This window comes from Cajanus cajan, chromosome 2, assembly GCF_000230855.2.
Source record: "Cajanus cajan strain Asha chromosome 2, NIPB_CcT2T_4, whole genome shotgun sequence".
NCBI lineage: Eukaryota > Viridiplantae > Streptophyta > Magnoliopsida > Fabales > Fabaceae > Cajanus > Cajanus cajan.
The window spans coordinates 59,137,881-59,190,240 of NC_138518.1; the positions used below are offsets into that span (position 1 = coordinate 59,137,881).

The 52,360-nt window shown below is 32.9% G+C and overlaps 2 long non-coding RNA genes across 2 annotated transcripts; both read right to left on the minus strand.

Annotated features, from left to right (window-relative positions):
- Positions 1-13,294: 13,294 nt before the first annotated feature.
- LOC145954414 (uncharacterized) lies at positions 13,295-14,872 on the minus strand. Its single transcript, XR_014431624.1, has 2 exons — positions 14,492-14,872; positions 13,295-13,429 (listed from the first exon to the last, which is right to left on the minus strand). It is a non-coding gene; the product is annotated as an uncharacterized LOC145954414 (long non-coding RNA).
- A 25,830-nt stretch (positions 14,873-40,702) lies between these two features.
- LOC145954415 (uncharacterized) lies at positions 40,703-42,208 on the minus strand. Its single transcript, XR_014431625.1, has 2 exons — positions 41,790-42,208; positions 40,703-40,953 (listed from the first exon to the last, which is right to left on the minus strand). It is a non-coding gene; the product is annotated as an uncharacterized LOC145954415 (long non-coding RNA).
- Between the last annotated feature and the right edge of the window lie 10,152 nt (positions 42,209-52,360).

Below are 52,360 nucleotides of genomic sequence, written 5' to 3' on the forward strand. Positions count from 1 at the left end.
GAATAATTAGGGGTTTTACTATCTGTATTAAATTGATTATTCCATTGACTATTATATTAATTTAAGATTGTTATTGCTATTGTTAAGAATGGATGATCTTGATGTGAACTGCTTGAGTGATGTGTAAACCTTATTTTGTTAGATTATCTGGGTGTATTTGAGGTGGAATTGTGTATATGATGTGAACTTGAATTATGAGATGAGATGTTATATGGATGTGATTATGATTGTGGTTATGATGCCTCATATCAGTGACTAGGGATGGCACGGCCCCTGGGAAAGTGGTGCTACAGGGAAGGCGTGATCCTAGCCTGGTGTGGGATGAATAAGACAGTTAACACCACCACTTATGTCGCTTATGGCAGCCCTGGCATGGGGTTAATTGCAAGAGATTGTATTGATTGTAATGTGATTGTGATTCCTCACACCTAATGACTAGGGACGGCACGGCCCCTGGGTAAGTGATGCTACAGGGAGGGCGTGACCCTGGTCTGGTGTGGGTTGAGTGAGGCAATTAACCCGTATCACTTGTGTCAGATGTGGCGAGGTCTTGGCATAGTGTTAATTGTGAATGATGGACATGGAAATGATATTATTAATGGTGAGATCGGCATGAGTTATGGTTATGGATGTGGAAATAATTATATGATTGGTATGAAATATTGATGTGATATTATGAGATTGACATATATATGTGAAATGAGAACTGAAATGTGAAAATGATGAATGATTGATAAATTATATATACATCTATATATTGCAAATATTTTAAATAATGAGTTATGATGAAGTTATATATGTTGTGTTTGGATGTACTTTGCATATAGATATTTTTCTTTTCTCACCGTATAAACTGTGGATATTTTAGGTGAAGAAGATCCAGCTACGAGTGGCATCTAGGATGCCAACAGTTAAAATTCTGGGAATGCTCTGATAGTGTGACATCGGGGCAGAGGATTTCTAGGATGAAAAATTTATGTGTATTTGATACTATTTTGAAAACAATTTGTAAAACTCTTGTGTTTTATGTTTTATATCTCTATTAATGTGATTGTTGAATTTTTATGTGAACCCTTTTACTAACTTAGAAAATTTAAACCTTCTGAAAATTATTATAATTTTCTAATTTTTAAAAAATTTCGTCCTCGAAATTACCTGAAGTAAATAAAAATGGAAATGACGCTCTCATCTTCTCCTCCAGTTCCCAAATAGCACTTTCAGGTATAGCTCCTCCCCAAATAACTTTTACCAAAGGAATTTCTTTACCCCTAAGTTGCTTTACCATTCGATCCTCGACTCTCACCGGGGTAGCTTCCACCGTCAAGTCCTCATTAACCTCAATATGATCCGACTCAATCACATGCGAAGGGTCATGAATGTATTTCCGAAGTTGAGAAATGTGAAAAACATCATGAAGATTTGACAAATTAGGAGGCAAAGCAATTTGGTAGGCAACATTGCCGACTCTTTTAAGAATTTGAAAGGGACCAATAAATCGAGGAGTAAGTTTTCTGGATTTTAATGCCCTACCAACCCCAGTCCATGGAGTGACTTTCAAGAATACATGGTCACCTTCTTGAAATTTCAAATCCTTTCTTCTCCTGTCAGCATAACTTTTCTGTCTACTCTGAGCTGTCCTCATCCTTTCTTGTATCAATTTAACTTTTTCAGTGGTTTGTTGTACAATCTCAGGTCCTAAGATGACATTGTCCCCAGGCTCACTCCAACACAAAGGAGTCCTACACCTCCTACCATACAAAGCTTCATAGGGTGCCATACCTATGCTAGAGTGGTAACTATTATTATAGGTAAACTCTATCAAAGGCAAAAGACTATCCCAACTTCCTCCTTGGTCCAAAACACAGGCTCTAAGCAAATCCTCCAAGGACTGAATAGTTCTCTCAGTCTGACCATCAGTTTGAGGGTGGTACGCTGAACTAAGTCTCAGTTGGGTTCCCAAAGCTTGTTGTAGGCTTTCCCAAAATCTAGAGGTGAATCTCGGGTCTCTGTCTGAGATTATGCTAGATGGTATCCCATGTAATCTCACAATTTCATCAATATACAGTCTAGCCAATCTCTCTAAAGAAAACCTAATGTTAATGGGTAGGAAATGTGCACTCTTGGTTAACCTATCAACTATAACCCAAATGGAATCATGCCCTTTCTTAGTCCTAGGCAAAGCAACTATGAAGTCCATAGAGATGCTATCCCACTTCCACTCGGGTATACTCAAAGGCTGAAGTAGTCCTGAAGGTTTTTGATGTTCTATCTTAGCCTTCTGACATACTAAACAGGCACTCACAAATTCAGCTATATCTTTCTTCATCTTAGGCCACCAGAATATCTTCCTTAGGTCTTGATACATCTTCGTTGCTCCTGGATGAAAACTAAGCTTGCTTTCCTCTAGTATCAATCGTTTAAGTGTAGGGTCATTAGGCACACATACTTGATCTTTAAATCTTACCACTCCATCTACACCTAAGGTAAATTCTCCTCCAATTCCTTGTCCTATAGCATTACGTCTAGCCTCTAAAAATGGGTCTACTAACTGTGCTCCTCTAATTTCCCTCAACAACTCACTAGTCACCCGAGTCATGCCCAGTCTCACACTACTATGGGTCACCTCACAAATCAGACTTAAGTCTCTAAATTGTGTCAAAAGATCCATCTCCCTAATCATAAGAGAAGACAAATGCAAATATTTTCTACTCAAGGCATCAGCTACCACATTTGCTTTTCCCGGATGATAACTAAGATCAAAATCATAGTCTTTAAGGAACTCCAACCATTTCCTTTGCCTCATATTTAATTCTTTTTGATTAAATAAATACCTAAGACTCTTATGATCACTAAACACCTCAAATTTTGAACCATACAAATAATGTCTCCAAATCTTAAGTGTAAATACCACAGCTGCCAATTCAAGATCATGGGTGGGGTAATTCCTCTCATGTACCTTCAATTGTCTGGATGCATAAGATACAACCCTTCCCTCTTGCATTAACACTCCACCCAAACCCTTCTTAGAAGCGTCACAATAAACCACAAAAGTCTTACTAAGGTCAGGCAATACTAAAACAGGTGCACTAGTCAATTTTTCCTTAAGGGTTCGAAAACTATCTTCACATTTACTATCCCAAACAAACACAACTCCTTTCCTAGTCAAATTTGTCAAAGGTAATGCTAGCTTAGAGAATCCCTCTATGAACCTTCTATAATATCCAGCCAATCCAAGAAAAATCCTAATCTCACCAACTGACTTAGGTGTCTCCCAATTCAGCACAGCCTCAACCTTAGATGGATCCACTTCTATACCCCTACTCGAAATTATATGTCCTAAGAAACTCACCTCCTCTAGCCAAAAGTCACATTTGGACAACTTAGCATAAAGTTGTTTCTCCCTGAGAGTTTGTAGTACTACCCTTAAGTGTTCCTCATGCTCCTCTTTAGTCTTGGAATAAACTAGTATGTCATCTATGAAGACAACTACAAATTTATCCAAATACGGATGAAGAATTCAGTTCATGTAGTCCATAAAAATTGCAGGAGCATTTGTCACACCAAAAGGCATTACTAAATACTCATAGTGTCCATAGCGAGTCCTAAATGCTGTCTTAGGTACATCCTCTTTCTTAACTCTAATTTGGTGGTACCCTGATCTAAGATCAATCTTACTAAACACACAAGCATCTACCAACTGATCCATAAGATCGTCTATCCTAGGCAATGGATATTTGTTCTTAATGGTCACCTTGTTCAACTGGCGATAATCCACACACAATCTCATGCTACCATCCTTCTTTTTGACTAAGAGTACGGGTGCTCCCCAAGGTGATACACTAGGTCTCACAAACCCTTTCTTCAACAAGTCTTCTATTTGCTTTTTCAACTCCACTAACTCTATGGGTGACATTCTATAAGGTGCAATAGAAATAGGTCCTGCTCCTGGAACTAAATCTATGGAAAATTCTACTTCTCTTCTAGGTGGTAGGCTAGACACCTCAGAAAAGACATCCGAAAAGTCACACACAACAGGCAGTTCATCTACCAGAACATTTTTCTCAGAATTTAAAGAAGCTAACAACATGTACACTTGGGCATCCTCTTGCATAGATACCTTAACTTGGTTGGCAGTCAAATAATCTTTACTCACTTTTTCAACAGGTTCACCAAAAACAATAGATTTACAGGCACAGTTCAAAAGGACATGGTTGGAAGATAACCAGTCCATACCCAGAATAACATCTAGTTGACTTAGAGGTAGACAAATTAAGTCAACCATGAAATCTCTACCTTCAATAGTTAGAGGACACTTTGGACAGACATCAGAAGTAATTACAGAGCCATTAGCGGGTGTTTCGACAATTAACTCAAAAGACAAAGAAGAGACAGGTAATTTTAGCTTAGAGACACATGCATGTGATATGAAAGAGTGAGTCGCACCAGAATCATATAAAACGGTTAAAGGAGTTCCATTAATGAAACACATACCCTGAATTAAGTCTTTGGATTGAGTAGCTTCAGCACCACTCAAGGCAAATACTCTTCCTGTGGTTCGAGGTTTGTTAGTATTTCCTCCAACCTCTGTTGTTTCTTTCCTATTCTGAGGACATTCACTGGCTTTGTGTCCCTCTGCTTTACATTTGAAGCATGTCATTCTCCTTTGTATTCGACAATCAACTGCTCTATGACCTGGCTTTCCACATTTAAAACAATTGTTGTGTGGGACAAAACTCATACTTCCCCCTCTAGAAGTTTGGCTAACCATTGAAATTTGGTTTTGTTGCATAGAACTTTGATTATTCACCTTAGAACTTGAGTCTCCTGTAGTCTTGGTATAAGGTTTATTCTTACTAGTTGAACCAAACTTATTATTTCTCACCGGTCCTCCACTCTTATAATGAGTTACCCTGGCTCGATTGTCCTCATCATATACTCTGCACTTGTTTACTAATTCATGGTAGTGCGTGATCCCTTGATAATTAAACACTTGTTTGATTTCAGGGCGCAGACCGCTCACAAACTTCACACATTTGTTCTCCTCATTGCCCACACCGTCAAACATAGGACAGAATCTAACCAAGTCTTCAAACTTAGTCACGTACTCAGCCACTGAATCTTCTCCTTGTTTCAGTTCAAGAAATTGTACCTGTTTCTTATGTCTTATATCTTGGGGAAAGTATTTCTCCAAGAATAATTTCTTGAAATTATCCCAGCTTACTTGGGTTCCTGTAGCTATTATTCTTTGCCACGCACTTTGCCACCAGATGCCAGCTTCACCAGAGAGCATGAAGGTAGCCAAAGTCACCTTCTGTATCAAAGGACATCCCATAGCTTGGAATATCTTTTCAATTTCAAAAATCCAGTCAGTTGCTCCATCAGGATTATAGCCCCCACGAAAGCTTGGTGGGTTATTTCGTTGGAATCTCTCTAGCCAATCTATCTCTGGTCGTTGGTTCATATTACTAAGAGTCTGAGCCATTGCTTGTAGAGCGTCAGCGATTGCACGATCATTTCTACCTCCTGCCATTGTTTTTCTGTCCTCCCAGAAAAATTTATGCTTTAAAACAACAATTTTAATCAATTGTCATTTTAACATATCTATATGTTCAACAATCAATTTACTAGATCATTCATCTATCATAGTAGACTCATAACTCACGGCCGATTGAATCGACCTGCTCTGATACCACTAAATGTGACACCCTTATTACCCCGACACATATATCAGAAAATTATAATAATTTTCAGAAGGTTTAAATTTTCTAAGTTAGTAAAAGGGTTCACATAAAAATTCAACAATCACATTAATAGAGATATAAAACATAAAACACAAGAGTTTTACAAATTGTTTTCAAAATAGTATCAAATACACATAAATTTTTCATCCTAGAAATCCTCTGCCCCGATGTCACACTATCAGAGCATTCCCAGAATTTTAACTGTTGGCATCCTAGATGCCACTCGTAGCTGGATCTTCTTCACCTAAAATATCCACAGTTTATACGGTGAGAAAAGAAAAATATCTATATGCAAAGTACATCCAAACACAACATATATAACTTCATCATAACTCATTATTTAAAATATTTGCAATATATAGATGTATATATAATTTATCAATCATTCATCATTTTCACATTTCAGTTCTCATTTCACATATATATGTCAATCTCATAATATCACATCAATATTTCATACCAATCATATAATTATTTCCACATCCATAACCATAACTCATGCCGATCTCACCATTAATAATATCATTTCCATGATGTAAAGCCCGATTCTAACGCCCAATTTATATAATAATAATTATATATTTTCTTATATAATATTTTCACAATTATATCGTTAACAATACTTTTTTTTTTTTTAATAAAGATAAAGATAAAGAACAATCATATTTTGTGAATTTAATACATGATATATCGTTCTAAAATAATGTATTATTTTACACAATATATTTTTCTTTCACTTTTATTACAATATTTACATTGATAGTGAAAATAAATTTACAAAAATTGTAATAGATTCATCAAATAGCCTCCACATTCCAATTCCTTCCAAGGAATACCACAGCTATATCAACTGCAAATTGATCTGGAATCCAAAGTAGATCCATCTATTTTGTAATATATTTAATTTATAAAAACAAAGAAAAGAAAGGAGTAAGAACAATATCCAATAAATATAATAACTCAAAAGAATATACAGAATTATTTATAATCAATATTAAACACACATATATATATATATATAAATATATATACAGATCATATATTAAATTTTCATGATACAATAAAATTTGAATTATACTTGTAGTGACTAGTCAGGATAAATGAGCATCATCATAACATCAACCAATAAAAGGATATTTCACCTTAATCAACAATAGGATATTTCACCTTCATTTCTTACTCATTTAAATCCCCAAGGTCAAACCTCCAGCTACAAATAATTCAAACTTTATCTTCTATGGCCATAGAACAATATTTATCTTCATAAATACGTGAAGAAATAACAACAAAACGAGTCCAAGATATCACAACTAATATATTAAGAATACCAATTATATAAATAAAAATGACCATCATTATAAAATAATGAAACAATATAAAATATGAACACCTTAATAATTATTATAGACAAAAATAATCAAAAGTTAAGCAAATAAATGAGGTTAGGGACACCCCACTAAATAAATATACATAAAAAAATAACATAAATAAATAAAAATAGGAGTAGATAAAATTTTAAAGAGATAAGGTTCTCCTCCCCTTTACCTGGATAAGTAGGAGCTAAAACTTGAGCAGAACCTCCCCCCTCTGGATTCCCTCTTTCTTTCCCTCCCTCTCTCTCTCTCTCTCTCTCTCTCTCTCTCTAAATTTCCACTTCTGGCTGTATGATTTTTTTCACAGCCCCCTGCCTCCTATTTATAGGCAATCTGACGCACCCGGAACGGCCCGTACTGATTTCGGAACGGCCCGTTCCGGAACGTTCAAATATGCGTAAAATTCTCAACTGGAACGGCCCGTTCTAATATCGGAACGGCCCGTTTTCAAAAAGCAGAACGGCCCGTTCTGAAACCAGAACGGCCCGTTCTCAATCTCAGCAGAACGGCCCGTTCTCCCTCCGGAACGGCCCGTTCTCCTTGTTGGAACGGCCCGTTCTGGGCCCGTTCTCAACTTGAAATTTCAGTATATTTTTATTGCTTGGAACGGCCCGTTCCAATTTTGGAACAGCCCGTTCCAAGTTACCCTTTTACCCCTCAAACTTTAATAAAATTGCAAAAATGCCTTTAATAATAAAATTACAAAAATACCCTTATTCCTTTATTAAAATTACAAAATGCCATTAATTACAAAAGTACCTTTTTAAAAAAATTGGGGTGTTACAATTCTCCCCTCCTTTTAGAAATTTCGTCCCCGAAATTTACCTGAAAATAGAAATGGATAAGCTTCTCGCATCTTGCTTTCTAATTCCCATGTAGCACTTTTTACCTTATTGATGCACAAATCTATCAATCTCTCTTTCTAATGTTCATAAGTACAAGATGCGCAAACTCGGTAAGTCTATCCATAAGATCAAATTTCTTAAGAATATCATACATAACTACAACTAAGTCCATGGATACAGAATCTTATTTCCAAATTAGGACGTCTAAAGACTGTAAAAATATTAAAGACTCTAGTGTTTCACCTCAAACTTTTGGCATATTATATACTAGTATCCAAATTCCTCTACTTCTCTTTTCTCCTTAGGCCATGCTTCCGCTGCACAACTCTGATACATTTTAATATCTCCTAAATGAATACTAAAAGTACTTTTATGTCCTTCTTCTAAGATCATCTTCCTTAATTCAAGATTACTAAGCACATAGATTCTATCTTTGAATCATCAACTTTCAAGCGTAAAGGGCTATTTATACCTCTACCAATCTTTTCCACTTAGCCCACTAAAAAAGGATTTAACTCCTGAGTCCTCTAATCACATCTATTAATCTATTAATCCTTTCAACATACTCAATTCAATGTTCCTAAGGGTGAGCTTACACATCACGCTTAAGTTTCTAAATTCTTCAATCAAATCCAATCCTTAAATAATCAAAAATACTATATCAGTGATCATCATAATCAAGACATCTGTCACAATATTGGTTTAACTTTTGTGAGTCTTTCCACAACCTTTCCAAAGATCAAACACTTAAGCATAAGTTCACTAGGTACACATATCAGATCTCTAATTTCACCATTCCATCTACACCCAAGTCAAACTTAAATTTCTAATGTGAGCAAATATACATCCCTTTAACCATAAGAGGAGATATATACAGAGCTTTCGTACTCAAAGTATCGATTACCACATTGACTTTTTCCAAATAACAACTAAAATTAAAATCTTAATCATTAACAGTTTTCAACTATCTCTTTGTCTCATATTCAACTCCTTTGGATCAAACAGATGTGTAAGATTCTTATGATCACTAAATATCTCAAACTTAGAATCATACCAGTAATGTTTCCAAAATCTTAAGTGTAAATATTACAATCTCTAATTCAAGGTTATGGGTAAGGTAATTTTTTTTCATGAATTTTTTCTTCATACCTAGATACCTAGAAATATAAGCTACTACCTTTCCTTCTTACATCAACGATCCACTCAAACCCGTTTTCGAAGCATCAGTATATAACACATAACACTTACTAAAATCCGATAATCTTAACACTAAGCAATATTTCCTTAAGAGTTTGAAAACTACCTTCACTTACTATTCCATAAAGGCAACTCTCTCTTTTAGGAGAATCCAAACAAAAGTAATGATATCTTAGAAATTTCCTCAATAAATCTCCTATATTAATAAGTTAATGCAAGAAAGCTCTTAACCTCACTAATTGACTTAGGTATCTCCCACTTAAATACAATTTCTAGATAGATCTATATCATATCTCCACTAGAAATTACAAGACCTAGAAAATTCACTTTATATAATAAAAATTCATACTTAGATAACTTAGCGTAATGTTGTCTTGGATATATCTTCACCCTTAACTCTAATATGATGATATCACATCCTAAGGTCAATCTCACTAAACACACAAATATTCATTACTTGATCCCTAAAGTTATCTATCCATATATCAACATACATGCATATCAAATCATATCAAAATACTTACTTTAATCCTTCATATATACCATCCTTAAGCATGTATGAATCAATTACCGTTTACTACGTATGACCTGTACATGAACAACCTTTTTCCCCATCAAGAAACTTTTGATCCACAATACAACACCTCAGAATATCATAATAAAATTGATTTCCTAATAACTCACAAACATCATATGATAACATATATATCCCTTTAACAACTATCAACGAAAATGACATAGAAAATTATAATCATCCAAATGATCTCAAACCTATCACCAAAAGAAAGCTAACAGGATAAGCTATCACTCTTATGAAGACTTGAAATTCTAAAATGATCATATACTTAGCTAAAATTTTCAAAAATTGTAATAGATATAAACAGCGCTAACAGCTAGACCTTTGTTTACTAAATTAGTCATAACGAAAGTTCTAATCTCCATTGTACCTGATTTTGGTACCCTTTACAAGTTAACATCCAAGACTACAACTTTATGAAGATCATAAAATCCAACTCTATCAATATAATACTTGTACTGGCACAACAAAACTGCAGTTAAGACATTCCCTGTATTGATCAGCCAAAAGAGCGCACCAAAGTCTAAAGCCACAAAAATACCTTAAAACACTTTCAAACCATTATTTAAGCTTCTTCCTACAAGGTATCGGTAGTTGATAAATTCATTCAGAAGAAAAAGAGGTTGATAGGTCAAAAGGATGGTGAAAAGTTCGATTTAGATCAAAGAGGAGTTTTGAGATTTAATAATAGGATATGTGTACCAAATGATTCAGAAATTAAGAAAATAATTTTAGGTGAGGCACATAAGAGCAAGTTGAGCATACACCCTGGGGCAACAAAGATGTATCAAGATCTCAAAAGAATGTTTTGGTGGCCCAAAATGAAAAAGGAAATAGCACAATATGTGGCTACATGTTTGATTTGTCAAAAAGCTAAAATAGAACACCAAAAGCCAGCAGGAATGTTACAACCCTTAGATATACCTGAATGGAAATGGGACAGTATAGCAATGGATTTTGTAGTTGGTTTACCACGAACAATTCATAAGTTTGATTCCATATGGGTTATTGTGGATAGACTAACAAAATCTGCTCATTTCTTACCCATCAACATTAGGTATTCTCTAGAAAAATTGACTGAACTGTATATAAGAGAGATTGTAAGGTTGCATGGGGTACCATCTAGCATAATATCTGATAGGGATCCTAGATTCACTTCTAGATTTTGGGGAAGTTTACATCAAGCATTAGGAACTAAGCTTCGTCTTAGCTCTGCATATCATCCTCAAACAGATGGACAATCAGAAAGAACCATACAATCCCTAGAAGATTTATTGAGAGCTTGTGTGCTAGAGAATTCTGGTAGTTGGGACAAATACTTGCCTCTGATTGAATTCACTTATAACAACAGTTTCCATTCTAGCATAGGTATGGCACCCTATGAAGCTTTATATGGAAGAAGGTGTAGAACTCCTTTGTGCTGGTTTGAAACAGGAGAGAATTTAATCTTGGGTCCTGAATTGGTGCAACAAACCACGGAAAAGATCAAAATGATTCAAGAAAAATTGAGAATGACTCAAAGCAGACAAAAAAGTTATGCTGATAAAAGAAGACGACCTCTTGAATTCCAGGAAGGTGATCATGTATTTTTGAAAGTTACACCAACAGCTGGTATTGGTAGGGTAATGAAATCAAAGAAACTCACTCCTCGATTTATTGGTCCTTATCAAATCCTTAGAAAAATAGGTCCTGTTGCTTACCAAATTTCTCTACCACCTTTTCTTTCTAATCTCCATAATGTCTTCCATGTGTCTCAGTTAAGAAAATATATTTCTGACCCTTCTCATATAATAATGCCTGATACAGTACAATTAAAGGATAACCTTACATTTGAAACAATGCCTGCACAGATCGCAGACAGGAGGATCAAGCAGTTGAGAGGCAAACAGATTGCACTGGTAAAGGTAATCTGGAATGATGTTACTGGAGATGCTACTTGGGAACTCGAAGAAGAAGTTAAGAAAAATTATCCTTACTTATTTTAAGCAATAAAAATTTCGAGGACGAAATTTCTGTAAGTAGGGAAGAATTGTAATATCCCAAATTTTATTAAATAAAACAAGTTATTTTGATTTTAAATATTTATTGAGATTATTAGAAGGTTTATCATATTTTTATTTACGTATTTTACTATTTACATATACGTATTTTACTATTCACATATACGTATTTATGTATTTATGAATAGTAAATATATTATTATTTTAATGAATAGTAAATATAATAATATTTTAATAAAAATTATATATGATTAGAATGCCAATCATTCGAAGGAAATACGTAAGCCCTTACGTAAGTTTTCAAATAATTATATTAATATTAAATTATATTATATAATATTATGAATAGTAACTTAAGAATTGTTATAAATAAGAGACGGAGGTTTTGAAAAATGATACAATCGAAGTGGAAATTTAGAGAGAAAGATAGAGGGAGAGAGAGAGAATCCAAAAGAGGAGGTTCTGCTCAAGTTGTAACTCTTGTTTATCTAGGTAAGGGGGAGGAGAACCTTATCTTTTTAAAATTTTATATACTATTATGTGTAATTATTTATGCATTTATTTGATTATATTTATTTAGTGGGGTGCCCCTAACCTCACTATATTTATATATTTATTCAGTGAGGTGTTTCTAACTTCACTATATTTATATATTTATTCAGTGAGGTGTTCCTAACTTCATTATATTTATATATTTATTCAGTAAGGTGTTTCTAACTTCACTATATTTATATATTTATTCAGTGAGGTGTTCCTAACTTCACTATATTTATATATTTATTTAGTAAGGTGTTTCTAACTGCACTATATTTATATATTTATTCAGTGAGGTGTTCTTAACCTCATTTAACTACTTAACTTTTAATTACAATGTTTATTTATGTTATTATTATATTTATTCAGTGAGGTGTTCCTAACCTCATCTAACTACTTAACTTTTAATTACTATGTTATTGTTATATTTATTCAGTGAGGTGTTCCTAACCTCATCTAACTATTTAACTTTTAATTATTATGTTTATTTATTTACGTTATTATTTAGTGGGGTGTTTCTAACCTCATATATTTGTTTAACCTTTAATTACTATTACTTATTCTATGATTATTCTTAAATCTATTTTGAGTAATTTTTTTATGATTAATATAATTTGTTAAAATGTCTTTTACTCATTTTAAAGATAATTAATACTCTATGGCCATAGACGATAAAGTTTGAATTATTTGTAGCTGGAGGTTTAACCTTGGGGATTTAAATGAGTAAGAAATGTCTATATGCAAAGTACATCCAAGCACAATATCTATAATTTATTCTAATTTGGGTATTAGAATTAGGCGTTACATTAAATTTATAAAATTATAAAATTTTATAATATTTTCGCAATTATATCATTAACAATATCTATATATTTATTTAATAAAAATAAAAGTAAAGAAAAGAATATCTTGTGAATTTAATACATAACATATCGTTCTAAAATATTTAGAATAACGTATTATTTTACACATTATTCCTTTTCCTTACTCTTTTAATACAATATATATATTCATAACGGAAAGAAAATTACAATTAAAATAATATGATTGACAAGTAAAGTTATAACAGATCCATCAAATAGCCTCCGTATTCCAATTTCCTTCCATGTAGGACAGCAGTAACAATAACAGCAAAATGATCTGGAATCTCAAGTTGATCCATCTATTTATAATATATTTAATTAAAAAAAAACAAAGAAAAGAAAGGAGTAAGAACAATATCCAATAAATACAATAATTCGAACGAATAAACATAATTATTTATAAATAAAATTTTAACATATATATATATATATAAATATATATTTATACAGATTAAATATTAGATTTTCTTGATACAATAAAATTTGAATTATACTTGTAGTGACTAGTCAGGATAAATGAGCATCATTATAACACCAACCAAAAGATATTCCACCTCCATTTCTTACTCATTTAAATCCCCAAGGTTAAACCTCCAGCTACAAATAATTCAAACTTTATCATCTATGGCCATAGAGTATTAATTATCTTTAAAATGAGTAAAAGACATTTTAACAAATTATATTAATCATAAAAAAATTACTCAAAATAGATTTAAGAATTTATCATTATTTAAGCTTTAATTAAATAACACAAATTTAAATAAAATATATTAAGAGCACTAATTAATTAAATGACAATGACAATTATTATAAAATAATTAAACAATATAAAATGTGAATATATTAATAATTATTATAGATAAGAATAATCATAGAATAAGTAATAGTAATTAAAGGTTAAACAAATATATGAGGTTAGAAACACCCCACTAAATAATAACGTAAATAAATAAACATAATAATTAAAAGTTAAGTAGTTAAATGAGGTTAGGAACACCTCACTGAATAAATATAACAATAACATAGTAATTAAAAGTTAAGTAGTTAGATGAGGTTAGGAACACCTCACTGAATAAATATATAAATATAGTGAAGTTAGAAACACCTCACTGAATAAATATATAAATATAGTGAAGTTAGAAACACCTCACTGAATAAATATATAAATATAGTGAAGTTAGAAACACCTCACTGAATAAATATATAAATATAGTGAAGTTAGAAACACCTCACTGAATAAATATATAAATATAGTGAGGTTAGGGGCACCCCACTAAATAAATATAATCAAATAAATGCATAAATAATTACACATAATAGTATATAAAATTTTAAAAAGATAAGGTTCTCCTCCCCCTTACCTAGATAAGTAGGAGTTGAAACTAGTGCAATATCTCTCTAAAAACTTGGGCAGAATCTCTTCCTCTTTCTCCTTAAACAAGGCACTAGAGCAGAACCTCCTTCTCTCTCTCTTACTTTCTCTCTCTATTTCTCCAGAATTTCCTTCTCTCTAGAATTCTGAATTTTCAAAACCTTAGGCCCCTATTTATAGAAATTTTGAAGTTACTATGCACTATGCACTATTCATTAAAATAATATTATAAGTTACTATGCACTATTCATTAAAATATTCAAATTAATTATAAAATTGAACCTTGCTTCCCTCGTGCCACCCTTAGCAGCCATTTACTATTCACGTATACGTATACGTGAATAGTAAAATACGTATATGTGAATAGTAAAAATACGTATACATGAATAGTAAAAAATATGTATATGTGAATAGTAAAAATACGTATAAAAATATGATAAACTTTCTAATAATCTCAATAAATATTTAAAATCAAAATAACCTGTTTTATTTAATAAAATTTGGAATATTACAATTCTCCCCTACTTACAGAAATTTCGTTCTCGAAATTTTTATTGCTTAAAATAAGTAAGGATAATTTTTCTTAACTTCTTCTTCGAGTTCCCAAGTAGCATCTCCAGTAACATCATTCCAGATTACCTTTACCAGTGTAATCAGTTTGCCTCTCAACTGCTTGATCCTCCTGTCTGCGATCTGTACAGGCATTGTTTCAAATGTAAGGTTATCCTTTAATTGTACTGTATCAGGCATTATTATATGAGAAGGGTCAGAAATATATTTTCTTAACTGAGACACATGGAAGACATTATGGAGATTAGAAAGAAAAGGTGGTAGAGAAATTTGGTAAGCAACAGGACCTATTTTTCTAAGGATTTGATAAGGACCAATAAATCGAGGAGTGAGTTTCTTTGATTTCATTACCCTACCAATACCAGCTGTTGGTGTAACTTTCAAAAATACATGATCACCTTCCTGGAATTCAAGAGGTCATCTTCTTTTATCAGCATAACTTTTTTGTCTGCTTTGAGTCATTCTCAATTTTTCTTGAATCATTTTGATCTTTTCCGTGGTTGGTTGCACCAATTCAGGACCCAAGATTAAATTCTCTCCTGTCTCAAACCAGCACAAAGGAGTTCTACACCTTCTTCCATATAAAGCTTCATAGGGTGCCATACCTATGCTAGAATGGAAACTGTTGTTATAAGTGAATTCAATCAGAGGCAAGTATTTGTCCCAACTACCAGAATTCTCTAGCACACAAGCTCTCAATAAATCTTCTAGGGATTGTATGGTTCTTTCTGATTGTCCATCTGTTTGAGGATGATATGCAGAGCTAAGACGAAGCTTAGTTCCTAATGCTTGATGTAAACTTCCCCAAAATCTAGAAGTGAATCTAGGATCCCTATCACATATTATGCTAGATGGTACCCCATGCAACCTTACAATCTCTCTTATATACAGTTCAGTCAATTTTTCTAGAGAATACCTAATGTTGATGGGTAAGAAATGAGCAGATTTTGTTAGTCTATCCACAATAACCCATATGGAATCAAACTTATGAATTGTTCGTGGTAAACCAACTACAAAATCCATTGCTATACTGTCCCATTTCCATTCAGGTATATCTAAGGGTTGTAACATTCCTGCTGGCTTTTGGTGTTCTATCTTAGCTTTTTGACAAATCAAACATGTAGCCACATATTGTGCTATTTCCTTTTTCATTTTGGGCCACCAAAATATTCTTTTGAGATCTTGATACATCTTTGTTGCCCCAGGGTGTATGCTCAACTTGCTCTTATGTGCCTCACCTAAAATTATTTTCTTAATTTCTGAATCATTTGGTACACATATCCTATTATTAAATCTCAAAACTCCTCTTTGATCTAAATCGAACTTTTCACCATCCTTTTGACCTATCAATAAAAAGAAGTGGAAATTTAGAGAGAGAGAGAGAGAGAGAGAGAGAGAGAGAGGGAGGGAAAGAAAGAGGGAATCCAGAGGGGGGAGGTTCTGCTCAAGTTTTAGCTCCTACTTATCTAGGTAAGGGGGAGGAGAACCTTATCTCTTTAAAATTTTATCTACTCCTATTTTTATTTATTTATGTTATTTTTTTTATGTATATTTATTTAGTGGGGTGTCCCTAACCTCATTTATTTGCTTAACTTTTGATTATTTTTGTCTATAATAATTATTAAGGTGTTCATATTTTATATTGTTTCATTATTTTATAATGATGGTCATTTTTATTTATATAATTGGTATTCTTAATATATTAGTTGTGATATCTTGGACTCGTTTTGTTGTTATTTCTTCACGTATTTATGAAGATAAATATTGTTCTATGGCCATAGAAGATAAAGTTTGAATTATTTGTAGCTGGAGGTTTGACCTTGGGGATTTAAATGAGTAAGAAATGAAGGTGAAATATCCTATTGTTGATTAAGGTGAAATATCCTTTTATTGGTTGATGTTATGATGATGCTCATTTATCCTGACTAGTCACTACAAGTATAATTCAAATTTTATTGTATCATGAAAATTTAATATATGATCTGTATATATATTTATATATATATATATATATGTGTTTAATATTGATTATAAATAATTCTGTATATTCTTTTGAGTTATTATATTTATTGGATATTGTTCTTACTCCTTTCTTTTCTTTGTTTTTATAAATTAAATATATTACAAAATAGATGGATCTACTTTGGATTCCAGATCAATTTGCAGTTGATATAGCTGTGGTATTCCTTGGAAGGAATTGGAATGTGGAGGCTATTTGATGAATCTATTACAATTTTTGTAAATTTATTTTCACTATCAATGTAAATATTGTAATAAAAGTGAAAGAAAAATATATTGTGTAAAATAATACATTATTTTAGAACGATATATCATGTATTAAATTCACAAAATATGATTGTTCTTTATCTTTATCTTTATTAAAAAAAAAAAGTATAATGTAACGCCTAATTCTAATACCCAAATTATACAATATAAAATTATAAAATTTTATAATATTTTCGCAATTATATCATTAACAATATCTATATATTTATTTAATAAAAATAAAAGTAAAGAAAAGAATATCTTGTGAATTTAATACATAACATATCGTTCTAAAATATTTAGAATAACGTATTATTTTACACATTATTCCTTTTCCTTACTCTTTTAATACAATATATATATATATTCATAACAAAAAGAAAATTACAATTGAAATAATATGATTGACAAGTAAAGTTATAACAGATCCATCAAATAGCCTCCATATTCCAATTTCCTTCCATGTAGGACAGCAGTAACAATAACAGCAAAATGATCTGGAATCTCAAGTTGATCCATCTATTTATAATATATTTAATTTTAAAAAAAAACAAAGAAAAGAAAGGAGTAAGAACAATATCCAATAAATACAATAATTCGAACAAAAAAAACATAATTATTTATAAATAAAATTTTAACATATATATATATATATATATGTAAATATATATATATACAGATTAAATATTAGATTTTCTTGATACAATAAAATTTGAATTATACTTGTAGTGACTAGTCAGGATAAATGAGCATCATTATAATACCAACCAAAAGATATTCCACCTCCATTATAAATACGTATATGTGAATAGTAAAATACGTATATGTAAATAGTAAAATACGTAAATAAAAATATGATAAACCTTCTAATAATCTCAATAAATATTTAAAATCAAAATAACTTGTTTTATTTAATAAAATTTGGGATATTACAATTCTTCCCTACTTACAGAAATTTCGTCCTCGAAATTTTTATTGCTTAAAATAAGTAAGGATAATTTTTCTTAACTTCTTCTTCGAGTTCCCAAGTAGCATCTCCAGTAACATCATTCCAGATTACCTTTACCAGTGCAATCTGTTTGCCTCTCAACTGCTTGATCCTCCTGTCTGCGATCTGTGCAGGCATTGTTTCAAACGTAAGGTTATCCTTTAATTGTACTGTATCAGGCATTATTATATGAGAAGGGTCAGAAATATATTTTCTTAACTGAGACACATGGAAGACATTATGGAGATTAGAAAGAAAAGGTGGTAGAGAAATTTGGTAAGCAACAGGACCTATTTTTCTAAGGATTTGATAAGGACCAATAAATCGAGGAGTGAGTTTCTTTGATTTCATTACCCTACCAATACCAGCTGTTGGTGTAACTTTCAAAAATACATGATCACCTTCCTGGAATTCAAGAGGTCGTCTTCTTTTATCAGCATAACTTTTTTGTCTGCTTTGAGTCATTCTCAATTTTTCTTGAATCATTTTGATCTTTTCCGTGGTTTGTTGCACCAATTCAGGACCCAAGATTAAATTCTCTCCTGTTTCAAACCAGCACAAAGGAGTTCTACACCTTCTTCCATATAAAGCTTCATAGGGTGCCATACCTATGCTAGAATGGAAACTGTTGTTATAAGTGAATTCAATCAGAGGCAAGTATTTGTCCCAACTACCAGAATTCTCTAGCACACAAGCTCTCAATAAATCTTCTAGGGATTGTATGGTTCTTTCTGATTGTCCATCTGTTTGAGGATGATATGCAGAGCTAAGACGAAGCTTAGTTCCTAATGCTTGATGTAAACTTCCCCAAAATCTAGAAGTGAATCTAGGATCCCTATCAGATATTATGCTAGATGGTACCCCATGCAACCTTACAATCTCTCTTATATACAGTTCAGTCAATTTTTCTAGAGAATACCTAATGTTGATGGGTAAGAAATGAGCAGATTTTGTTAGTCTATCCACAATAACCCATATGGAATCAAACTTATGAATTGTTCGTGGTAAACCAACTACAAAATCCATTGCTATACTGTCCCATTTCCATTCAGGTATATCTAAGGGTTGTAACATTCCTGCTGGGTTTTGGTGTTCTATTTTAGCTTTTTGACAAATCAAACATGTAGCCACATATTGTGCTATTTCCTTTTTCATTTTGGGGCACCAAAACATTCTTTTGAGATCTTGATACATCTTTGTTGCCCCAGGGTGTATGCTCAACTTGCTCTTATATGCCTCACCTAAAATTATTTTCTTAATTTCTGAATCATTTGGTACACATATCCTATTATTAAATCTCAAAACTCCTCTTTGATCTAAATCGAACTTTTCACCATCCTTTTGACCTATCAACCTCTTTTTCTTCTGAATGAATTTATCAACTACCTGAGCCTCACCAATTTGTTCATGTAAGTCACTAGTAATTTGAACCGCATGCAATTGTATTTTATCTTGACTTACCGTAGTTGATAAACTCATGTGTCTAAATTTTTCTATCAAATTCATCTCTTGAATCATTAACGAGGAGACATGTAAGGATTTTCTACTCAGTGCATCAGCCACAACATTGGCTTTCCCTGGATGGTAATGTAATTCAAAATCATAATCTTTCAAAAATTCCATCCACCTTCTTTGTCTCATATTCAGTTCCTTTTGATCAAACAAATATTTCAAACTCTTATGATCACTAAAAACATCAAACTTACCACCATACACATAATGTCTCCATATTTTGAGTGCAAAAGCAATGGCAGCTAGTTCTAGATCATGGGTTGGGTAATTCCTTTCATGAGCTCTCAATTGTCTAGAAGCATATGCTACTACCCTTCTATCTTGCATAAGAACACACCCTAATCCCATTTTTGAGGCATCACAAAATATGACAAATTGTCCATTAGGATTGGGTAAGGCTAAGACTGGTGCAGTAGTTAATCTTTTCTTAAGCTCCTGAAAACTATTCTCACATTTTTCGGTCCACTCAAAGGGTTGTCCTTTCTTGGTGAGTTGAGTTAAAGGCATAACTATTTTAGAAAATCCCTCAATGAATCTCCTGTAATATCCTGCCAAACCCAAAAAACTACGGATTTCTGTTACCGTCTTTGGAGGTTCCCATAGTAGAACTGCTTCTACCTTAGATGGATCCACAGACACTCCATCTTTGGAAATCACATGTCCTAAAAACTTAACCTCCTCTAACCAAAATTCACACTTAGAAAGTTTGGCATACAGTTGTTTGTCTTTCAGGATTTGGAGAACAGTTTGAAGGTGTTCTTCATGCTCTTCATGAGTTCGAGAATATATGAGGATATCATCTATAAAGACCACCACAAAATGGTCTAAATACGGACGAAAAATCCTATTCATATAATCCATGAACACTGCAGGTGCATTGGTTACTCCAAAAGGCATTACTTGATATTCATAATGACCATACCTTGTTCTAAATGCAGTTTTCTGTATGTCTTCAGCTTTCACTTTGATTTGATGGTATCCTGATCTTAGATCTATCTTAGAAAATACAGTGGCTCCTTTTAATTGATCCATCAAATCATCTATCCTAGGAAGAGGGTATTTATTCTTTATGGTAAACTTATTTAATTGCCGATAGTCCACACACAGTCTAAAGCTTCCATCTTTCTTTTTGACTAACAAAACAGGAGCCCCCCAAGGTGATACACTAGGGCGTATGAATTGTTTTTCAAGTAACTCCTCTAATTGTTTCTTCAACTCAGCTAATTCAGAAGGTGACATCCTATAGGGTGCCATTGAAATTGGTCCAGTTCCAGGTATTAAATCAATCGAAAATTCAATCTCTCTGTCAGGTGGCAAACCAGGAATATCATTAGGAAAGACTTCAGGAAAATTTTGAACGACAACTATGTCTTTCAAGTTGACTTCCTCTTTAGCTTCCATAGAGGATAAGATTAAATATCCTTGAACTTTACCCCAAGGAAACTTGTTTATTGGTTTAGATAATGAAATCGATAGGTCCTTAGGATCAGAAAATATTATAGACTTTTCTGCACAATTAAGAAGAACGTGGTTGGAAGATAACCAGTTCATACCTAAAATCACATCTAATTGTGATAAAGGTAAGCAGATCAAATTTACAAGAAATTTTTTATTGCCAATAAAAATAGGACAGTCTGAACAAACCTTATTGGCAATTACAGATTTGTTTGTAGGGGTTGAAACAATCAAATTATTCTCTAAAGAAGAAATTGGTAATTGGAGGTATTGAACACAATTATTGGAGATAAAAGAATGAGTTGCGCCTGAATCATACAGTACATTTAAAGTTTTGCCTTTAATGAAACATTTACCTTGTATTAGATCGTTGTTTTGAGCAGCTTCAGTTCCGGTCATGGTGTAAACTCTTCCAGTTGTAGATGGTCTTGGTTTGGATCCGGAAGTATTCACGTGCGTCTTTGGTTGTCCACACTCAGAAAATACATGACCAGGCTTTCCACACTTGAAACAAACAGGTCCTTTGAGATGACAATCTTTAGTATAATGACCCTGTCCACACTTAAAACACTTGGCTTGATTATTAATGGACCTACTGGAATTTCCTGCAAATTGAGAGGATTGGGGTTTCCATTGTGGTCGAACATAAGGTTTTCTTTCATTATCCCTTTTCTTATTAAATTGAGGGTCAAAAGATTTTGGTCTATTATCCTTATTATGATCAAAACCTTCCAAAAATCGACACTTGTGTATTAATGTGGGAAAATCAGAGATTTCTAATATCCCTACTGCCTTTCTTAATTCTGGTCTAAGTCCATCCTCAAATTTAATACACTTCATCCTCTCATCAGGGTGATAAAAGAAAGTAGAGTATTTTCCCAATTCCTCAATCTTAGAAGCATATTCTCCCACTGTCATATTCCCTTGTTTTAACTGCATAAATTCTATTTCTTTAGCCCTCCTAACATCATTAGGAAAATATTTTTCAAAAAATTTGGTTCTAAATACTTCCCATGTAATGATTATTCCCCCTCCTTCTAATAATCTCCTGGTACTATCCCACCAATATTCTGCTTCTCCTACTAACATAAATACTGCATAATTTACTTTTTGGTTGTCAGGACAGTTCATAGCTCGAAATATTTTTTCTATTTCTTTAATCCATAATTCAGCTTTTTCAGGATTGTATCCTCCATCAAATTGGGAAGGGTTATTGCTTCTGAATTCTACAAGTCCTTGTGACTCTCCTGTTCTTCCTGGTGGTTGATTCCTTAACAAGGCGGCAGCCATGTCCCTAATAGCTTGTACAGCCTCTGTTAGTTCGGTATTCCTTCTTCCTGCCATCTGTAATTTTATAGATCAGTTTATAAAAATAATATCTATATATTTATTTAATAAAAATAAAAGTAAAGAAAAGAATATCTTGTGAATTTAATACATAACATATCGTTCTAAAATATTTAGAATAACGTATTATTTTACACATTATTCCTTTTCCTTACTCTTTTAATACAATATATATATATTCATAACGGAAAGAAAATTACAATTGAAATAATATGATTGACAAGTAAAGTTATAACAGATCCATCAAATAGCCTCCATATTCCAATTTCCTTCCATGTAGGACAGCAGTAACAATAACAGCAAAATGATCTGGAATCTCAAGTTGATCCATCTATTTATAATATATTTAATTTTAAAAAAAAACAAAGAAAAGAAAGGAGTAAGAACAATATCCAATAAATACAATAATTCGAACAAAAAACATAATTATTTATAAATAAAATTTTAACATATATATATATATATGTAAATATATATATATACAGATTAAATATTAGATTTTCTTGATACAATAAAATTTGAATTATACTTGTAGTGACTAGTCAGGATAAATGAGCATCATTATAATACCAACCAAAAGATATTCCACCTCCATTTCTTACTCATTTAAATCCCCAAGGTTAAACCTCCAGCTACAAATAATTCAAACTTTATCGTCTATGGCCATAGAGTATTAATTATCTTTAAAATGAGTAAAAGACATTTTAACAAATTATATTAATCATAAAAAAATTACTCAAAATAGATTTAAGAATAATCATAGAATAAGTAATAGTAATTAAAGGTTAAACAAATATATGAGGTTAGAAACACCCCACTAAATAATAACGTAAATAAATAAACATAATAATTAAAAGTTAAATAGTTAGATGAGGTTAGGAACACCTCACTGAATAAATATAACAATAACATAGTAATTAAAAGTTAAGTAGTTAGATGAGGTTAGGAACACCTCACTGAATAAATATAATAATAACATAAATAAACATTGTAATTAAAAGTTAAGTAGTTAAATGAGGTTAAGAACACCTCACTGAATAAATATATAAATATAGTGCAGTTAGAAACACCTTACTGAATAAATATATAAATAAAGTGAAGTTAGGAACACCTCACTGAATAAATATATAAATATAGTGAAGTTAGAAACACCTCACTGAATAAATATATAAATATAGTGCAGTTAGAAACACCTTACTGAATAAATATATAAATATAGTGAAGTTAGGAACACCTCACTGAATAAATATATAAATATAGTGAAGTTAGAAACACCTCACTGAATAAATATATAAATATAGTGAGGTTAGGAACACCTTACTGAATAAATATATAAATATAGTGAGGTTAGGGGCACCCCACTAAATAAATATAATCAAATAAATGCATAAATAATTACACATAATAGTATATAAAATTTTAAAAAGATAAGGTTCTCCTCCCCCTTACCTAGATAAACAAGAGTTACAACTTGAGCAGAACCTCCTCTTTTGGATTCTCTCTCTCTCCCTCTATCTTTCTCTCTAAATTTCCACTTCGATTGTATCATTTTTCAAAACCTCCGTCTCTTATTTATAACAATTCTTAAGTTACTATTCATAATATTATATAATATAATTTAATATTAATATAATTATAATCTTTCAAAAATTCCATCCACCTTCTTTGTCTCATATTCAGTTCCTTTTGATCAAACAAATATTTCAAACTCTTATGATCACTAAAAACATCAAACTTACCACCATACACATAATGTCTCCATATTTTGAGTGCAAAAACAATGGCAGCTAGTTCTAGATCATGGGTTGGGTAATTCCTTTCATGAGCTCTTAACTGTCTAGAAGCATATGCTATTACCCTTCTATCTTGCATAAGAACACACCCTAATCCCATTTTTGAGGCATCACAAAATATGACAAATTGTCCATTAGGATTGGGTAAGGCTAAGACTGGTGCAGTAGTTAATCTTTTCTTAAGCTCCTGAAAACTATTCTCACATTTTTCGGTCCACTCAAAGGGTTGTCCTTTCTTGGTGAGTTGAGTTAAAGGCATAGCTATTTTAGAAAATCCCTCAATGAATCTCCTGTAATATCCTGCCAAACCCAAAAAACTACGGATTTCTGTTACCGTCTTTGGAGGTTCCCATAGTAGAACTGCTTCTACCTTAGATGGATCCACAGACACTCCATCTTTGGAAATCACATGTCCTAAAAACTTAACCTCCTCTAACCAAAATTCACACTTAGAAAGTTTGGCATACAGTTGTTTGTCTTTCAGGATTTGGAGAACAGTTTGAAGGTGTTCTTCATGCTCTTCATGAGTTCGAGAATATATGAGGATATCATCTATAAAGACCACCACAAAATGGTCTAAATACGGACGAAAAATCCTATTCATATAATCCATGAACACTGCAGGTGCATTGGTTACTCCAAAAGGCATTACTTGATATTCATAATGACCATACCTTGTTCTAAATGCAGTTTTCTGTATGTCTTCAGCTTTCACTTTGATTTGATGGTATCCTGATCTTAGATCTATCTTAGAAAATACAGTGGCTCCTTTTAATTGATCCATCAAATCATCTATCCTAGGAAGAGGGTATTTATTCTTTATGGTAAACTTATTTAATTGCCGATAGTCCACACACAGTCTAAAGCTTCCATCTTTCTTTTTGACTAACAAAACAGGAGCCCCCCAAGGTGATACACTAGGGCATATGAATTGTTTTTCAAGTAACTCCTCTAATTGTTTCTTCAACTCAGCTAATTCAGAAGGTGACATCCTATAGGGTTCCATTGAAATTGGTCCAGTTCCAGGTATTAAATCAATCGAAAATTCAATCTCTCTGTCAGGTGGCAAACCAGGAATATCATTAGGAAAGACTTCAGGAAAATTTTGAACGACAGCTATATCTTTCAAGTTGACTTCCTCTTTAGCTTCCATAGAGGATAAGATTAAATATCCTTGAACTTTACCCCAAGGAAACTTGTTTATTGGTTTAGATAATGAAATCGATAGGTCCTTAGGATCAGAAAATATTATAGACTTTTCTGCACAATTAAGAAGAACGTGGTTGGAAGATAACCAGTTCATACCTAAAATCACATCTAATTGTGATAAAGGTAAGCAGATCAAATTTACAAGAAATTTTTTATCGCCAATAAAAATAGGACAGTCTGAACAAACCTTATTGGCAATTACAGATTTGTTTGTAGGGGTTGAAACAATCAAATTATTCTCTAAAGAAGAAATTGGTAATTGGAGGTATTGAACACAATTATTGGAGATAAAAGAATGAGTTGCGCCTGAATCATACAGTACATTTAAAGTTTTGCCTTTAATGAAACATTTACCTTGTATTAGATCGTTGTTTTGAGCAGCTTCAGTTCCGGTCATGGTGTAAACTCTTCCAGTTGTAGAAGGTCTTGGTTTGGATCCGGAAGTATTCACGTGCGTCTTTGGTTGTCCACACTCAGAAAATACATGACCAGGCTTTCCACACTTGAAACAAACAGGTCCTTTGAGATGACAATCTTTAGTATAATGACCCTGTCCACACTTAAAACACTTGGCTTGATTATTAATGGACCTACTGGAATTTCCTGCAAATTGAGAAGATTGGGGTTTCCATTGTGGTCGAACATAAGGTTTTCTTTCATTATCCCTTTTCTTACTAAATTGAGGGCCAAAAGATTTTGGTCTATTATCCTTATTATGATCAAAACCTTCCAAAAATCGACACTTGTGTATTAATGTGGGAAAATCAGAGATTTCCAATATCCCTACTGCCTTTCTTAATTCTGATCTAAGTCCATCCTCGAATTTAATACACTTCATCCTCTCATCAGGGTGATAAAAGAAAGTAGAGTATTTTCCCAATTCCTCAAACTTAGAAGCATATTCTCCCACTGTCATATTCCCTTGTTTTAACTGCATAAATTCTATTTCTTTAGCCCTCCTAACATCATTAGGAAAATATTTTTCAAAAAATTTGGTTTTAAATACTTCCCATGTAATGATTATTCCCCCTCCTTCTAATAATCTCCTGGTACTATCCCACCAATATTCTGCTTCTCCTACTAACATAAATACTGCATAATTTACTTTTTGGTTGTCAGGACAGTTCATAGCTCGAAATATTTTTTCTGTTTCTTTAATCCATAATTCAGCTTTTTCAGGATTGTATCCTCCATCAAATTGGGAAGGGTTATTGCTTCTGAATTCTACAAGTCCTTGTGACTCTCCTGTTCTTCCTGGTGGTTGATTCCTTAACAAGGCGGCAGCCATGTCCCTAATAGCTTGTACAGCCTCTGTTAGTTCGGTATTCCTTCTTCCTGCCATCTGTAATTTTATAGATCAGTTTATAATAGAAACATGGTTAGCACATTTCCCCGAGTTACACATGGAACGTTGCTCTGATACCATTAGGAACTAAGCTTCGTCTTAGCTCTGCATATCATTCCTGGTGCTTGATGTAAACTTCACCTAAAATTATTTTCTTAATTAGATAGTTGTGAATTTTTTTAAGAACCAATTCTCGCTGGGCTGACTGACAAGTCCCGGTGTTTGGGGCATAACTTGAGCTGTGATGGTCCAAATGATGCAAAATTGGTATCAATGGAAAACTAAGAGAAAAACGTACAACTTTTACAGAAATAGCCATATTCAAATTCGGTCGTATAGAAGGTCAAAAATTGGAATTTAATTGATACAATTGTTTCTCGCTGGACTGATTGGCAAGCCTCGGTGTTTGGGGCATAACTTGGTCGGTGGTTGTTCAAATGATACAAACTTGGTGGCTATGGAAAGATAAGAGAAAATCCTACAACTTTCATGAAGAAAATATTTTCAGATTCGGCTGTCTATAGGGTCCAAATCAGTGGCCAAAGTCGGTGAGGAAAAGAACATGGCACCAACTCCATTAATTCCCACCAACTTCTATAATTCATTCCACTAATTCATTCCACTTAGTTTTGCCCTTTCTTGGTCTTCAGTTGGGTGTAACGCCTAATTCTAATACCCAAATTAATTGTAACACCCCAATTTTTTTAAAAAGGTACTTTTGTAATTAATGGCATTTTGTAATTTTAATAAAGGAATAAGGGTATTTTTGTAATTTTATTATTAAAGGCATTTTTGCAATTTTATTAAAGTTTGAGGGGTAAAAGGGTAACTTGGAACGGGCTGTTCCAAAATTGGAACGGGCCGTTCCAAGCAATAAAAATATACTGAAATTTCAAGTTGAGAACGGGCCCAGAACGGGCCGTTCCAACAAGGAGAACGGGCCGTTCCGGAGGGAGAACGGGCCGTTCTGCTGAGATTGAGAACGGGCCGTTCTGGTTTCAGAACGGGCCGTTCTGCTTTTTGAAAACGGGCCGTTCCGATATTAGAACGGGCCGTTCCATACCACTAAATGTGACACCCTTATTACCCCGACACATATATCAGAAAATTATAATAATTTTCAGAAGGTTTAAATTTTCTAAGTTAGTAAAAGGGTTCACATAAAAATTCAACAATCACATTAATAGAGATATAAAACATAAAACACAAGAGTTTTACAAATTGTTTTCAAAATAGTATCAAATACACATAAATTTTTCATCCTAGAAATCCTCTGCCCCGATGTCACACTATCAGAGCATTCCCAGAATTTTAACTGTTGGCATCCTAGATGCCACTCGTAGCTGGATCTTCTTCACCTAAAATATCCACAGTTTATACGGTGAGAAAAGAAAAATATCTATATGCAAAGTACATCCAAACACAACATATATAACTTCATCATAACTCATTATTTAAAATATTTGCAATATATAGATGTATATATAATTTATCAATCATTCATCATTTTCACATTTCAGTTCTCATTTCACATATATATGTCAATCTCATAATATCACATCAATATTTCATACCAATCATATAATTATTTCCACATCCATAACCATAACTCATGCCGATCTCACCATTAATAATATCATTTCCATGATGTAAAGCCCGATTCTAACGCCCAATTTATATAATAATAATTATATATTTTCTTATATAATATTTTCACAATTATATCGTTAACAATACTTTTTTTTTTTTTTAATAAAGATAAAGATAAAGAACAATCATATTTTGTGAATTTAATACATGATATATCGTTCTAAAATAATGTATTATTTTACACAATATATTTTTCTTTCACTTTTATTACAATATTTACATTGATAGTGAAAATAAATTTACAAAAATTGTAATAGATTCATCAAATAGCCTCCACATTCCAATTCCTTCCAAGGAATACCACAGCTATATCAACTGCAAATTGATCTGGAATCCAAAGTAGATCCATCTATTTTGTAATATATTTAATTTATAAAAACAAAGAAAAGAAAAGAGTAAGAACAATATCCAATAAATATAATAACTCAAAAGAATATACAGAATTATTTATAATCAATATTAAACACATATATATATATATATATATAAATATATATACAGATCATATATTAAATTTTCATGATACAATAACGAAAGTTCTAATCTCCATTGTACCTGATTTTGGTACCCTTTACAAGTTAACATCCAAGACTACAACTTTATGAAGATCATAAAATCCAACTCTATCAATATAATACTTGTACTGGCACAACAAAACTGCAGTTAAGACATTCCCTGTATTGATCAGCCAAAAGAGCGCACCAAAGTCTAAAGCCACAAAAATACCTTAAAACACTTTCAAACCATTATTTAAGCTTCTTCCTACAAGGTATCGGTAGTTGATAAATTCATTCAGAAGAAAAAGAGGTTGATAGGTCAAAAGGATGGTGAAAAGTTCGATTTAGATCAAAGAGGAGTTTTGAGATTTAATAATAGGATATGTGTACCAAATGATTCAGAAATTAAGAAAATAATTTTAGGTGAGGCACATAAGAGCAAGTTGAGCATACACCCTGGGGCAACAAAGATGTATCAAGATCTCAAAAGAATGTTTTGGTGGCCCAAAATGAAAAAGGAAATAGCACAATATGTGGCTACATGTTTGATTTGTCAAAAAGCTAAAATAGAACACCAAAAGCCAGCAGGAATGTTACAACCCTTAGATATACCTGAATGGAAATGGGACAGTATAGCAATGGATTTTGTAGTTGGTTTACCACGAACAATTCATAAGTTTGATTCCATATGGGTTATTGTGGATAGACTAACAAAATCTGCTCATTTCTTACCCATCAACATTAGGTATTCTCTAGAAAAATTGACTGAACTGTATATAAGAGAGATTGTAAGGTTGCATGGGGTACCATCTAGCATAATATCTGATAGGGATCCTAGATTCACTTCTAGATTTTGGGGAAGTTCACATCAAGCATTAGGAACTAAGCTTCGTCTTAGCTCTGCATATCATCCTCAAACAGATGGACAATCAGAAAGAACCATACAATCCCTAGAAGATTTATTGAGAGCTTGTGTGCTAGAGAATTCTGGTAGTTGGGACAAATACTTGCCTCTGATTGAATTCACTTATAACAACAGTTTCCATTCTAGCATAGGTATGGCACCCTATGAAGCTTTATATGGAAGAAGGTGTAGAACTCCTTTGTGCTGGTTTGAAACAGGAGAGAATTTAATCTTGGGTCCTGAATTGGTGCAACAAACCACGGAAAAGATCAAAATGATTCAAGAAAAATTGAGAATGACTCAAAGCAGACAAAAAAGTTATGCTGATAAAAGAAGACGACCTCTTGAATTCCAGGAAGGTGATCATGTATTTTTGAAAGTTACACCAACAGCTGGTATTGGTAGGGTAATGAAATCAAAGAAACTCACTCCTCGATTTATTGGTCCTTATCAAATCCTTAGAAAAATAGGTCCTGTTGCTTACCAAATTTCTCTACCACCTTTTCTTTCTAATCTCCATAATGTCTTCCATGTGTCTCAGTTAAGAAAATATATTTCTGACCCTTCTCATATAATAATGCCTGATACAGTACAATTAAAGGATAACCTTACATTTGAAACAATGCCTGCACAGATCGCAGACAGGAGGATCAAGCAGTTGAGAGGCAAACAGATTGCACTGGTAAAGGTAATCTGGAATGATGTTACTGGAGATGCTACTTGGGAACTCGAAGAAGAAGTTAAGAAAAATTATCCTTACTTATTTTAAGCAATAAAAATTTCGAGGACGAAATTTCTGTAAGTAGGGAAGAATTGTAATATCCCAAATTTTATTAAATAAAACAAGTTATTTTGATTTTAAATATTTATTTAGATTATTAGAAGGTTTATCATATTTTTTATTTACGTATTTTACTATTTACATATACGTATTTTACTATTCACATATACATATTTATGTATTTATGAATAGTAAATATATTATTATTTTAATGAATAGTAAATATAATAATATTTTAATAAAAAGTATATATGATTAGAATGCCAATCATTCGAAGGAAATACGTAAGCCCTTACGTAAGTTTTCAAATAATTATATTAATATTAAATTATATTATATAATATTATGAATAGTAACTTAAGAATTGTTATAAATAAGAGACGGAGGTTTTGAAAAATGATACAATCGAAGTGGAAATTTAGAGAGAAAGATAGAGGGAGAGAGAGAGAGAGTCCAAAAGAGGAGGTTCTGCTCAAGTTGTAACTCTTGTTTATCTAGGTAAGGGGGAGGAGAACCTTATCTTTTTAAAATTTTATATACTATTATGTGTAATTATTTATGCATTTATTTGATTATATTTATTTAGTGGGGTGCCCCTAACCTCACTATATTTATATATTTATTCAGTGAGGTGTTTCTAACTTCACTATATTTATATATTTATTCAGTGAAGTGTTCCTAACTTCACTATATTTATATATTTATTCAGTAAGGTGTTTCTAACTGCACTATATTTATATATTTATTCAGTGAGGTGTTCTTAACCTCATTTAACTACTTAACTTTTAATTACAATGTTTATTTATGTTATTATTATATTTATTCAGTGAGGTGTCCCTAACCTCACTATATTTATATATTTATTCAGTGAGGTGTTTCTAACTTCACTATATTTATATATTTGTTCAGTGAGGTGTTCCTAACTTCACTATATTTATATATTTATTCTGTAAGGTGTTTCTAACTGCACTATATTTATATATTTATTCAGTGAGGTGTTCTTAACCTCATTTAACTACTTAACTTTTAATTACAATGTTTATTTATGTTATTATTATATTTATTCAGTGAGGTGTTCCTAACCTCATCTAACTACTTAACTTTTAATTACTATGTTATTGTTATATTTATGCAGTGAGGTGTTCCTAACCTCATCTAACTATTTAACTTTTAATTATTATGTTTATTTATTTACGTTATTATTTAGTGGGGTGTTTCTAACCTCATATATTTGTTTAACCTTTAATTACTATTACTTATTCTATGATTATTCTTAAATCTATTTTGAGTAATTTTTTTATGATTAATATAATTTGTTAAAATGTCTTTTACTCATTTTAAAGATAATTAATACTCTATGGCCATAGACGATAAAGTTTGAATTATTTGTAGCTGGAGGTTTAACCTTGGGGATTTAAATGAGTAAGAAATGGAGGTGGAATATCTTTTGGTTGGTATTATAATGATGCTCATTTATCCTGACTAGTCACTACAAGTATAATTCAAATTTTATTATATCAAGAAAATCTAATATTTAATCTGTATATATATATATTTACATATATATATATATATATGTTAAAATTTTATTTATAAATAATTATGTTTTTTTTGTTTGAATTATTGTATTTATTGGATATTGTTCTTACTCCTTTCTTTTCTTTGTTTTTTTTTTAAATTAAATATATTATAAATAGATGGATCAACTTGAGATTCCAGATCATTTTGCTGTTATTGTTACTGCTGTCCTACATGGAAGGAAATTGGAATATGGAGGCTATTTGATGGATCTGTTATAACTTTACTTGTCAATCATATTATTTCAATTGTAATTTTCTTTCCGTTATGAATATATATATATTGTATTAAAAGAGTAAGGAAAAGGAATAATGTGTAAAATAATACGTTATTCTAAATATTTTAGAACGATATGTTATGTATTAAATTCACAAGATATTCTTTTCTTTACTTTTATTTTTATTAAATAAATATATAGATATTGTTAATGATATAATTGCGAAAATATTATAAAATTTTATAATTTTATATTGTATAATTTGGGTATTAGAATTAGGCGTTACATTAAATGGTATCAGAGCAACGTTCCATGTGTAACTTGGGGAAATGTGCTAACCATGTTTCTATTATTATAAACTGATCTATAAAATTACAGATGGCAGGGAGAAGGAATACCGAACTAACAGAGGCAGTACAAGCTATTAGGGACATGGCTGCCGCCTTGTTAAGGAATCAACCACCAGGAAGAACAGGAGAGTCACAAGGACTTGTAGAATTCAGAAGCAATAACCCTTCCCAATTTGATGGAGGATACAATCCTGAAAAAGCTGAATTATGGATTAAAGAAATAGAAAAAATATTTCGAGCTATGAACTGTCCTGACAACCAAAAAGTAAATTATGCAGTATTTATGTTAGTAGGAGAAGCAGAATATTGGTGGGATAGTACCAGGAGATTATTAGAAGGAGGGGGAATAATCATTACATGGAAAGTATTTAGAACCAAATTTTTTGAAAAATATTTTCCTAATGATGTTAGGAGGGCTAAAGAAATAGAATTTATGCAGTTAAAACAAGGGAATATGACAGTGGGAGAATATGCTTCTAAGTTTGAGGAATTGGGAAAATACTCTACTTTCTTTTATCACCCTGATGAGAGGATGAAGTGTATTAAATTCGAGGATGGACTTAGATCAGAATTAAGAAAGGCAGTAGGGATATTGGAAATCTCTGATTTTCCCACATTAATACACAAGTGTCGATTTTTGGACGGTTTTGATCATAATAAGGATAATAGACCAAAATCTTTTGGCCCTCAATTTAGTAAGAAAAGGGATAATGAAAGAAAACCTTATGTTCGACCACAATGGAAACCCCAATCCTCTCAATTTGCAGGAAATTCCAGTAGGTCCATTAATAATCAAGCCAAGTGTTTTAAGTGTGGACAGGGTCATTATACTAAAGATTGTCATCTCAAAGGACCTGTTTGTTTCAAGTGTGGAAAGCCTGGTCATGTATTTTCTGAGTGTGGACAACCAAAGACGCACGTGAATACTTCCGGATCCAAACCAAGACCTTCTACAACTGGAAGAGTTTACACCATGACCGGAACTGAAGCTGCTCAAAACAACGATCTAATACAAGGTAAATGTTTCATTAAAGGCAAAACTTTAAATGTACTGTATGATTCAGGCGCAACTCATTCTTTTATCTCCAATAATTGTGTTCAATACCTCCAATTACCAATTTCTTCTTTAGAGAATAATTTGATTGTTTCAACCCCTACAAACAAATCTGTAATTGCCAATAAGGTTTGTTCAGACTGTCCTATTTTTATTGGCGATAAAAAATTTCTTGTAAATTTGATCTGCTTACCTTTATCACAATTAGATGTGATTTTAGGTATGAACTGGTTATCTTCTAACCACGTTCTTCTTAATTGTGCAGAAAAGTCTATAATATTTTCTGATCCTAAGGACCTATCGATTTCATTATCTAAACCAATAAACAAGTTTCCTTGGGGTAAAGTTCAAGGATATTTAATCTTATCCTCTATGGAAGCTAAAGAGGAAGTCATCTTGAAAGATATAGCTGTCGTTCAAAATTTTCCTGAAGTCTTTCCTAATGATATTCCTGGTTTGCCACCTGACAGAGAGATTGAATTTTCGATTGATTTAATACCTGGAACTGGACCAATTTCAATGGCACCCTATAGGATGTCACCTTCTGAATTAGCTGAGTTGAAGAAACAATTAGAGGAGTTACTTGAAAAACAATTCATACGCCCTAGTGTATCACCTTGGGGGCCTCCTGTTTTGTTAGTCAAAAAGAAATATGGAAGCTTTAGGCTGTGTGTGGACTATCGGCAATTAAATAAGTTTACCATAAATAATAAATACCCTCTTCCTAGGGTAGATGATTTGATGGATCAATTAAAAGGAGCCACTGTATTTTCTAAGATAGATCTAAGATCAGGATACCATCAAATCAAAGTGAAAGCTGAAGACATACAGAAAACTGCATTTAGAACAAGGTATGGTCATTATGAATATCAAGTAATGCCTTTTGGAGTAACCAATGCACCTGCAGTGTTCATGGATTATATGAATAGGATTTTTCGTCCGTATTTAGACCATTTTGTGGTGGTCTTTATAGATGATATCCTCATATATTCTCGAACTCATGAAGAGCATGAAGAACACCTTCAAACTGTTCTCCAAATCCTGAAAGACAAACAACTGTATGCCAAACTTTCTAAGTGTGAATTTTGGTTAGAGGAGGTTAAGTTTTTAGGACATGTGATTTCCAAAGATGGAGTGTCTGTGGATCCATCTAAGGTAGAAGCAGTTCTACTATGGGAACCTCCAAAGACGGTAACAGAAATCCGTAGTTTTTTGGGTTTGGCAGGATATTACAGGAGATTCATTGAGGGATTTTCTAAAATAGCTATGCCTTTAACTCAACTCACCAAGAAAGGACAACCCTTTGAGTGGACCGAAAAATGTGAGAATAGTTTTCAGGAGCTTAAGAAAAGATTAACTACTGCACCAGTCTTAGCCTTACCCAATCCTAATGGACAATTTGTCATATTTTGTGATGCCTCAAAAATGGGATTAGGATGTGTTCTTATGCAAGATAGAAGGGTAGTAGCATATGCTTCTAGACAATTGAGAGCTCATGAAAGGAATTACCCAACCCATGATCTAGAACTAGCTGCCATTGTTTTTGCACTCAAAATATGGAGACATTATGTGTATGGTGGTAAGTTTGATGTTTTTAGTGATCATAAGAGTTTGAAATATTTGTTTGATCAAAAGGAACTGAATATGAGACAAAGAAGGTGGATGGAATTTTTGAAAGATTATGATTTTGAATTACATTACCATCCAGGGAAAGCCAATGTTGTGGCTGATGCACTGAGTAGAAAATCCTTACATGTCTCCTCGTTAATGATTCAAGAGATGAATTTGATAGAAAAATTTAGAGACATGAGTTTATCAACTACGGTAAGTCAAGATAAAATACAATTGCATGCGGTTCAAATTACTAGTGACTTACATGAACAAATTGGTGAGGCTCAGGTAGTTGATAAATTCATTCAGAAGAAAAAGAGGTTGATAAGTCAAAAGGATGGTGAAAAGTTCGATTTAGATCAAAGAGGAGTTTTGAGATTTAATAATAGGATATGTGTACCAAATGATTCAGAAATTAAGAAAATAATTTTAGGTGAGGCACATAAGAGCAAGTTGAGCATACACCCTGGGGCAACAAAGATGTATCAAGATCTCAAAAGAATGTTTTGGTGGCCCAAAATGAAAAAGGAAATAGCACAATATGTGGCTACATGTTTGATTTGTCAAAAAGCTAAGATAGAACACCAAAAGCCAGCAGGAATGTTACAACCCTTAGATATACCTGAATGGAAATGGGACAGTATAGCAATGGATTTTGTAGTTGGTTTACCACGAACAATTCATAAGTTTGATTCCATATGGGTTATTGTGGATAGACTAACAAAATCTGCTCATTTCTTACCCATCAACATTAGGTATTCTCTAGAAAAATTGACTGAACTGTATATAAGAGAGATTGTAAGGTTGCATGGGGTACCATCTAGCATAATATCTGATAGGGATCCTAGATTCACTTCTAGATTTTGGGGAAGTTTACATCAAGCATTAGGAACTAAGCTTCGTCTTAGCTCTGCATATCATCCTCAAACAGATGGACAATCAGAAAGAACCATACAATCCCTAGAAGATTTATTGAGAGCTTGTGTGCTAGAGAATTCTGGTAGTTGGGACAAATACTTGCCTCTGATTGAATTCACTTATAACAACAGTTTCCATTCTAGCATAGGTATGGCACCCTATGAAGCTTTATATGGAAGAAGGTGTAGAACTCCTTTGTGCTGGTTTGAGACAGGAGAGAATTTAATCTTGGGTCCTGAATTGGTGCAACAAACCACGGAAAAGATCAAAATGATTCAAGAAAAATTGAGAATGACTCAAAGCAGACAAAAAAGTTATGCTGATAAAAGAAGACGACCTCTTGAATTCCAGGAAGGTGATCATGTATTTTTGAAAGTTACACCAACAGCTGGTATTGGTAGGGTAATGAAATCAAAGAAACTCACTCCTCGATTTATTGGTCCTTATCAAATCCTTAGAAAAATAGGTCCTGTTGCTTACCAAATTTCTCTACCATCTTTTCTTTCTAATCTCCATAATGTCTTCCATGTGTCTCAGTTAAGAAAATATATTTCTGACCCTTCTCATATAATAATGCCTGATACAGTACAATTAAAGGATAACCTTACATTTGAAACAATGCCTGTACAGATCGCAGACAGGAGAATCAAGCAGTTGAGAGGCAAACTGATTACACTGGTAAAGGTAATCTGGAATGATGTTACTGGAGATGCTACTTGGGAACTCGAAGAAGAAGTTAAGAAAAATTATCCTTACTTATTTTAAGCAATAAAAATTTCGAGGACGAAATTTCTGTAAGTAGGGGAGAATTGTAATATTCCAAATTTTATTAAATAAAACAGGTTATTTTGATTTTAAATATTTATTGAGATTATTAGAAAGTTTATCATATTTTTATACGTATTTTTACTATTCACATATACATATTTTTACTATTCATGTATACGTATTTTTACTATTTACATATACGTATTTTACTATTCACGTATACGTATACGTGAATAGTAAATGGCTGCTAAGGGTGGCACGAGGGAAGCAAGGTTCAATTTTATAATTAATTTGAATATTTTAATGAATAGTGCATAGTAACTTATAATATTATTTTAATGAATAGTGCATAGTGCATAGTAACTTCAAAATTTCTATAAATAGGGGCCTAAGGTTTTGAAAATTCAGAATTCTAGAGAGAAGGAAATTCTGGAGAAATAGAGAGAGAAAGTAAGAGAGAGAGAAGGAGAAAGAAAAGGAGGTTCTGCTCTAGTGCCTTGTTTAAGGAGAAAGTGGAAGAGATTCTGCCCAAGTTTTTAGAGAGATATTGCACTAGTTTCAACTCCTACTTATCTAGGTAAGGGGGAGGAGAACCTTATCTTTTTAAAATTTTATATACTATTATGTGTAATTATTTATGCATTTATTTGATTATATTTATTTAGTGGGGTGCCCCTAACCTCACTATATTTATATATTTATTCAGTAAGGTGTTCCTAACCTCACTATATTTATATATTTATTCAGTGAGGTGTTTCTAACTTCACTATATTTATATATTTATTCAGTGAGGTGTTCCTAACTTCACTATATTTATATATTTATTCAGTAAGGTGTTTCTAACTGCACTATATTTATATATTTATTCAGTGAGGTGTTTCTAACTTCACTATATTTATATATTTATTCAGTGAGGTGTTCCTAACTTCACTATATTTATATATTTATTCAGTAAGGTGTTTCTAACTGCACTATATTTATATATTTATTCAGTGAGGTGTTCTTAACCTCATTTAACTACTTAACTTTTAATTACAATGTTTATTTATGTTATTATTATATTTATTCAGTGAGGTGTTCCTAACCTCATCTAACTACTTAACTTTTAATTACTATGTTATTGTTATATTTATTCAGTGAGGTGTTCCTAACCTCATCTAACTATTTAACTTTTAATTATTATGTTTATTTATTTATGTTATTATTTAGTGGGGTGTTTCTAACCTCATATATTTGTTTAACCTTTAATTACTATTACTTATTCTATGATTATTCTTAAATCTATTTTGAGTAATTTTTTTATGATTAATATAATTTGTTAAAATGTCTTTTACTCATTTTAAAGATAATTAATACTCTATGGCCATAGATGATAAAGTTTGAATTATTTGTAGCTGGAGGTTTAACCTTGGGGATTTAAATGAGTAAGAAATGGAGGTGGAATATCTTTTGGTTGGTGTTATAATGATGCTCATTTATCCTGACTAGTCACTACAAGTATAATTCAGATTTTATTGTATCAAGAAAATCTAATATTTAATCTGTATAAATATATATTTATATATATATATATGTTAAAATTTTATTTATAAATAATTATGTTTATTCGTTCGAATTATTGTATTTATTGGATATTGTTCTTACTCCTTTCTTTTCTTTGTTTTTTTTTTAATTAAATATATTATAAATAGATGGATCAACTTGAGATTCCAGATCATTTTGCTGTTATTGTTACTGCTGTCCTACATGGAAGGAAATTGGAATACGGAGGCTATTTGATGGATCTGTTATAACTTTACTTGTCAATCATATTATTTTAATTGTAATTTTCTTTCCGTTATGAATATATATATTGTATTAAAAGAGTAAGGAAAAGGAATAATGTGTAAAATAATACGTTATTCTAAATATTTTAGAACGATATGTTATGTATTAAATTCACAAGATATTCTTTTCTTTACTTTTATTTTTATTAAATAAATATATAGATATTGTTAATGATATAATTGCGAAAATATTATAAAATTTTATAATTTTATATTGTATAATTTGGGTATTAGAATTAGGCGTTACATTTAATATTTTAAAGATAAATAATACTCTATGGCCATAGATGATAAAGTTTGAATTATTTGTAGCTGGAGATTTAACCTTGGGGATTTAAATGAGTAAGAAATGGAGGTGGAATATCTTTTGGTTGGTGTTATAATGATGCTCATTTATCCTGACTAGTCACTACAAGTATAATTCAAATTTTATTGTATCAAGAAAATCTAATATTTAATCTGCATAAATATATATTTATATATATATATATGTTAAAATTTTATTTATAAATAATTATGTTTATTCGTTCGAATTATTGTATTTATTGGATATTGTTCTTACTCCTTTCTTTTCTTTGTTTTTTTTTTTTTAATTAAATATATTATAAATAGATGGATCAACTTGAGATTCCAGATCATTTTGCTGTTATTGTTACTGCTGTCCTACATGGAAGGAAATTGAAATACGGAGGCTATTTGATGGATCTGTTATAACTTTACTTGTCAATCATATTATTTTAATTGTAATTTTCTTTCCGTTATGAATATATATATTGTATTAAAAGAGTAAGGAAAAGGAATAATGTGTAAAATAATACGTTATTCTAAATATTTTAGAACGATATGTTATGTATTAAATTCACAAGATATTCTTTTCTTTACTTTTATTTTTATTAAATAAATATATAGATATTGTTAATGATATAATTGCGAAAATATTATAAAATTTTATAATTTTATATTGTATAATTTGGGTATTAGAATTAGGCGTTACATTTAATGGTATCAGAGCAACGTTCCATGTGTAACTTGGGGAAATGTGCTAACCATGTTTCTATTATAAACTGATCTATAAAATTACAGATGGCAGGAAGAAGGAATACCGAACTAACAGAGGCTGTACAAGCTATTAGGGACATGGCTGCCGCCTTGTTAAGGAATCAACCACCAGGAAGAACAGGAGAGTCACAAGGACTTGTAGAATTCAGAAGCAATAACCCTTCCCAATTTGATGGAGGATACAATCCTGAAAAAGCTGAATTATGGATTAAAGAAATAGAAAAAATATTTCGAGCTATGAACTGTCCTGACAACCAAAAAGTAAATTATGCAGTATTTATGTTAGTAGGAGAAGCAGAATATTGGTGGGATAGTACCAGGAGATTATTAGAAGGAGGGGGAATAATCATTACATGGGAAGTATTTAAAACCAAATTTTTTGAAAAATATTTTCCTAATGATGTTAGGAGGGCTAAAGAAATAGAATTTATGCAGTTAAAACAAGGGAATATGACAGTGGGAGAATATGCTTCTAAGTTTGAGGAATTGGGAAAATACTCTACTTTCTTTTAATACATAACATATCGTTCTAAAATATTTAGAATAACGTATTATTTTACACATTATTCCTTTTCCTTACTCTTTTAATACAATATATATATTCATAACGGAAAGAAAATTACAATTAAAATAATATGATTGACAAGTAAAGTTATAACAGATCCATCAAATAGCCTCCGTATTCCAATTTCCTTCCATGTAGGACAGCAGTAACAATAACAGCAAAATGATCTGGAATCTCAAGTTGATCCATCTATTTATAATATATTTAATTAAAAAAAAAAACAAAGAAAAGAAAGGAGTAAGAACAATATCCAATAAATACAATAATTCGAACGAATAAACATAATTATTTATAAATAAAATTTTAACATATATATATATATATATAAATATATATTTATACAGATTAAATATTAGATTTTCTTGATACAATAAAATTTGAATTATACTTGTAGTGACTAGTCAGGATAAATGAGCATCATTATAACACCAACCAAAAGATATTCCACCTCCATTTCTTACTCATTTAAATCCCCAAGGTTAAACCTCCAGCTACAAATAATTCAAACTTTATCATCTATGGCCATAGAGTATTATTTATCTTTAAAATGAGTCAAAAACATTTTAACAAATTATATTAATCAAAAAAAAAATTACTCAAAATAGATTTAAGAATTTATCATTATTTAAGCTTTAATTAAATAACACAAATTTAAATAAAATATATTAAGAGCACTAATTAATTAAATGACAATGACAATTATTATAAAATAATTAAACAATATAAAATGTGAATATATTAATAATTATTATGGATAAGAATAATCATAGAATAAGTAATAGTAATTAAAGGTTAAACAAATATATGAGGTTAGAAACACCCCACTAAATAATAACGTAAATAAATAAACATAATAATTAAAAGTTAAGTAGTTAGATGAGGTTAGGAACACCTCACAGAATAAATATATAAATATAGTGAGGTTAGGGGCACCCCACTAAATAAATATAATCAAATAAATGCATAAATAATTATACATAATAGTATATAAAATTTTAAAAAGATAAGGTTCTCCTCCCCCTTACCTAGATAAGTAGGAGTTGAAACTAGTGCAATATCTCTCTAAAAACTTAGGCAGAATCTCTTCCTCTTTCTCCTTAAACAAGGCACTAGAGCAGAACCTCCTTTTCTTTCTCCTTCTCTCTCTCTTACTTTCTCTCTCTATTTCTCCAGAATTTCCTTCTCTCTAGAATTCTGAATTTTCAAAACCTTAGGCCCCTATTTATAGAAATTTTGAAGTTACTATGCACTATGCACTATTCATTAAAATAATATTATAAGTTACTATGCACTATTCATTAAAATATTCAAATTAATTATTAAATTGAACCTTGCTTCCCTCGTGCCACCCTTAGCAGCCATTTACTATTCACGTATACGTATACGTGAATAGTAAAATACGTATATGTGAATAGTAAAAATACGTATACATGAATAGTAAAAATACGTATATGTGAATGTCGCCACCGGCCCGAAACGGGCTTTCGGCATTCGCGAAGGATGGTTGGACTCTTTTATTTGTTTAAAAATATGGATTGCTAGAATGACTTATTCTCAAACTGAGACCTTGTCAAACGAGCAATTTTATTAAAAGGCTCACCAATCCATGTTAATCCCAAGCGGGACCCTCCATGGATTAGCGGTTTTCATAAAAAGGAAGGGTTCATGGAGTCGCCACCAATGTTTTACTCAAAACATTGGAAAAAGAAGTTTAAGGCAATCGATTCAAAAATCGACTTCGGCCATGACAACCAGAGTCGGGTAAGGGAGTCGGTTACGCGTGGGGAAGGTGTTAGCACCCCACAGCGCCCCTTTCGGGTTCCCTATGACAGATTATTTCTAAAAATAATAGTGCAAAATTACTAAATTACCCCTATTTATTCTAAACAATTATAACTTAACTATCTACATGATGACAGTTAAATATACACACAGAAAGCAGTAAAAGGAAGGACTTAAGAAGAAACCTTTGAAGCGTGCTTTTATATTCAAGTAAAACTGGGAAGCTTGTTGGCGTTCCCTCGCTCTACAAGCCCGCTCGCTCCCTCCTAGAAAATTTTAACTATGGAAATCCGGAGGATTTCCCTTCGACTCAGTTCGAGACTCAAGCAAAAAGCTCAGAACTCGAGAACTTTGTCGGATCAACTCTCCGAGTGATTTCTAGGCAGAGCACTGCTCAAAAAAACCCAGAATACTCAAGAAGAGGGTTAAAACTCAGTGTAAAAGTGTAGAATGACGTCCAAATGACGTCTTATTTATAGGGAACAGGCGCAATACGGGCCCTGGAGTCAATACGGCCCGTATTGAAGTTTTGAACTACAATACGGCCGTATTGAATTTAGTACGACCGTATTGAAGTTCAAAAAAACTCAATACGGCCGTATTGAGTTCAGTGCGGCCGTAGTGAAGTTCAGAAACTTCAATCCGGTCGTATTGAGTTCAGTGCGGCCGTATTGTAGTTCAAAATGTTTAATACGGCCGTACTGAACTTTTGGGAGGCCGTATTGGGCTTCATTCCCTCCACTTCCTTATTTTGAGCTTATTACAAGACCTCTAGACCTACAGAGAATCCTCCTAGGGCCTTCCATGAGTCCTTCTGGCTGACTTTCCTTCAGTCCTCAAGAGTCTTCAAGCTTTATTTCCGACCCGGACAATTTTAGGGGTCTACAGCTGCCCCCCCTTTACTTAGTCAAACGGCCTTTTTGGTGTACCGTTTGATAAGTAAAGGAGTTGACCCAATTGTCCGGGGAATGAGCCATCCTTCCGACTTGTAGTGTCTTCAGGTGGGAAAATTGTTGAGTAGCCTCTCCAGGTTGGTGCATACCTCCGCGCTTCTAGTCACTTTGGTAGCGTGAGTCTTGCCCTCTCCAGGGTGAGTTTGCCCTCTCCAGGGTGAGTTTGCCCTCTCCAGGGTGAGTTTGCCCTCCCCAGGGTGAGTTTGCCCTCTCCAGGGTGAGTTTGCCCTCTCCAGGGTGAGTATTAGTCGTCGCCTCTCCAGGCTTGTGCATACCTCAGTGCTTCTGATCACTTTGGTAGCGTGAGTCTTGCCCTCTCCAGGGTGAGTTTGCCCTCTCCAGGGTGAGTTTGCCCTCTCCAGGGTGAGTTTGCCCTCTCCAGGGTGGCTGAGTTTGCCCTCTCCAGGGTGAGTTTGCCCTCTCCAGGGTGAGTTTGCCCTCTCCAGGGTGAGTTTGCCCTCTCCAGGGTGAGTTTGCCCTCTCCAGGGTAGCTGAGTTTGCCCTCTCCAGGGTGAGTTTGCCCTCTCCAGGGTGAGTTTTCCCTCTCCAGGGTGGCTGAGTTTGCCCTCTCCAGGGTGAGTTTGCCCTCTCCAGGGTGAGTTTGCCCTCTCCAGGGTGAGTTTGCCCTCTCCAGGGTGTTGCCTCTCAACATGGGCAGCTGAGTTTTCCCTCTCCAGGGTGAGTTTGCCCTCTCCAGGGTTTTGAGATAAGTTTGTCTCCACAGTCCACGATGCTGCTTCGATGATTGTTTTTGATTTTTGTGCCACTGAGGGCTGGATAACGCAGGGATCCGTCTAGGGGATGTGCAGTTACTCATAGGTTCTTGTGTCCCAACTTTCCATTGCGTAGTTGGTACCCATTGAGGAATTTCTGTTTCCTTAGGGTGTAGACACGAAGATGCTCTTTCTGATGTGAGCGATGCCTTATGATTGGCTGACGTCCTTTCGACGATGGTGGAGTATCCCGGTTATCCTTATTCGGGTGACTCTTTTGATTTTCCGGTTTTGTTGCCTCTGCGTAGGCTGTTATCCACTGGGGGATTTTGTCGTTTTGTTGTGATTAGCCTCTTCTGTTAGGCAGATCATCTTGACGCTTGATGTTTGGCTGAGAGCCGGATTCCACTTGGGGAATGATTATTTGTCTTTTGTGATTTTTCTCTTTTTGAAGGAGTGCCTTTGAGTAGGCGAATGATCTTGATGTTCAGTGTTCGGCTGAGTGCCGGATTCCGCTTGGGGAATGGTTATTGATGTTTTTTTGATTTTTTTGCTTTTTGAAGGGATGCCTCTGAGTAGGAGACTGGGGATTTGAAGTTCTTATGTATCCCAGAGTATTATTTAGAAAGCCTCTTCAGGCTTAGCTTCACTCATTGCTTGAGTTGGAAAGCTATTCTCCACTGAGGAAGTATGAGTCCTTTCGACTTGGATATTCTGTTTGGATGATCAAGCCTTCCTTGGGGAATCTAGCTTTCACTGGGGAATTTAGTCCGAGCGTGGAAGCTGAGATATCTCTGAGGAGTATTATTTCGGCGAGCCTCTCCAGGCTCAGTTATTTTGGAGAGTATTATTTCGGCAAGCCTCTCCAGGCTCGGTTATGATGAGAGAGTATTATTTCGGCGAGCCTCTCCAGGCTCAGTTATTCTGTATGATGAGAGAGTATTATTTCGGCAAGCCTCTCCAGGCTCAATTATTCTGATGAGGGAGTATTATTTCGGCAAGCCTCTCCAGGCTCAATTATTCTGTACGAGTATTATTTTGGCAAGCCTCTCCAGGCTCAATTATTCTGTGGGAGAATTATTTCGGCAAGCCTCTCCAGGCTCAGTTATTCTGTATGAGTATTATTTCGGCAAGCCTCTCCAGGCTCAGTTATTCTGTACGATGCGATTGATTTTCTAAATCTTTTGCCTTTTTTGTCGTTTTTGGGCTTTTCCTGTATTTTTTTTTGTCGTTTTTTGGCTTTTTCTGTATTTTTGCCTTTTTTGTCGTTTTTTGGCTTTTTCTGTATTTTTTGCCTTTTTTGTCGTTTTTGGGCTTTTCCTGTATTTTTGCCTTTTTTGTCATTTTTTGGCTTTTTCTGTATTTTTGCCTTTTTTGTCGTTTTTTGGCTTTTTCTGTATTTTTTGCCTTTTTGTCATTTTTTGGCCTTTTCTGTTGACTGTTGTCATACACAAGCAATTTTTCTATTTTTCTATTTTATGCAATTGCCTCATGAAGAGGTCTTTGAAAATTTCTTTGTGGCCAATACGGCCATATCCATTTCAGTACGCCCGTATTGAGTTGAAAATTTGTTCATAACCCTATTTTTAGTACGGGTGTACTGAACATGATACGGGTGCATTTGTTTTTTCTGAAGTTTGATTTTTTTTTTTTTTTTTTTTTGAATAAACAGAGAATAAGTGATCTTCCATTACACCTATCATCTGTATGCATGTATGCGGTATGATGCACCTAATTCTATTTGATTCATTTTTCAAAAGAATTAATCGATGCGTTTCTCTGTTTGTATTTTGCCATTCCTCTAGACGGGCTGTGCGTTGCCGATTTCTGTAACCGAGGAATGATGCGTGTTATATTGAGATTCGGCGTCATCAACCAAATGATCCTTCCCTTCCTCTAGAAGATATGTCAACCCTCCTATTGACCACTATATCTCCATGTTTCCACTAGATTATCCTAAAATCGCTTGGGACAAGAGAGAAAAGAAAGGAAAGGTATATATTTGCTCTGAAGTTTGTGTTTTAGAGGGGTTTTTATTTTCATTTTGAAAAATGGTTTTTGTAAGAATGGCTGGCCAAGGTAGGCTTATTGTGTTTAGGCTTGTTTGATTAAACACTTATGAAGTTAAGAAAATCTTTGTTTATTGACGTTGTGATTTTGACAACTTAGATAGCTTCCCTTGAACCTTTCTTGAATTCGGCTTGTGGTACCATCATGGATTTTTTTTTTGTTTTTTGATTGTCCTTATTTTTGCCTAAAACACCCTTTTGTGGAGTTTTAGCGGACTTTTGTTTTTGTTCATTTTCGTAACCCTAACTTTTGCCTAGGTCACCCTTTTCGTGGGATTCCTAGCGGGTCTTTTGCTCTTATTTTTGCGCAGCCCCCTTTTTGGGTTTCCTGCCGAGCTTCTTTTACTTTAAAGGATTTCTTTTTATCCATGATGGCACTTGTCGAGGCCAAGGAAAGGTGCTCTAAGTTGTCACGCACACTTCCACATAAAAATGATGCGGGTTTATTGTTATTAAGACAATTTTAACCTCATTCATGCTTATTCAAACAGGGTTAAAATAATGTGGTCTAGAATTTTATTATAAGCAAGAAGAGAAGCAGTAAGAAATAATAAAGAATGATTTTATTATAATCATAATGGAAACATGTGCCCTATCGAGGCTCGGGGGTCGGGCTGTCCCCGAGGAGTAATCTCTAATAGTCATCGGGTCTATACATCCCTATCGGAAGGAGAAGAACATTTGATGACGACGACCGGCCTTGACGTTTGTGAACCGGCCTTCCTAAAGATCTGGCTTAAAGAACGTCGAGAAGGATCTTGGTTCCTCTTCGTCCTTTGATCTTTATTAGGGTTGTATCCTAACCCTTGTTTCCCCGGATTATCCTTGATAGTAGGTAGCTCGGGAATTCCTTGGGAATCTTTGCCAAGTCCTTGTCCCGGCAAGTATCCGTTCTTGGTGAGCATGTAGGCTACCTTCTTCATTTCTCGGGGAAACGTTTCAACATTGGCAATCTCCAATGCTTGGAAGGCGGTTTCTAAAGCTTCCTCTGCTGCATCCACGTAAGGTATGGCGGATGGCTTGCTGATGAGTATGTCATCTTCAGCTTGTACAGTCACCAGCTTGTCACCCACTATGAACTTGTCACCCACTATGTCCTCCTCGGATTCTTTATTTTCCTCAGTTTTCTCCTTTTCTTTTCCTTTATTCTTGGGAGCTTTATCATGAAGATCTTCGGGAGTGTAGATCCTGCCACTCCTAGTCATGCCCCCAAGTCCAGCGATGTTGGAGATATCGTTGTCGGCAGAAGAATGGATGTCGTATATCCATGGCACAGCCTTATTTGATTCGTAGGGAAAAGGCCTTGGAGTAGTGATCCTTAATGGTGTTGGACCTTCCCCCTTGTTTGTCTTGATTACCAACAACGGAGTTGATGTGTGTTCGCTTGGCGCGGTTGTTGGCTTACACTTGATAACGAACGGCGTGCGATCCATTCTTTGAACATACGCATCGATTAATTCTTTCTTTTTATTAATGTTTATTAATGAATTACTAGGAGGGATGTATGAAATGCAAATCTAGATCCCTCCATGATCTTTGATGAGAATGCATGATATGAGATGATGACGTTGAATATGCATGCATTGTGTTTATTCAACTAAACATTATCATGTTTTTAGGATGTCCCTAAGATGATGCATGATATTGCTAGGTTTGGATAAATAACCCTTTTTTTTCTTCTTTTTTTTTTGGGTATTTTGTTTTTTGTATTTTTTTGGGTGAAAAGGGAAACTACCTATATGAATGTGATGAAGGTAGATGTTAACACCATGCAATGGAAGATTCTTATTCCTATTTATTCTTATTTTAAAAAGGAATGTTGTATGTTTAAAGAAATGCAATGTATGCTCAAACAATTTCACATAATCAATGCACAAACAATTCACTCATCCACGAACAGTCACGAGCGAATCACGAGGTAGGGGTATCCTGCAGAAAAGTGCATATTCAAGGTGGTTCTAACTGTTCTCACCGGTCTGAGGCCCCCAAGGTGCCCCCATTATAGGGACCCAATTCCTCTCGTCGTAAGTCGATGGAAAGTTCCAACGCACTGTCGGACTTGAGTTCATGGTTATCACCTTGAGTGATGCTTTCCGACAACGGTCTACGGGCACCTATAGACCCATTCGACAACCGGCCGTACTAACATCCACTCCCTATGGCTTACCACTCATGCCCCCGGGTATAGAGGGAACTGTTGTGTGCAAAGGTTCGTGTGCAGTTTGTATTTCAAACAATTGCGGAAAATTAAACAAACAACAGTTATTAAAGCCAAATAGATAAACATGTTATCATACAAGTGAGGGGTAACGAAGTAATTTTAAACTATTATTTTAGAAATAATCCATCACTAAATGGAACTGACTCTCAAGGCTTCCCCAGTGAAGTTGCCATCTGTCGCCACCGGCCCGAAACGGGCTTTCGGCATTCGCGAAGGATGGTTGGACTCTTTTATTTGTTTAAAAATATGGATTGCTAGAATGACTTATTCTCAAACTGAGACCTTGTCAAACGAGCAATTTTATTAAAAGGCTCACCAATCCATGTTAATCCCAAGCGGGACCCTCCATGGATTAGCGGTTTTCATAAAAAGGAAGGGTTCATGGAGTCGCCACCAATGTTTTACTCAAAACATTGGAAAAAGAAGTTTAAGGCAATCGATTCAAAAATCGACTTCGGCCATGACAACTAGAGTCGGGTAAGGGAGTCGGTTACGCGTGGGGAAGGTGTTAGCACCCCACAGCGCCCCTTTCGGGTTCCCTATGACAGATTATTTCTAAAAATAATAGTGCGAAATTACTAAATTACCCCTATTTATTCTAAACAATTATAACTTAACTATCTACATGATGACAGTTAAATATACACACAGAAAGCAGTAAAAGGAAGGACTTAAGAAGAAACCTTTGAAGCGTGCTTTTATATTCAAGTAAAACTGGGAAGCTTTTTGGCGTTCCCTCGCTCTACAAGCCCGCTCGCTCCCTCCTAGAAAATTTTAACTATGGAAATCCGGAGGATTTCCCTTCGACTCAGTTCGAGACTCAAGCAAAAAGCTCAGAACTCGAGAACTTTGTCGGATCAACTCTCCGAGTGATTTCTAGGCAGAGCACTGCTCAAAAAAACCCAAAATACTCAAGAAGAGGGTTAAAACTCAGTGTAAAAGTGTAGAATGACGTCCAAATGACGTCTTATTTATAGGGAACAGGCGCAATACGGGCCCTGGAGTCAATACGGCCCGTATTGAAGTTTTGAACTACAATACGGCCGTATTGAATTTAGTACGGCCGTATTGAAGTTCAAAAAAACTCAATACGGCCGTATTGAGTTCAGTGCGGCCGTAGTGAAGTTCAGAAACTTCAATCCGGTCGTATTGAGTTCAGTGCGGCCGTATTGTAGTTCAAAATGTTTAATACGGCCGTACTGAACTTTTGGGAGGCCGTATTGGGCTTCATTCCCTCCACTTCCTTATTTTGAGCTTATTACAAGACCTCTAGACCTACAGAGAATCCTCCTAGGGCCTTCCATGAGTCCTTCTGGCTGACTTTCCTTTGGTAGGGTAATGAAATCAAAGAAACTCACTCCTCGATTTATTGGTCCTTATCAAATCCTTAGAAAAATAGGTCCTGTTGCTTACCAAATTTCTCTACCACCTTTTCTTTCTAATCTCCATAATGTCTTCCATGTGTCTCAGTTAAGAAAATATATTTCTGACCCTTCTCATATAATAATGCCTGATACAGTACAATTAAAGGATAACCTTACATTTGAAACAATGCCTGCACAGATCGCAGACAGGAGGATCAAGCAGTTGAGAGGCAAACAGATTGCACTGGTAAAGGTAATCTGGAATGATGTTACTGGAGATGCTACTTGGGAACTCGAAGAAGAAGTTAAGAAAAATTATCCTTACTTATTTTAAGCAATAAAAATTTCGAGGACGAAATTTCTGTAAGTAGGAAAGAATTGTAATATCCCAAATTTTATTAAATAAAACAAGTTATTTTGATTTTAAATATTTATTGAGATTATTAGAAGGTTTATCATATTTTTATTTACGTATTTTACTATTTACATATACGTATTTTACTATTCACATATACGTATTTATGTATTTATGAATAGTAAATATATTATTATTTTAATGAATAGTAAATATAATAATATTTTAGTAAAAAGTATATATGATTAGAATGCCAATCATTCGAAGGAAATACGTAAGCCCTTACGTAAGTTTTCAAATAATTATATTAATATTAAATTATATTATATAATATTATGAATAGTAACTTAAGAATTGTTATAAATAAGAGACGGAGGTTTTGAAAAATGATACAATCGAAGTGGAAATTTAGAGAGAAAGATAGAGGGAGAGAGAGAGAATCCAAAAGAGGAGGTTCTGCTCAAGTTGTAACTCTTGTTTATCTAGGTAAGGGGGAGGAGAACCTTATCTTTTTAAAATTTTATATACTATTATGTGTAATTATTTATGCATTTATTTGATTATATTTATTTAGTGGGGTGCCCCTAACCTCACTATATTTATATATTTATTCAGTGAGGTGTTCCTAACTTCACTATATTTATATATTTATTCAGTAAGGTGTTTCTAACTGCACTATATTTATATATTTATTCAGTGAGGTGTTCTTAACCTCATTTAACTACTTAACTTTTAATTACAATGTTTATTTATGTTATTATTATATTTATTCAGTGAGGTGTTCCTAACCTCATCTAACTACTTAACTTTTAATTACTATGTTATTGTTATATTTATTCAGTGAGGTGTTCCTAACCTCATCTAACTATTTAACTTTTAATTATTATGTTTATTTATTTACGTTATTATTTAGTGGGGTGTTTCTAACCTCATATATTTGTTTAACCTTTAATTACTATTACTTATTCTATGATTATTCTTAAATCTATTTTGAGTAATTTTTTTATGATTAATATAATTTGTTAAAATGTCTTTTACTCATTTTAAAGATAATTAATACTCTATGGCCATAGACGATAAAGTTTGAATTATTTGTAGCTGGAGGTTTAACCTTGGGGATTTAAATGAGTAAGAAATGGAGGTGGAATATCTTTTGGTTGGTATTATAATGATGCTCATTTATCCTGACTAGTCACTACAAGTATAATTCAAATTTTATTGTATCAAGAAAATCTAATATTTAATCTGTATATATATATATTTACATATATATATATATATGTTAAAATTTTATTTATAAATAATTATGTTTTTTTTGTTCGAATTATTGTATTTATTGGATATTGTTCTTACTCCTTTCTTTTCTTTGTTTTTTTTTTAAATTAAATATATTATAAATAGATGGATCAACTTGAGATTCCAGATCATTTTGCTGTTATTGTTACTGCTGTCCTACATGGAAGGAAATTGGAATATGGAGGCTATTTGATGGATCTGTTATAACTTTACTTGTCAATCATATTATTTCAATTGTAATTTTCTTTCCGTTATGAATATATATATTGTATTAAAAGAGTAAGGAAAAGGAATAATGTGTAAAATAATACGTTATTCTAAATATTTTAGAACGATATGTTATGTATTAAATTCACAAGATATTCTTTTCTTTACTTTTATTTTTATTAAATAAATATATAGATATTGTTAATGATATAATTGCGAAAATATTATAAAATTTTATAATTTTATATTGTATAATTTGGGTATTAGAATTAGGCGTTACATAATATATACATTTCAAAATATACTAAAATATGAACACTTTGATTACCTTCGAGTTGTTGTTTAATTTTAACAAAATTTGATATAAACATATAAAGTGATATAAACTTTCAATCTAATGGTTGGATTTACAAAATTCACATTTAATATAAAGTTATTGAGCAGTGTAATACTTAGTAAAAGTTACACCGATGTTATTATAACCCTTATCATTTTAAAATATATAAATTATTATTTAAACTTTAAAATTTATAATAAATAATTTAAATTGTATCATAATTTTAATTTTAAATAAAAATAAGTAGATTGTTAATTATGCAAGTAAGTATATATATGTATATATATATAAATAAAGAT